The sequence below is a fragment of the Azolla caroliniana genome, unplaced genomic scaffold, assembly GCF_043228905.1.
Source record: "Azolla caroliniana isolate FFs.n. ecotype wild unplaced genomic scaffold, voAzoCaro1.0.p SCAF_5, whole genome shotgun sequence".
In the NCBI taxonomy this organism is placed as follows: domain Eukaryota; kingdom Viridiplantae; phylum Streptophyta; class Polypodiopsida; order Salviniales; family Salviniaceae; genus Azolla; species Azolla caroliniana.
Genome location: NW_028230440.1, coordinates 18,929,955 through 19,002,043, shown reverse-complemented (window position 1 = coordinate 19,002,043; position 72,089 = coordinate 18,929,955). Strand labels below are relative to the sequence as shown.

Below are 72,089 nucleotides of genomic sequence, written 5' to 3'. Positions count from 1 at the left end.
TGGCCCTGGAATACCTTCACATGTTGGGCATTGTTTACAGAGATCTCAAGCCTGAGAATGTCTTGATAAGAGAGGAGGTGCACATCATACTAACAGACTTTGATCTCTCCCTCAAATGTGATGTAAAACCCCAATTAATCAAAACATGTAACCCACTTTCATCACTATCACCATCGCCATGGCCATCACAGAGGTGTGAAGAATATGTGGAATAATGCTTAGTCACAACCGAGCCTTCAATCACTTCGTTAGAATCACAACCACAGAAGAAATGGGCAATGAAAGTAAATGCACATATACACGGACAATGTGAGAGATTGGAGTGGGTACACATTATGTTAACGTGGAAAACCCTGCGAGGGAAAAATGTTAATCCTAGGGCCGGACAACAGCCTAACACAGGGTGTCCACTTAAGACACATCACCAAAGGGTGGTACGGCAAAATGACTTATGGCACAACGCTTAATTAGACCTTAATCGATTACTTAACAATACATCATTAACACGCGTAAGATATACAATAAGCACAGAACGGTAATCAACACTGAAAGATTAAGGCAATAAGTTCTATTAATTATCCGCTCTCGATTACATTGTAATCGGGCCTTTATATAGGTCTCCGGTGCGAAATACAAAACGGTGCCAAACGGCACCTTTTCGGGATCGGTCCGGATCCGGATCGGCATACCGATTCCGGTCCGTCTGTCCACATCTTCTCATATATTACTATATAGTTTAAGACTACTAATTACAATAGTTCCCGAATAACTATTCTTTTTCACACTCTGGTTTGGACCTCCTTAAGCCTTCTTGCCAGCCGATAACACATGGCACGCCCGTGGGACAGTACCTTGTACGTCGAACCCATTATCCGGCCCTTTTACGATTCGTCCAAAATGTCCAGAATGCTTTGCTCCAAAATTCCCAATGGCTCGTCGGGAATCTGTTATTGCTGTTGTGGTTGCTGTTCTGTTTGTGGCTGTGGCTGCTCCATTTGTGCCTTCTCCGTTTGGGGTTGCGGCTCCGTTTGTTGCTTTGGCACCGACGTTTCCTTCGTTGGTTCCTCCATCGGAGTTGTCTCTGGCTGACTGACCCCGGCTTGGTCCCCGTCTGGTCCTAGTACCGGCGACGGTTCCTCATCACTAAGGTTGACTGTTGCCACCTTTCTCGCTTTTTCTTCCCGAAGCCAAGACCGCTCATAGCTCTCAAACTGGATTTGAGCCTCCAGCTGATCGTCGTCCAGTTGAGCTACGAGCTGCCGGACCTGTACCAATTGTTCATCCACTAGGGCTATGAAATCTTCAGCCAGCTCATCCCTTATGGCGGTGAAGTCCTCCGATGTCAGCGTATAATAGTAGTCACCCTCCTTCCGCCGGTTTTCCACGTCCGCCCTGAGCAATTGGAGTTCCGCCGTATTCTGCGCCCATTTCGTCCACCAACGCACAGAGCTGTCGTCAACCAAGCTTTTGGTTCTTAGTGAGCCATGACCGGAGGATGCACTGGATTCGTTCGGCTCCCATCCGTGATTTATTTTCTGCGGCTTGTCGCTCCTCTTTCAATTGCTTGATGATACGGACCGTGTCCGCCTCTTGCTCCCTATAATGCGACAATTGATTTTGATAGGTTGTTTGCAACCTCTGTAATACCATTGTCGCTCTTTCCTTGTCTTCATGGTTCTGTTTGTGGAGCTCCATCCGGTCATTCGCCGCTTCCTCCAATAGCTTGGAACTCTCAGCTCGTTCTTCGGCGAGTGCCGATGTGGCCCTATCAACTTCTTGCCGGAGCTCGGCCATCCGTTCCTGCCGTTGCTTATACCCCGTCTCCAGTTGCTTGTAGTCCCGGTGCAGATGATCAAAATCATCGGTCTTCTGCTTCAGCCTTTGGTTGATCTGCCAGCGCGGGCAGTCCTCCCGGTCCTTCTATTGACGGAGTTCCTCCTATAGCCTCTCGATTTTCATCTCCGCCATCCGTCGCAGCTTGTCTTTTTCCTGCAGCAATTTCTCCTTTTCCTCCTTTAGCCGGTCGTAAGCATGATGTCCTTTACGCAGGTTTTCCTCTGCCCGGCGGAGGTTCCCAACAGTCTTCTTTAATTCTTCTTCGGCCGCCTTCTTCAAGTCGCGTTCGCGGCTCCGTAATGCTTCTTGTGCGGCAAGTTCATCTCGTAATTCCGCAAGCTCTTGAGCTTGCGCCGCATCTTTCTCCGGGACAGTTTGTGTCTCCGAGGTCTTATTCCTCTATACATCAACCGGAGTCACCGGTGCTTGGATCTGCGTTGTGGTTAAGGCCATTTTGGCCATGTCTCTTGTGATCCGATCCAAGTCTTGTTCGAGGCTCCGGATCCTTGACCGGGCCGTCTCCAATTCATCGGTTGTGACGAGCAACCGTTCCGTTTGCGCTCTTTCCTCCGCCTCTATGCAGCCGACTACTCCGGCAATTTGTTCTCCTATCCACCGGAGCCATTGGCTGCCGGTGCACTGTTGTTGCGCTTGCACGGAGGGTTGGTTGATGGGTTCACTCGTCGGTGGCTGGTCCCACCTTACTGCATCGAGCTGCACTTCTGGTTCTGCCAGCTGACCACTTTGCCGTTCCGGCTCTGAGTGTTTTTCGGCTAGCCGCCCCTTGTCTACTTGTTCTTGGCCGGTTGGGAAGGTTGGCCTTTGTATATCCGGCTCTTGAGTTACAGGGCTTGCCGGTGCTGCCTGTTGCGCAGGGACTTCTGTGACCGGTTCCATCCGAACCGGTTCCGGTACCTCCCTTGGCGTGGGATGCTCAGTGTGAGTTGCGGGGGTTCCATCCTTCTGTAGGTCTGAATGCTTCCCGGCTGATTCAGCGGTGCTCTTCAACGGCCGCCGCTGGAGGTGCTCCGTGGGTTCTTCCTCCATTTCCTCCGCTTGAGTCCCGACATTCATTCTTGCCGCCAAAGTGTTCGTTTCTTGCTGCATTGGTCGGTGGAGTGGGCTCTTCAGGGCCTGTGCCGGTGTCTCCTCGTGTGTGTCCGTCGACCGCTTCCGGCTGGCGCGCTCCTTTGCCGCCTTCTCTGCGTCGACCGTCTTCCCCTTAGTGGCCTTGGAGGCCAACAGTTGTTGCCGTTTCGAAGCAGGTTTCGGGGGTGCCGTTCGTTGCTCTTCCCCGCTTCTTGGTCTGGACAGGCTCGACCGGCGACGCCAATAGGGTGAGCCATTGCGTCACCGCATGCCATATTTTCCGGCATTCCTTGCCGTCCTTCCCTCTTACTATATCAATCGCCGTACACAGCCCGTCGGCGATCAGCACCGGCCAATCTACCTTGACCCCTTCGTACGTCGCGATAATTAAGCATGCTCGGTTCTGAGGCATGACGGGGGGTCGAGGGTACACGTGGCCAAACTCATGGAGCACACGGGCAATTTCGTGGAATAGCATATCTTCGCCGCCCTGTGTCCTATAGCCCTTGTTGGCGAGAGAGTACTCACGGAAATATTTGATGAGTTGCTCGGAGGTAGGATTGTCAATCGTGTAGACGCCTCCCTCCGGAAGGCCTATTAACGCACGGATCGCCTCCTCTATGATCACCTCTGTGTCGATTTCTTTGATAATCTTTTCGGCCTCCTTTTGTGGCGCCGCCTCCATGATCGTTAAGAAACCCTCCAGTCCGTGCTGCCGTAGCCATTTCTTGGCGGCTTCAGACAACGTTTGGCAGTCCATCTCTGCGTCGAGGTCGGAGAGCGTTGGCGAGGTTTGATGGTGGGGAGAGTGTGAGAGAGAAAGTTCTGAGGGAGGGGGTTCTCTGTGTGCGAGCTCTCTGCGATTGATCTTCACGCGTCTGTCTGTGTCTGTTCTCCTTGGTTCGCGATGGGAGAAGGTCTCGATGCGTGGGGGTTTTTCTCTCTACATCTTGGCGCCTTTTTCAAGCCTCCACATGTGCAGGTCATGTACTATAATAGCATTGCGTGCCATGTGGCGGTGGTTTAATGTCCTATTCATAGCCCTTCGTACCTTTTCGACGTGCCTCTTTACTCCTCGTTTGCATGGCCGTTTCCACCACTCCTTTTCATGATTTATTTGATTCCATTCGTTTTTTTTTTTTGTAAAGTTAATTGTGTGGTTAATTATTCTCCGGTCCTGTCGGACCCTTACCCGAATCGCGCACCTTGCCGGTCTCTTGACGGTTTTCCGTCGTTATGCTTTCCCCGGTTGCCGGCGCATGCTCCTCCTTACCGGCTTGGTGGTAGCCGTTTTCCGCACCGGTTACCGTTGTGGTTGGCCTGCCGGCGTCTGATTAGGTGGCGGCCCTTCGTTCAAATGGGTTCTTGGGCATAGTTCCTTTGTATGGTTTTAGTCTAAATCCATTGATCCATTTACCCAACACCTCGCCGGCAAGTGTCCCTAACTGGTAAGACCCATTAAACTCGCGTGTGATCCAGTACGGTCCGGTCCATCTAAACCGTAGTTTTCTTGGCATTTTACCCATCCGGGTCTGGAACACTAGTACCGGCTTGCCGACTTCGAACATCTTTTCGTTTGCTTTCCGTTGCCGATCTACAAACACTTTCCGTCGCCGTTGTTCCAATTCCAGGTGCATAATGCTCGCCAATCGGTGTTCTTCTAGTTCACATAGAGCCTTTAACTGAATTGCCTCCGATTCCTTTTCATTGAGTCGTTCCTGAATCTGAATCCGTAAGCTTGGTACCTGGAATTCGACCGGCATGACTGCCTCTAATCCGAATGCTAACCGGAACGACGTTGTTCGGATGCTTGTTTTGTACGCTGTCCGGTAAGCCCAGAGCGCACTGTGCAGCTTCATGTCCCAATCTGTCCGATTTTCATTGACGATCTTGCGCAGAATATTCTGTAGCATTTTGTTTGTTGACTCCGCTAATCCGTTGGCTTGTGGGTAGTACGGGGTGCTCCGTTTATGTAATACCGCATAGAATGACGTCAAGCTCTCCATTACCTGTCCAAGAAAGTGGCCTCCTTGGTCGCTTATCAGCTCTATGGGGCATTCGTACCGGCACCAAATGCATTCATATAAGAATTTTGCCGTCGACGCCGCGGTGTTATCTCGTAAGGCTTTGGCTTCCACCCATTTAGTGCAGTAGTCCGTCGCGACGATAACATACCGGTTGCCAGTTCTCATCGCCGGTGGTTTGAATGGACTGACAAAATCCAGTCCCCATTTTTGACATGGTTCTAGTGGTAGTACTGGCTGATGCGGCATCCTAGCTTGTTCCGTTGGTTGGCCCATTCGCTGGCATAGATCACACTCTTTCGCGTACCGGACAACGTCTTTCAATGTAGTCGGCCACCATAGGCCACTTTGCCATATCTTCCTTGCCGTCGCATCCACGGCATAATGACCTCCGGTGATTCCGTAGTGTGCCTCCCGTAGTATTGCCTCCTTCTCGTCGCTGCGCACCGCTCGTTGCCAGATACTGTCCGCACCTTTGTGGTATAGCGTGTCCTGTAATAAACAAAAGTGCCGGCTTTGTACCGCCAGGCGCTTCCTCTCGTCCCGGTTCATCTCCTCCGGAGGCAATCCGGTGTCAAGACTGAGAGAGAGAAAGAGAGAGAAAAAGAGATAGAGAGATAATTGAAAGAGAATTATTATATTGAAGCGTAAAATGGATTACAAAGAGTAGGCTACAAAATGACGTTGAACCAATTTAGGTTTGGGATGGGTGGTAGATCCCTATTTATAAGTAATAGAGAACACTCTAGAATATTCTAGGTTATCCTAGAATGTAGAGTAATCTAGAAGATCTCTAGAGTATTCTAGAAGGTTCTAGTGGTATAGAACACTCTAGAATATTCTAGGTCATTCTAGAATGTAGAGTAATATAGAATATTCTTATGATATTAGATTTCATATTCTAGAGACTGTACATATAAGAATATTAATACAATGCATTGTTAAGGATTTGACATGTGTACAACAAGGTTGTGGGTTCAAATCCTTTTAAGTCATAATGTGAGTGTCATGATCCTTTCGATGCATGATGTGATTGTTATCATGACATCCGGTACTCAGAAACAGGTGCATATTAGTTAGCCACTTGTCTTCTGGTGCCACCGTTTTATCTGTTGCCGTTTCCGCAGTGACTCGAAATAGCTCAGCATCCGGAAACTTGTCCGGTACTCTGTCACCCATTTCGTCGGAATCTAACCGGCTTAGATAATCTGCTACCGCATGCTGTATGCCGGGTTGGTGGAATATCTCGAATTCGAACTCCTGCAACAGCAAAGTCCACCGGGCCAACTTACCGGTAAGTGACGCTTTGGATACTAGGTAGAGGAGTGCCGAATGATCTACATGGAAGGAAAACTTTCTCCCCAATAAATAGTGCCTGAATTTTGTTACGTTGTAGATCATGCCTAAAGCTTCCCTTTCCATTGTGGAGTAATTTCGTTCGGCTTGGGATAACTTTCGGCTTGCGTAATATACAGGCTGGTACCATCTTGGCTCTGTAAGTTGCATCAACGCACTCCCGATTGCAACGTCGGACGCATCCACGAACACATGAAATTCCTTCGCCCAATCCGAGTGTTGCACTACCGGCGCTTGCGATAATAGAACTTTGAGTGCCCGGTATGCCTTATCTTCAGCGTCGGTCCACTGGAACGGTGTTCGGTGTACTGCAACATGCAGTGGTGTAGCTAGCTATGCCAACGGATTTGTCCTAAGAAACGGCTCAATGCCTTCGCTGTTGTTGGTGCCGGTGCCTCCAAGATTGCTTTTACTTTGTCCGGATCTACGACAATGCCTTCCTTGCTCACAATATGCCCTAGTAGCGTTCTGCTGGACACTCCAAATACACACTTCGCCGGATTCAGGCTTAGCCGGTATGCCCTACACTTCTCTAGACATAGTCTTAGGTGCTGCAAATGATCTTCTTTTCGGCTATAGACGGCGAAGTCGTCAAGGAACACCTGCATAAAAGCCGGTATGTATTCGCCAAAGATCTCCATGATGATCCGTTGGAATGTTGCCGGTGCCGTTTTCAGTCCGAACATCATCACCACGACAACAAACACTCCCCATTCGGTGACGAAAGCCGTTTTCTCTTGATCATCAGGGTGCATCTGGATCTGATTATACCCGTTGAATCCGTCTAAGAAACTGTAGACTTCATGGCCGGCGACGGCATCCAAAACTCCATCCGTAAACGGAAGTGGAAATGCATCCGTTATCGTTGCCGCATTGAGATTCCGATAGTCGACACAAACTCTAATTTTGCCGTTCTTCTTCGGTACGACTACGATCGGGCTCAGCCATGTAGATTTCTTTACGGGACGGATGAAGCCAACCCTCAACAATTTGTCGATTTCCTCCTTGACTTTGGCGGCGTAGTTTGGGTTCATCCGGTACCGACGTTGTGGCTACCGGCTTGGCGTCTTTGCTCAGATGTATCTGGTGCTGATACAACTGAGGATCCAACCCTCTCATATCCTCGTAAGACTAGGCAAATACATCGCGAAACTCGTTGAGGAGTGTAATTATCGCCGTTTTGTTCTCTGCATTCATTTCTTTGGCGATGTGCACCGGTTTTGCCTCCTCCGCCGTTCCTAGATTTACCTCTTCTAATTGAGGCGCTTTTACGCGCTGTGATACGGCCATTTCTCTTTCCAACGCCTCTTGCGCTTGCCGTAACTCCTGGATTGCTTCTTTATCTGGTTCCGTCCGGTTGCAGTAAGTAGGGTGATACCGCTTTGATGACGTCAATTTCGAATAGGGGTACAATCTTCGGGTTCTCCTGCAAGTACTGATCTTCTTCTTCATCTGCTAATCCTTCCAGCATATTGACGCACTCCGCATATAACGGTGTCAGATCCTTGCCGGTGCCCTTCCTTGGTTGTGTTGGTACCCGTACCTTCGCTTTTCCCCACCGGAACGTAATCATATTCCTCCTCTAGTTCTGCTTGATGTGTGTCGTCTTTAACCAAGGGCATCCCAACAATAATGGGTACGCTCCTTGAGCGTGCAACTGGAGAACTACAGCTGAGATTCGGAATGTGTGGCCCCCGATGGTTACTTCTAAGTCCCGTATTAATCCTGTCGGTCGCACCGAGCTTGTGTCTGCCATTTTGAGCCAGAACGGACATGGCTCCCACTCTTGGATTCCAAGAGCATCGCACGTCCGGAGGCTTATTACATTAACGCCGGAGCCTCCGTCTATTATCGTGCTGGGGAGTTCTTTCCCTTTCACAATGGCAGTAATTGCCGGACTGTTGGTGTCCACCACCGCTGGTCCCTCCTCTGGATTTGAGAAGAATGTCGGAGCCGGTGGTGTGCCGCCTGTTGGGAGACAGGTCCCTCCGGATGGGAAGGGAGAAGAACAGTGCCGATGAACAAACTCGGCCGAGGCCGAAACCGTATGAGGTGTACCTGGTTGCGGAGAGCCGGATGGTGCAGACCCGGTATGAACCGGATGAGGAGTACCCGGCTACGGAGAGCCGGATGGTGCAGACCTGGTATGAACCGGATGAGGAGTACCCAGCTACGGAGAGCCGGATGATGCAGACCCGGTGAAGACCAGATGAGTACCGGCTACGGAGAGCCGGATGGCGCAGACCCGGTGAGGAATGCTCTCCGGATGAAGAGACATATTCGTAAATATGTTTCTGAAGAGCCCACCGTGGCTATATTTGTAAATAGCCGAAAAGTCATATTAGTATAAATATGACTTAGGGCAAACTTTTAGTGTAGTTGTTGTCATTTTCTTGTTGGTGCAAGAAGAGAGAGCGTGTAACAGTGTACAGGTTGAGAGAGAGAAAGAGGTCGTTGCCTCTGTTGTAACCGCCGCCTATGGCGAAGATCTGTGAGCACAAGGTCATTGCCTCAGTGAACTCACTATTGTACATTCTTACATAGTGACAGTTTGCAGCCTGTGGGCTGTCGTGGTTTTTCCCCTAGTTTGGGGTTTTCCACGTAAACCTCCTGTGTATCTTCCTCTTCTTTGTGTCGTGTTTTATTTCCCGTTTTTCTGTGTATCATTCTAAGCTCGGTTGTGGCCGAGCATCGTGCATAAGGAGCGTTGAGTTCCCGTCACCGCCTGTCGTCATGCCGGCCTTGATTCCTTCTGTGAATCTTGGTACTAGCTGCAAGAGTCTTCCTAACGGCAGCATGATCTGGCATTCCTACAATGCCTGCCATTTCATGTTTTCGGTTTGATTGCCGCCGGCGAGCTCTTCGGTGTTCTCCTTTTGCTGCGCAAGTTCTGCTATGTTTCGCTCATTTGCCTTTTTCACCCATTCCGTTGCCTGTTTCCAGATGGCCTCTTGTGTTTCCCATTCCGTCGTCTTGCCCTTCGATCTTGTGGTAACCTGCTGCAGGTCCGCGACTTCGGCGACTACCATGTTTACTACCGGTCGCTTGTCATAGCTCTTTGTCGGACATTGATTACTATAATGTCCTTCTTGCCGGCAATAGTAGCAATATGCTTTCCGGGTATTGCTGGATTCGGCATTGTTTCCTGTACCCGGTGGAGGACTTGCGGTAACCGCGGGGCTTTGGTTCGGTTGGCTGCTTGAGGCGCCTTTTTCTGGTTCACGTGGGTGGCTCCCTTTTTTGAAATGTGGTTTTTTATTAAAGTTCTTTTTGTTGCGGTACCCTTGCCGGGGTTGGTCGTCATACCTCCCGTAATCTTCCCGTCGTTGGTGATACCCGGGGGAGTGATCCCGGTTGTGATGCTCGTACCGTCCATTGTAATCTCGGTACTTGTCATATCTCTTGTACCGGTCATAGTTGTCTCGCCGATCGTCATACCTGACATCCTGTGTCGGTCGATATCGCTCCTCTCGCCACCAGCGTTCGTCTTCTTCGTCTCGACTGCTACGTGGCTCGATTTGCCGGACTGGTGGTGCTTGCCGATTCAATAAGTTATATTCGCACGGGTCCATCGTGTGGCTCGTAGATTGGCAGAGTAAGCAGTGCGTCCGCATGGTGCACTCCAGTGACGAGTGTCCGGAATTCAAGCAGGTCGTGCATTGGATTGCTTGCCGAAACCGGAGATCCTCATCGGTTGGTAACGCTCGTTGGAGGGCTCCCATTGTTAGCCAAGAGCTCGTTATCTCCATTTCTCTAACCCGGTCGATGACCTGATCGACGGTGCTTATGCGAAAGTCGATGACCGTGCATACCGTTCATAGAGGTTCCCCCAGCGCGGCTAAAAATATAGCCCGTGTTTCTTCCTTCGGAGGTGCGCGGGTAAGCTGACTGTGCATTCGTTGAAACCGGATGACAAACTGCGAAATGCTCTCCCCGGGGTCCTACCGGATGGTATAAAATAGGCCCACCATTTCTCTCTGGTCCACCTCCTTCTGAAAGAAGTGCAAGAATTTATCTTTCAGGTCCGCAAAGGTGGTGATGGTGCTGCGATCCTGCGTCTCGGGCCATCTGGCGGCCGATCCTTCCAATGTCACGCCGAATTCGGCTATCTTAGATCGTTCCTCTTCGGCCGCGGTTAACCGTTGTGACACATGGTTCGCTTCCCATGTTTGTTGAAACGCGTGAACATGAGCCTCCGTGTCCGGGTCATCCCGATACTTGGAGTACTGGAACGACATGTCGTCGTCCGGTGTCGGTACACAGGCTAGCGGTGTCGGTGGTCTTTCCTGCTGTTCCGTCGGCGTCAGAGGTCTTTGTCGGTCTTCCCTTGGTGTTGCCGGCTCAACTTCCGGTGTTGGAGGTTTTTGCCGGTCTTTTTCCGTCTCCGGAGGTTGCTCCATGTCTAGTGCCGGAGGTTCCCGGTCTACTAACTCAAGTTCCGGTGTCGGTAATGTATCCGACTCCTCGTCCTCCGGTCCTCCTAGGGTGTCGTTATTGCTGCGATAGTTCGTGTGCGCGTTGTAACCCCCTTCCGAATCCGATTCCAGCGCTGAAAATGCTTCGGATTCGCCGTCTCTTCCGGCCAAGACCTGGAGAAGGGTTTCCGCTTCCCGGAGGCTGCTTAAGCTGCTTCCTTCGTCCGGGTAAGCGTTTTGTTGCAGATGGAGCGACTCCTCCGCCACTTTCCGGATCACTTTGGAAAATGATCGATCCAATCGGATTTCTTCCGCTGCTTGCTGGAAAGCCTCTCGCCGCCTTCTCCGTTCAACAAGTCTCGTGCTCTCTCCGTAACCGGGTCGTCTGTTGGCCTAGTCGTCCATTCCTGCCGCTGTTCACTGCGATTGTGCAGGAATCGTGGTCGCCAAAAACTGTGTTAATCCTAGGGCCGGACAACAGCCTAACACAGGGTGTCCACTTAAGACACTTCACCAAAGGGTGGTACGACAAAATGACTTACGACACAACGCTTAATTAGACCTTAATCGATTACTTAACAATACATCATTAACACGCGTAAGATATACAATAAGCACAGAACGGTAATCAACACTGAAAGATTAAGGCAATAAGTTCTATTAATTATCCGCTCTCGATTACATTGTAACTGGGCCTTTATATAGGTCTCCGGTGCAAAATACAAAACGGTGCCAACCGGCACCTTTTCGGGATCGATCCGGATCCGGATCGGCACTATTCTTTTTCACACTCTGGTTTGGACCTCCTTAAGCCTTCTTGCCAACCGGTAACAAAAAACCATGGGAGCCCACAGACTCCAAACAATCACTATGTCAAGGAATACAACAGGGAGCACAAAGGCAACGACCTCTTGCTCTCAACCTTCGCCTGGCGGTAGTTATAGCAGAGACACACTCTCTCTATCACTCCCTCTCTCACTCTCTCTATTACACTCTGTACAACAATTACAACAATATAACAACACCAAAAGTATATTGTTTGCCCTAGGTCATATTTATACTAATATGACTTTCGGGCTATTTACAAATATAGCCCTAGTGGGCTCTCTAGGACATATTTACATATATGTCCCTTCATCCGAAGAGAGGTTCTCATCGGGCCTGCATCATCCGGTTCTCACCGGATCTTCCGTTGCCGGGTACTCCTCATCCGGTTCTCACCGGGTCTTCCGTTGCCGGGTACTCCTCATCTGGTTCTCATCGGGTCTTCCGTTGTCGGGTACTTGTATCCCATTCGGAGGGACCGAAATCCTAACAAGAGGCGCCTCTCTTGCTCTTCCTCCACCTTAGATAATCGAATGCGCCTCTTTCGATCCCTATCATCATCATCATCCTTGTCATAACAGAGTAGTCGTTTGTTCCAATTTCCATGGCTATCGAGGAGGAAGGTTCATGTCTCTGGATCAGCCGATCATATAGATCCTCGTCAACCCTCACACATGCTCCTCATCACGATGATATGATCGATCTGATGCTTATCCAAGTTTTTGCGGAGCCGACACTGGCTCAATCGATGTCATTCGTTGAAACTCACGAATACTTAGCTCTAGAGATCATATCTGCTCAAGGCCATGGTAGTCCGGTGGATTGGTGGACATTGGGGATGTTTCTCTATGAGCTCTTATCTGGCACCACTCCATTCAAGGGATCTAGCCATGCCGAAATGCTCACAAACATCTTAAAAGAGGAGGTCAAGTTCCCGAAATTCGACGACTTGGTGTGAGGGACATTCAGTACCTATCCCTACACCTCCATCACCTCCTCCATTTGTAACAGATTGGAGGTATAATATATTCTCTTTATCAACCCCAACAAAGTCTAATACTACTTCTCATTGTGAACGAGCTTCTCTAGAGAATGATGGTATATTTGTTGGGCATATCCACTCATGTGGAGCCCACAACATAGAACCAAAGGGTTGATTGAGAATCGGTTGCGTGTCAGCAGTCGACTAAGCATACAACCGACTCCCAGTCGGCTGGGCGTCGAATTAGCTTAGGGCCAAAAAGGGGAAAAGTTATAATTATGTATGATTATATTTATATATACATATATGTGTGTGTGTGTGTGTGTGTGTATGTATACCCTTTTCTTTTGTATGTTTTTTGGTGTGTGTGTGAACAGAGGTACATAGATGTTGAACAACAAGGAGAAAAACATAAAAAGGAGAAGGGGGAAACATAGTGTTGATCTGATTTTCTAAGTGAATAGAGAGTAAAATAGAAAACTATGGGAAGAACAGAAAAACAGAAAACAAAAGAGGGAGCAAGAGGAAGAGTGGACTACCGACGCAAAGACAAAGACTTACGAGGTTGTTCGTGTTATCGAAGAACCACGATTGAACAACACCTGTCCTGTCTACTTGTTTCGGGTTTCTTCGTTTTATGTTTTTCTAGTTTTCATTTTCCTTGGTTTATCCACCCAATCGGGTGAGGATCGTAGCCAAGGTTGTTGCCTTGAAGCTAATATATTTCCTCTAGAAAAAAACCTATAGAGACTAGCGCATTCCTTGTGCTTATTGTTATTGTATCCACCCAATTGGGTGACGATTGTAGGCAAGGCTGCTGCCTTGAGGCTAGGACATTTCTCTAGTCAAGACCTAGAGAGTTCGTACACATTTTGTAATCCTTGTTATTCTATCCACCTGATTGGGTGAAGGTTGTAACCAAGGTCATTGCCTGAGGTAGATACACCCCTCTAGTGAGGTCGTATTCCGTTGTACTCAAAGATATAGTGAAGTTGTTTGGAACCTACGGTTCTCGTGGTTTTTCCCAATTTTGGGTTTTCCACGTTAAAAATTTGGTGTACTCTCATTTCCGTCTTGTGGTTTCATCTAGTGTTAATTGTGTTTGAAGTTTAAATCATCCCAATTCAGTCTCATATTCACAACAAGTGGTATCAGAGCCGAGGTTCATACCCTTCGCAAAGATTTGGAATATGGATGAATCGTTAGGTGGGATGATTAAGTTGACCAGACCCAATACTCCATTTGGAAATCCAAAATGAGAGATATGTTGGTATGTAAGGACATGTGGTTGCCCGTACGACATGGTATGAGCAAACTCGAGAACATAGATGCATTAACTTGGGAATCAATGCATCTAAAAACCACATCATACATTCGTAACTGTTTTATAGACATGAGTCTATATAACAATTTCGTTGATGAAACCAAAGCACACGAGTTATGGGGGAAAATTGAAACTATGTTTCAAACAAAAAATGCCTTAAATAGAGTCTCCGTGTTTAGGAAACTTGTAAGACTTAGATATCAAGATGGCTCTAGTATGGCAGAGCATCTAAACACGTTTCAAGGACTTATAAGTCAAACAATCTCGCTAGAAATACCTCTAGCAAATGAGGTGTTGACTTTGTTATTGTTAGGCTCTCTCCCAGATAATTGGGAAACTCTTGATGTGATGCTTGGGACTGCAACACAACAAAAGGAGCTAACCTTGGACACGTTTAAGTCAAGTCTTCTACATGAAGAAGCACAACGAAAGGAGCGTGAGTCCAACAATGAGCACGGAGCCTTCGTCATAGAAAACAACCCCAATAGAGGAAGAAGCCATACACGGGATGGGGTCCACAAGATCATAGAAATAATGTTGACAGGAGGTCAAAATCTAGAAGTAGGAAAGACTTCAAGAAAGATTTCTCATGTCGTCATTGTGGTGGTCCAAATCACTACGAAAGACACTGTAGGAAGAAGAAGAGGGACCAAAAGAATGGAACCAATAACGACAAGAAAAATGACCCTATAACCGCCACATGTGATGGCGATGTTATTATTGTCCGTGATGATTCTTGTGATAGTTTAGCATGTCAACAAACTGACTGGATCATTGACTCAGGAGCCTCATATCACATTACCCCATATCGGGAAATGTTTGATTCATATACCGGTGGTGACTTTGGTAAAGTCAAAATGGCTAACCAAGGTATGACAAAGGCTGTTGGCATAGGGGATGTAGTCTTAGTCTCCGATACGGGTAGTAAACTCATATTGAGGGATGTAAGGTATGTACCAGATATTCCGTTGAATATCATCTCCACTAGTAAGCTTGATGATGAGGGATATGAAAATTACTTTGGTGAAGGAAGATGGAAACTCACCAAAGATTCCCTAATCATAACAAGTTGTCTAAAACAGAATTCCCTCTACCTAATGCAAGCTGAAATGTACGCGAGCGAATAATGGCGCTGACCATGGGGGATAATTTGGGCAATATGGTTGTGTGCATAGTATTAGGCTTGAGAGGAGTGTTCAGAAAACACCTCAGCACAATGGTGTGGCTGAGAGGATGAGTAGGACAATTTGTGAGTAGATAAGATATATACTATCACACTCAAAATTGTCTAAACTCTTATGGAGTGAAACAATGAGGACTGCAGTTGACCTCATGAATCTGTCTCTATCAGTCTTTTTCTAGGATGATGATGTACTTGAGAGGGTGCACTTGAGAGTGTTTGGTTGTAGGGCCCATGTTCACGTTTGAAAGATGAAAGATCCAAGCTTGTTGCCGCTTTCTCCCATGTTGAGTAGTCGGCATCCTTTGGGTTGGGTTTGTTTTCTTGTGCTCCTTGAATGTAACCCCAATAGCCTTGGCCAACAAGGTATTGGTGCATCTTGTACTCCCAAGATGCAAAGTTGTTTCTGTCCAACTTCTTGCTAGGGAGACCTCTCCCCATTTGAGTATTCATTATGTCGATGTAGATTTCTTTTTTCTTTTACTTCTCTATCGAACACGAGTTATGCAGTGCCACTACGATAGCGATGAGCCGATTCTTCTTGAATGTTGGCGTAGGACACAACACATGCGGATGGGCTAAATCAAGCTACCAAATCGCTCTGATACCATGTAAAGAATCAGATATGATTTTGTGCAATGGAAGAGATGTGTGTGTAAAAGAGGAGAGGAGAGGAGAGAAACACAAGATAGATAAGAGAATACTCAAGAAAATGTGTATTAACAAGGAGAATATCAAGTACAAAAATGTAGCATTACAAGGGAGGATAACCGACTGTTACAAAGTAGGAGGGTGCTTTATCTAGGGTCACGCTCTCTCTTCATTAATACCCACTCTCTCTTGGGGAGTATGGAACTCATTAGTTATGTTTCATAGAATATTATTCTATGACACGTAGTGAATGTGTAGAAAGGAATGGTGACTTTTGACCTTTCAGTGCTCATAGATTCTGAAAGGGTGTATTCACACACTAGACTAGGTTGAGCTTGATTCTTAACAAAAGTCTTATGATTAGATTCCAGTGTCTATTCACCAAGAAAGAATTTGTGTATCTGATCCAAATACCTTCCGAAAATAGAACATTGCCAATAAGATTGTTTTCATTGTGTTTTCTACATGCAAAACCATAAGTGTTGAGCCATAAGGATAACAGTGAACACCATTTGCATGAGTAACTTTCCATACTTATCCCAATCATCTTAATCCATAGAAGAACAACTATAGAATTGTATATCCTCTTGCATCCTTCAGATGTGCATGAAACATTGTTGTTGATCAAGTTCCAAAGTTCTTTTATGAGCATTCATGTCACCAAAGACAATAACTTCTTCTTTAGCTTTAAAATAAACAATATTACCTTCGAGATTGGTAAAGGGTTGCATAAAAGTTATATTCTTGATAAAGAATGTAACATTAAACTACCAAATCGGGCATATCATTTGGGGTTTCTAGTAGATAGTACACTTACTAAGTATCACGTTAACGTTACTTAAAATTGTTATGCAATAAGACAGAGCCAGTTTACAGAGAATGATATGTTTAAAATAACTACAAGACCCTATTCTATGTCCTAACTTTCATCTTTTTATGTGTGGAGAAAAAGGGTTCCCACTAGGTCATCCAATTGGATATTCTCTTCAATGTCATATAAATTGCCAAGCTAAGCACAAGCGCTTTCTACTCCAAGATTCCTAACTACAACCATATCGAAAATTGTTGAACTAAGCACAAGCACTTTCTACTCCAAGATCCCTAACTATAACCATATCGAAAATTGGCGAGCTAAGCACAAGCGCTTTCTACTCCGAGATCCCTAACTATAACCATATCGAAAATTGGCGAGCTAAGCACAAGCGCTTTCTACTCCGAGATCCGTAACTATAACCATATCGAAAATTGGCGAGCTAAGCACAAGCGCTTTCTACTCCAAGATCCCTAACTATAACCATATCAAAAATTGGCGAGCTAAGCACAAGCGCTTTCTACTCCAAGATCCCTAACTATAACCATACCGAAAATTGCTGAGCTGAGGTATTTACATGCACATGTATTTTGGGTGGGCAAGATAAGAGCTTGGCATAGCCATGGGACAGTGTCTCCGGACATTGATTGGTATAATAACTACTAGCACTACATCTTCGGGTCGAAACCCAAATTTCTCACCTCTCGAGATATTATTCCTTACATATTAATTCACGAAATGCCATGGTGGAAAGTAGGGCTTGAACCCATGACCTTCTAGTCTCCATTGGGTCTCTTCTCCTCTCCTTTTATGTCTTGTCTTGTTTTCTCTTCACTACAGGTTAGTACTCCTAAAGGAAAGGCCTTTTACCATAAGGAATGGAAATATGCCTATATAAACCCATCTTCTCCTCTTGCTTCTCCTTCCTGAGATCTGGTTCTCTTCTGCCCTCTAGCAGGAGGGTGAGGTTTCAGAGGTCCTACTCCCTTTGTGTTTCCGCCATGGTTACCTGCAAAGCAATCCGTGTTCATGAGCTCGGAGATCACCAGGTAAAGTTGATCATCTGAATCTTTATTTTCTTCTTCTCAAATCTCTTCATAGAATGGCGCAATTCTGGTTCATGAAATTGGAGATTAAGAAGATGACCGTATATATGCATCTTCGGTTCACCGGACTGGGTGTTTCTTGAAGGATGAGATATGCATTTTCCAGGTGATGAAATTCGGTGCTAAGAAGGCACATTTCTTGGTTCGTTGAATTGGGCATTGAGATGTGAGCAGATTCGTTCCTCAATTCACAAAGTTTGGGTGTTGAAAATGTGACCAGATGTAAATAAAATTGGATGTCGACATGTTACTAGATTGATCCTGACTTCATGAATCTGGGTGTTGAGAAGATGACCAGATCAATTCACGTAATTGGGTAAAGTGATCATATGAAACTGGCTATTAGGAAGTCCAGACATGATAATATCCGCAGTTCATGAAACTTGGTTCAAAACAGGCGGTTGTTTCTGCCCCAAGGTCCAGGCGTAACTAAGAAATGCCAATGTTTGGAATTGGATTACTCCCTCATTACTTCATGAAACCTGGTATTAGAATGGGTTGCACAGGGCAATTCCAACATATCTCAGATTGTGCTAATACACTTTGTTGTTTCTGCCCTGAGGTGTAGACTGACCTAGAAATGGGCCAATATCTGGAATGGGATCCATCCATCCCCATGTCGTGGATTGGAAATTGTGCATAATCAGGTGATGAGGACAAGAGGGCAAGGTAATTATACCTGCGTTTGTCCATGGTGCATGGACCCCCCAGATATGAATAAAACAGCCATAGGAGGGAGCAGATGCATCCCTCGGTTCATACAAACTGGCTGGTAAAAAGCTGACCATATATACACCTTTAATTCATGAAATTGGATTATGGAAAAGTGGCTATATGCATTCTCAGTTCATGAATTTGGGTATTTCTCAGTTCATGGTGAAAATACAGAGGTTTTTGACAGTTTCTTGGATAGATATGCTTTCTTTGATAGATACATTAGATAGTTACGTTGAACTTGTTCACCAGAAGAAAAGAAAATTTTCTGCAAACATTTATGAATCTAGTTTAGAATATGTGAAGCTAATGTTTTTTATGTCACTAATATGCATAAATTTACATTCAAATGTGATGGCATGTTAGCTTGAAGATATAGGTTATTTATTGATTATAACTAGCAGATACATGAGTTTTGTGCTTACCCATAGGTTAGTGAGTGATTTCTATTGCATATATTTAGGGTAATCTTCTCTCACTTTTGCACTTTTTCCATTTGCCATTATATAATCTTGTGTTAGTATTAGGTACTCCAACTCGAGGATGTGGAAGTGGGTGAACCAGGAGAGGGAGAAGTGCGAGTGAAGAACAATGCTATAGGTGTAAATTTCATCGATGTCTATTTCCGTACTGGTCTCTACAAGGCAGAGCTTCCATTTACTCCTGGTATGCATGGATTTATGAAGCCCAATCGGCCATCTTATCCCACCATAATTATCTTATTTATGTATATATTCATAGATGATAAGTGCAATGTGCACAGTCCGCACATGCAATAACCTTGAGTGGAAATCAATAATAAAGCTAGAGATGGAACCATCAACATCAAAGATTTTTCTCTTCCATATCCCAATTGCACTGTGTGAACTAAAACCTATAACCTGTAGTATTTCTCTTTGAGAGAATCTTTCACAATGCCCAATTAAATTTTATCGAAACATGGCACTTGTTTTCATGATTATAAGATGTAGACCGTTTCCATTTCTCAAAATGCAATACCTATAATTTTTCTCAGGAGTGTTGAATGGCAGTTTTATTAACTGTTCTATATTAGTATTTCTCTTGGTTGTTATTCAAGGTGAGATGACATTTTCAAGATGTGATATCTGATTAAGTCTCATTGACCACGTTGTCCTCTTATGAGGCCAAACCAGGTTCGTAAATAATATCTTGCATTACGAAAGAATAAACACCACAACAAGTAACTTACGATGGAATTTGGGATCCACACCACCAAGTCTAGCTTACAATAAGTGTTGGGTTTTTCCAGGATCCAAATTCAAATTAATATATCTGCCATTCTTTCTTAGCTTATTTTTACTGTCTCTTAAAGTCCTGACATCCATATTTGTAGGCATGGAAGCAGCAGGAGTTATTACCGCTGTTGGACCCGGGTTGACTGGTAGAAAAGTCGGTGACAGAGTGGCATATGCAGGTAGACCGATGGGGTCATATGCAGAGGAGCAGATTCTACCGGCACATAATGTTGTGCCCATACCCCCGTCAGTTGATTTTGTGACAGCATCTGCTGTCATGCTAAAGGGTATGACTGCACAATTTCTACTTCGTCGTTGCTTCCAGGTAAGCTTCTTTTTTACTTTCTTTTGGGCGAATACTGTGCTAGCAAATCCTTTGAAAGTTTTCCAAACCACTAGTCATAGAAATGTAGCCAAAAGTTTCTAACTTTTTTAAATAGCTATTCAGCAAGATCTGCCCCTGATCAATCAAGGCAGAAATGTGACATTGAATATTGGTTAATAAATGCATACGAAAAATCTTTCCCTGCAGGTGCAACCAGGGCACGTAATCCTTGTACATGCTGCCGCGGGCGGGGTGGGTTCCCTTCTATGTCAATGGGGTCGTGCATTGGGAGCCACTGTCATCGGTACTGTGTCAACCAAAGAAAAAGCAACCCAGGCCCTAGAAGATGGATGCCACCATACTATCCTCTATAAAGATGAGAATTTCGTGGACCGTGTGAAAGCAATAACAAATGGAAAAGGAGTGGAGGTGGTTTATGATTCGGTGGGAAAGGACACATTTCAGGTTAGCTTGAATCATGCTAGAAGGCATGCATGGTTTAACCTTTACCAATAAACCATAAGCCGTAAGACCTAAGCTCGAAGTTTTACCAATAACCCCTAACCCAAACCCTCAGACTTACCTAAATCCTAAACACTAGTGGATTGGGCCCTTTCTCTGAAACCAAATATCAGATGTTTAGCTCCCTTGACATTCTGCTGAAAATGATATATTAAAAAAGCATTTAGCAATTATTTACATGCAATAATATGGGCTTGTTGATATACATATATATGAACATACCTATCATCAGTTCAAATGTCACCTGCCTTCATATAAACGTGAATTCACGCATTAGAGGCCCAACCTCTAGTATCAGTTTTCCAGACATTATTAACATGCCAACGTATTCACTTTTGGTTTTTCAGGGGTCATTAGATTGTCTTGCTTATCGTGGGTATATGGTGAGCTATGGTCAATCATCAGGGGTTCCTGATCCCATAGCAGTATCGGCTCTTCAGCCAAAGTCCCTGTTTCTGACAAGGCCAAGTATGATGCATTATACGGCAACTCGAGATGAACTCCTTGCTACAGCTGGAGAAATGCTAGAGAATGTAGCAAATGGAGTACTGAAAGTTCGAGTAAACAATAAATACCCCCTATCTTTGGCTGGACAAGCACATATAGACTTGGAGTCGCGAAAGACTACTGGTAGTAGTGTGTTGATTCCAGACTCTCTATATGTATCTGCATAGATTGCCATTTTCACATTATTGCTTGATAATTGTGTGAAGGTAGTTATAATGTCGTTTTTTCTTGACAGCATGTTTGTTATATGGAAGTATAAGTGTACATTGTCCTGAATGGTTCTGGTGCAAAATCTATCTTTTAAACAGCATTAGGTTATTTGTTCTCAAAGATACCAAGCCACATTGAGATCTTTAAATTCTTTTGAGTGGCATATTGGCCACATCTGGATGTGATGTGCCAAAGTAATATTTATATGGACTGTCTAATATAGCCACATCTAGCTATTAACTGTTAAACACCATCCGGACATCAAGTGTTCATGCTATAACATACCATAATCCTATCAGTATTATAGTCTTCATCACTGCAGTACAATTGCCACACTTATCATGTGACACACCAATGGCTATCTCAATGTGAAAACAAAATAAAAATTTCAAGTCAAAATGACATTTCAAAACAAACAATCAAAATATATGAAACAAACAAAAGTCTTCGGTTTTTAGTCTGGCAACTATAACATAAGCACTTTTTGTTGGTTTAGAGAAATCAATAACAAGTATGACACTAGCAATATTGATGAAAGTTCAATATCAAGAACAGGTACTAGCAATAAACTGATGTTTCTACGAACTATTTCTGGCAAATACTGGGTATTTGAGAAGTATTAAGGGAACATAGTATATTTCAACTTGCACATGGCATAGGATCTTAGCAAAAAATCCAACAAGCACTAGAATTGGCTCATCAGCTCTTCCAAGACATGAATTTCCAATATCAAGGACTCATTACTCACAAAATTGAAAAAATATATGAGACCAAGGGAAAATTATGTATACAATTTCGATATGGAATCGTTTAGTACAATACAATGAACTGGCGACCAAGCTGTAGCTTGGAATGTCATCCTCCCTCTGTTCATGTTACAAGGGTGAATATTGACTATATAATCCTTCCAATGTCCAGCACAAGCAATGACAAGCCCTCGTGATTGTTATTAACCACTTTAATATAGAAATGTCATTATGGTTGTGTGATTAATGCAGAGCACTCGTGGTAGCCAGCTGCTCTCATGAACATGAAATCATTGGAGCAATAAATTTGTCTCCATTCATCACCTAACCTACAACAATTTCAAAATGTAGAGAACATATTGTTGAGCAACCTTCTTCAAATATTCAATTAAGATATCACGACAAAAAAACACATGCAACATATAGATCTCATTGATTTCATTTTATTTTAGTGAGATTGGATGACTAATGAAAATAATTAATGGAGATATGACCCTCGACATGCAACTCAGTCTAAACACTGTAACCACGAATATATGGCTACTTATATAAATAGACACAGCAGTTCTCCTTGTTTAATTTGTACCCTATGGATACAGCGATATTTCACCTCAACCATTTTGTTCAACATAATACATGAACCCATATTATAGGTCTTTAATCTAAGATTCCATTGTAATGAAATCTGAATAGTTTCTGTGAAAGAGTCAAACGAAAGAAACCAGGAATTCAAAACATATTTTTTACACCCACCAAACGACCAAAAACTGATATATGGGATGGAGATGACAACAAAAAGAGACATCAAGCATTACATGAAAGTTTTTCACTTACGATGATGTCGACGCTTTATATCGCCTCGGGATCGCTTTTCTTCATCCCACTCACGTTCATATGTTCTAGTAATTAGTCAAGGAAATAAAATATGTTATCTGAGAGCAAACTGCAAGAGATCAGAAACATTTGCCCGCTTCAGTATAATATTTACACTAAAAATGAATGAGGATACTGTTCATGATCTCTTCGTGCAATTTTTCCAACATCCTTGCCATGAACTCTGCTACTTGGCCCTTTATCATAGCTAGACTCTTCATAAACACTCCTCATAGCAACAGCACTTTTCCTATCCCTTTCACGATCATATTGTTGTACTGATACAGTTGGAGGCGGGGGAGGTGGTGGTGGTGAGGGACCAAAGTTTGATGGTATCTCTGAGGAAATATGGTCACGTTTGAGACGCCTCCTCTTAGAAATAGCAGCTGCACTATCTTCTTCTTTAACTAAGATTGCTTTCTCTTTGTCACGGTCCCTCTCTCTATCTTTATCAGCCTAGATAGCAATGCATTGATTTAGAAATGTTCACCGCAAAAAGGAGAATGAAAACTTAATATACGTGCTACCTTGGCAGAAAGCAACTCTCTATCTTCCCGTTTTCTCTCTCGGGTATCTTCATCCTTCTTCCTCAAATCTTCAACTGAATTCACAGAGCCCTCTTCACGCTTTTTTTCAGACTTATCATCCTTCCGAGGTGATGTCCTTCCAGGCTGTCGACCAGTCCTGCGAGATTCTTCTTCCTCTCTTCTATTTGATGTCAAAGACTGAGGAACAACATTAGGGGGAAGTGGTGGGGGAGGTGGTAAGTTTTGCATCGGAAAACGATCATCTGGATGAGGCTGTTCCGCAGTTTGCTCTGTATACCTTGGTCTAGCTCTTTCTTCTTTCAATCTCTCTTCTCGGCTTCTATCACCAGGTCTATCAAAACCAGATGCTTTTTCAATAGATCTCTCTCGCACAAATCTCTCCATAGATCTACCCCTAGATCGTTCATCATCACGTGCCCTGTCTTGCCTTTCTATTGTTCTTTCCCCTCTATGATCACGATCAGCCCTGTCAGCTACTCTCTCTCTTGAACGCTCAACTCTACCGTCCAAAGGTTTATCATATGTTAGTTTCTCATCATACAAGGTTTTCTCATGCTCTACTGATCGTGGCCTCTCACCTATTCGCTGATCTTGTTGTGTTCTTTCTCGATCACCTACTCGGTATTCAAGTACATCACTGGTTTTATCAGTACCTTCACTCTTCCTACGTTTAGTTGTCCTATCAATCTCATCGACCAAGGTGGATCTTTTGGTAATTTTTTCCTTAGGCATCTCCTCAATTGATCTCATAAGGCCTGTGTCTTCCCGAAGTGGTGATTTTGAGGTACGTCTGGCAGGAGCTTCAGATGTCTCTGCTTCACGATCGCCACCATGCTTGACATCAAGAAGTTTTTTACCCTCACCATCAACTGTTATATCAGCACCTGATCTAACCTTAGTAGAAGACTCAGGTCCTTTCTTATCACCAACATTACTCTTACTTGCAACTGAGGTAGTTATAGCAGCACCATTTGTTACAACCGTAGTGCTACCAGGTCGCTGTCTGACACTTTCCTGTACTCGGGTCACAGCATCACGGTCAGAGACATTAATGCCATCTTTAATCGTCTCCGACTTGACTGCACGAGCATTCTCAGTCACACCAGTTATATTTTGATTGACTCGTTTTGGTCGAACCTTCAAAATATCAAGAATGCAAAGATGTACAGTAGACCATATAGCAAAACAAACATCTTTCTTTATTGCTTAATCCTACCTCATTTTCAACTTGGACAGTCTTCGGAAGTGCTTTAGAGCCATTATCGTCTGCAGCTACCGAGTGTGCATTAGAAGTTACTCTCAAGGACCCATCATCCATATGTTTGGCAGTTGTTAAAAGAGAATGAGAAGCTTCAGCCTGAGCATTAGCAGCTGCCTGAGCTAGAGAAACATAATGTTCTTTGGAAGTTACAGGTGCCTTTGCTGGTAGATGTCCAACATCAGCTTTGATTTGCAAAGCCCTTCCTTGATCACCTAAAGCTCCATCAGTTGTCGCAACAGATATTCTCCCTTGATCAGCCAATTCATTCTGTTGTAAAGTATGTTCCAGTAGGGCAGTTGATGCAGAAGCTGAAGGTAGTCCAGAAAACTTTGCAGGAGAAGCAGTGGGCTTTACATCTATTACCCCCATCACAAATTCTTCCTCGGTGACCCAAGAACTCTGCAAAACAAATAATATTTAACATAATATTTTTGTTATGAAATACATTCAATTGAAAGAGTCAGCTGCACTTTATCAAATTATATTCCATTTTTCGAATCAACAGTAAATAAATAAATATGTTGATGTTCAAACATCAGCATAGATCATCCAAATAAACACCTTTCGTGCAGCAAGTGCAGCAGCAACACCGATAGCAAGCACTTTCAGATCTTCCCTCTCATCTCCTTTAATTTTACTAACCTGTAATAAAACCTTTTTGGTTAGTCACCGGAGATGCAACAGAACGAACAACGGAATCAATGTCACTAAATGCACTCACTCGTCTTTCAAGATTAATCCCCGTTTTTCTAATCACCGGGAAGACACTTGAAATTTTAGTCAGCACAGTAAGAGCATTCCGAATTTCAATGTATTCTGATGATTCTAAACACTGAACTAACAATTTGGTGATCCGATTGCTCCACTTGATATGCACCTGCCATTTTAGGATAATGATATGATCAGAAAATAAAGAAGCCTGCAACAAAATTACATCACATCACATGAAGGATTCATATGCATTGTCCTGTATTCTGAACATGTCAGCCTGATACCTAATCACATCATATGCCATCTGATAAATAGCACCTCACACTTCATACCCTTCCATTCAAATTCCTCAAGAGGTACCTACAATTAATAGACATGGCAAGTGAAGATAATTTGGTTGGTCTCCCTAGTGCGTTGTGTGGATCACTCTGACTAATTATGTGTTATAATTTGTTCAAACCATCCAAATACTTGCTCCATGTATTTCACAGCATTGTATACTGAATTTATGCATCGACACATCAATCTATTGAACTTAATAATCATGTATGATGTTTAATAGTTTTTGCAAAGCCTCTAGTAATGTTGAGAAGCTATCTGCTAGAAGCATTTTATCATGAACATGTGAAAGAACAAAAGTGATGTTCTTTCAATAAAACAGAGGCGACATAATAAACTATCAGATTTGATACAATAGTCATATTCTTTGCGTTCCAATTCCACGCCCCACAAACTATACAATGTTCACATGTTGGAAAATATTACACAACTAGTTATGGGCCTGGTTCTGCCTCACACCTAACCGGTTTATGAGTTCCATAATAATTAAATGGTTTGGTTTGGTTTGAATTATTAATAAACAGTTCCGATCTAGTTTGGTTGGGTTCTAAAACTTGAGTTTATCGGTTTATACATTTAAGTGGTTTGGTTTAAAGGTTTATTAATTTAATGGTTTAATTGAATTTTTTTATTGATTTAATTAAGTGGTTTGGTTTAAAGGTTTATTGATTTTTGGTTCAACTTTTTTTTCCCTTAATGGTTTAATTAATGTTTTCTTATTTAATTAATTTAACTTAAATGCCTATTTAATTTTATGATTTAATTAATTTATCTTACACCCTTATTTAATTTAATGTATTTTTGTTTATTTAGTTTTTTAATAAGTTTGACTTAAATGGTTAGGTTTAAACTTTTTATTAAATGGTTCGGTTTGGTTTTAACTTTTCCCTAATGATTTTGGTTTTACATGGCTTGAGAGTTCATAAACAGTTTGGTTTGGTTTTTGTTTTAAATAAATGGTTTGATTTCAAGGCAACGAAATCAAACGGAACCGGGCCCATAGCAAAAGACATCTCAAGATCAACTTGGTGAATGAATGGTATGAAAACTTATGTTTACAAGCAACCTTCATGTAATTGGGGAAAATAGAGCAATATGTTTCATTCATCATGGCTGAGTTCTCTACCAAAGTCCGTCCTTCATTTGCTTCAAGGCTGTTGGCTTTAAAGCTAACAGGTGTGTCAGCATTTAGATGTGTGGGTTGTCAAATTAAAAGGCTTAGAATTCACTAAACAAAACTGTTGTTGGCAATGTTCAACCTTGCCTTTACACCCATAATGCTCATTAATGATTTAACGTGCTCTGTTTTATTTTCCCATGCCTTTCATTGATCATAGCTTCATGATACAAATACCAAACATGAAGATATCCAAAGAACTGAAGTGCATTAAAAACTTCTAAAAGTGAATTGCTTCGAAGAGGGTAATTACTGGGAATACTTAATGGAAACATCTCACATTTTCACGAGAAAAATTAAATGCTATGAATAAACAATAGACTATCTGTGAATTACGATATGCCATTTCAAACAGCAAAACAATTCTAAAAAGTGTTTAAATTTGATGATATGTATAAGTTTATATTACCCTCAGATATTGGCTGAAGGTTACTCGAGCACTGTTTGGATCCCGATATAGAACAGCAAAGCCAGGCATATTACCGCACTCTTTCTCATATATTGCCTCTTGACTCTGTTTGTACATTCAATCACCAGAAGATAAGCTTTTCTTTATTTGTGAAATGAACCTCTCATGAGAAAACATCAACAAAGGCAATCCAAAATGGATATGAAGCAACCAGTACAAACCTTCCAATAGTACGCCATCTTTAATGTTTCACACAAAAATCTCCCAAATCTGCCCGCCTCATATTCTGTGCAGCTGCAGATCATAGGTTGTAGTGTTTTGCATATAAGGACATCAATGTGATTAACTGTATTGAAGAAAGGTGTCCCTAAGGAATGGAGGGTGTGAACAAATCGAGCACAGTAAATAGCATCCATCATGCTAACTACACAACGTGGGAATATACATCGTTGTAGAAACTCCATGTTGACTTTTACCAAGTCTGGACACGAGGTTAGCCATGAATCCTTCTCTTTAATGAGTCGGTGATGCACTGCTTTAGCATTCTGTTCCTGTTGCTCTAATTCAGAAGATAAACGATCTAAAACCTCCTGTATCTTCACTTTGTCTTTCTTGCGTTTTGTGATTGCAGCATGTGAGTTATCTGAGTTCTCTTCTAATGCTTTTAATGTTGCATGTTGCTTTGCAATTTCTGCTTCATACCGTTTCCTTGGGACAAAAAGATCTTGTAATGACAAACCCCAAAAGGTAGCATAAAGCTCAGGAGAGAGACTATTCCAAGATTTTGAGGGTAGAATGGAGTGTACTGTTGACAGTAGTTCTGACCACCTAAAACAAAGATCTAGGTTCCTCAGATTCTTGAAAAGGGTTATATCATCTTATCTCCCAAAAAACAATCAAACAAGCTCAAGAAACAGACGATAAAAAGAAGACTTTGATTTCAGCAAAACTCAAATCATGTGTCATATGAGAATGAAAATAATGAATTTTGTACAACTCATTATTTAAGACAACGCAGATAACCCTGCCACCTTTGGTAATAGGGAAGGAGGTATGGGTACAGGATTCCATCCCTATCAGGAAAAACAGCCTTTGCTTGGTTTTCTAAAGAATAACTCAAGCTTAATAACCTCTAATAATTGATGACCACCAAACCATAGACATTGTACTTACATGAGGGGTTTCCTAGTGGGACCCAGTTCCAATACCAGGTCATTGCTTGAATTTAACGGCCAGTTTTCTCTGCCTGAAGAAGACTGTGGATAACTTTTTCCATTCTCAATATACTCAGCTGTACTAGTTACCTTGAATAAACGCATGACTGGTCGGTATATCAGAAAGCATACCTAGAAAAAATAATACGAGAAAATAATCACGTATTTTCAGAAAGAAAAATCTAATTTCAAAACATGCTAACAGGTATCAGGAAAACCACCTCTGGTTCAATATGATACTTGTGAAGCATCTCATCCAATGGAGGAACCAACTGAGCATATGCAACTGCAGGTGTGACTGCGCTAGTTAAAAACTCCACAAACTGCAAAAGGGTTCCATGGCACCTATCAAACTGTTCACTGACCATTTTGATATATGGTGCATCTGCATTTATTACAACCCTGAGGTTGTGCAAATGTGAACAAATAAATATATTCAGCATCAGCTATTGTAGAAATATATTCCATACACAAATGGAATTTCTTACTCTAGATATTACAGATATTCATTCACAGTATGTGTGCCCAAACATACTTTATGACTTTATTTGCAATGTAATGAATGTCCACACTGAGTTTATGTCAATGAAGTCAAAGAAAAGGATTTATTCAGACTAACTTTGATCTATGTTGGGCAATCAACATCAGGAGTGGTACTGCAAGTTTTGGCTCATCTTTAGAAAGAAGAGAATCCCGAAGTCTGTTTGTTGACTTGAACAAAGCCTGTAAAAATACAAACCATATTTCCATAGGCACTGAAACCTCCAAAAGAAAACAAAGGAAGAAAACATCTCTACAAAATTATCCCATTAGACTTTTCTCAAACATGCAATCAGCATCCTGAGGTGTGAACCATGGATGGCAGAGTTTCTGTAGACTCTGTTTATAGAGCATCCTGCATTTTTTAAGCCTGTAAGTGTACATGTACTAGCTAATGGATGAGATAATCAGGCAGAAAACTCTCAAGAAATGCACAGCCACAACAACACTAGTTAACAACATAAAGAACTCAGATAAATTAGCCAAAATGGTTATGCCAGATAAAAATATCAGATATGATGTCCCTATTATCTCTCAATACAGAAAAGACTCGGATTGCCCCAAGAGAAGCACTTCCCACAAAGACCATTGCATGAGCTTCTCAAAAGATAGTTTCAAACAGAGGACGAGCTTTTATTAATGTTTCAAATTGATAGCCTGAAGTTACCCATATTCGTAATCATAATTTGACACATTTTGGCCCCTTGTAGATCTGGCTATTTTCATGAGTATGTCCTATTCGTACAATTAACTTGACTAAACCCCATGGAAAAGACTCAAGGGACAGAAATAACTTAAGCATACAGTTGCCCAAGAGTGTGTAAAAATCCCCATGCATGTTTCTGGGCTAAACTTCATAATATAATTAAGAATCATAGACTGGCTACATAAAGACACAGATTACTGTTTTGCCTTCATTTTTAGTACCTTATTGTTTCTTGTTGCACCGAATGATGTTGCATGGTAGCGTAAGTTTTCACCACCTGCCATGGCTTCTAGTTGTTCCTCGGTAACATTTTCAGTATATTCAACATTTGCCATTTGTTGTATCAATTCCTGGTACAAATGAAAAGGGAAGTCCAAATCTAAATATACTCTGCATAGAAAACAATATTATCAAATATTCATATGCATGATGTTTTCGTAAGGTTTTGTTAACATAATCATCTATTACATACACTTGAACATGAACAACAGTAAGACAGCTAGGCAAACTCACATAAATAGTAAGATCGCAAGTTAAACCCTAGGTTGAATATTCTAAAAAGAGACCATAAAAGATCATGCATTGAGGTCAAGAAAGGAAGTATTTAATAACAATCAGATATGTAAGGAACACGAAGATTCTGGAGATACTTTTGACTCCCTACTACACATATGTAAAATAGACTTGCGTTGGCCAGGCTATTCAATCTCGTCATTGACTGTTTTTGAAACATAAACCATCTTGTTATATGTTTTCATGTTTATTTCAGCTTAATTAAAGATCTTAACTTACTCAGATAAAGACTCACCTGAAGAACAATGAGTTCTATTCCTTCATCTTTCTTTAACTTGTTTACCAAATATTGGAAGAGACCTCTAAGTTCCATTGACGGATATTTTTTGCACCTAGAAATAAGTCACACATTAATGAATAGATTATTTCTGCACAATATATAACAAAGTGAACATGTACGATTCTCACCACCCAAAATTGTCAGCCATGTAGTTTTTCTCTTATATTACATGAAGAAAATCATGAAAATTGCAGTAGATAATTGCAAAAACAGTTGTTCATCGCAATCGCAGCTAGTATTTAACTGAAAAGAAAATCTTTTATTCACTGTCAATCTTTCATCCCCAAAGGAATGTATTGATACGAATCTACCAATGTGAATTCTAGAGGTTTACCTGTTCTACAGATAGTTTCTATGGTGTCTGATAATATTCTAGTGGATTTTTTATTTGTCAGATTTGAGAGAACAACGGAAAACTCCTTCAGTGAAAATGAGTGATATTAGATGTTAGTAGAATATTAATATCATATTAAATAGCTCATTTGCGAAATAGAAAACCTTTAATGTCAAAGATGGAGAAGCTGTTCATCTGGCCTACATTTCCTGAAGATGAGAAATCATAAGTCTCATCATTCATGAGCCATGGGTGTTTATTTGAGAACTGAAATTAATGATTGGATTCTTTTTAAACCATGGCTCTCTATTATTTGAATTAAAGATCCATCAAAATTTCCAGGTCATCAAATTCTGAGATTATACAAAATGCATCCTTCTAGGCCACAGTTCCTAAGTGTAAGGAGAAATCCTAAAATCTCATTCAAATTCTGAGCCGTGAATTTTTGCTTGGTATAGATATTGGAAAATGGGGTTTTTCTATAAAAATAGGGCTATATATTAGAGATCCAACAAAAATGACTGGTGACTGAGTTCTGAGGATAATACAAAGGTAATGTATACAATTCCAACAGAGTCACTCAGTTAGAATGCTGAGGGAAGCATGCATGAGGAACCACTATGAGAGTGCAAAATACAGGAAAAGGAAAGCATGTAACTGGGTTACGAGAAAACCATACCCACAAAGCCCATAGAACACAATTGTCGAATTTAGAATAGAAAATATGAACAGCATAATCATGTAAGTAGTTTTGATCATATAATATGCATTCATATGCATATTATTAACATATGCTAATGCCTAGACAATAGATCAAATCAATGACATACAAGTGACCCCAGAAGAAAGCAAGGGATTGAAGCCAATCGGACAAATTGAGGCCATCCTCCTTGAGCCTGTCCCGTCCTCCTTGTCCTAGTCGTTCAATCACAACATATTCTAAAACATCATATTCCAACTGTCAAATCACAAATATTTCCATGTAAGAAATCAGTTAACATATAGCAGTTGGTAGGGAATCCAACATAAGATTCTCCTGTTGTATTCACTTTTGAGTAAACATAGAAACATGTGCTTACTTGTGTAAGATACTTGAATGCATCTACAACTGGCGTAATCATGTCTTTATAAGCCTCAATCTGTTACAATATGGCAGAAAGAATACCAACCTCAGGAAGTTAACATGCAAATATTCCCAAATCAATCAAATTATATTTATACGGCACCTGGTGCACAATGGTTCGGAGTACTGTCATTGGATTGGCATGAGCAATCTTAGCCACCATACGCCCAAGTTGCTTCAAGTTCTCCTTTGCTAATCTTTTCAGTATACGTCTGGTGTCCAGCTGTATAAAAATGTAGAAACAAGTACACAAATAGATATAACAATATGGTACACATACAATTTATAAAGTAGAAAGAATAGACTTGAAACAGAGCACACACAAGTAAGAAAATAAAAAAGGCACATATGCACAAAATATCAAATGTTCATGGGCTTACAAATTTAGTGCAAGTGAGGGAGCTTTGAGGTGGACATGAATCAAAGCACTAATCAAGTAAGGATTCAGCGAGCAAATCAGTATCAGCAATACATCTTTTACATATATGGCTCAACTATCTCCAAATATGTCTTAAACAATGTCCTAAAAAATTGATTCATGCTAATTTTCTGGAAAACTTTGGAAATATACATAGGGAAAATTGAAGGAAACGAAGTAACCTGCATCCATGACCCTATAAATGCTACAATAATAGCTGGACGGACATCTTGAAATGTGATGTCCCATCCCCAGCATATGATAGTAACTTCTACCATGTGAAAAATAGTCCACAAATTCTAAAATATATGGCAATTGAAGGTACTCCCTACCCCCAGGTATCGATCTGAGTTATACAGAAGTTTAGAAACACCATTGGGACCAGACTATATAATAAGTATGGTGTTGACTGAGAAATTTCCGAATAGGTTCTAAAAGTCAGAAAAACAAATGGCTGTGAAATTACGTGCTAATTAATGTTGAATATACAAGACCAACATAACCGGAACTGCAATCCATTTATCTAATACCACAAAGTTTCACTCTTACCTTAGCAGTTTGTCGAGCTGCTACAATCATAGGAATCCTCTCATCCTCTTTTTCCCACTCTCCATACAGACGATACCTTGCCTATTATGATTTCTTCATAATTTAGTACCACACATGCATAAGAGTAGATACAGATACCAAAACAGCAAAATCCTAGTATAAGCATTCAACTTTTTCATCAGACAAATCACTATAGTTAAACAGATCCCTAGATTGTATACTTTGCATTCAACCTTTACATCAAAATGAGGTTGACAATTTAGTTACTTAAGAAAGCAGGTTATGAATCATTTGTGCACTGAAACCTATTAATAAGCACACTCTTTTATCTTTAATCGATTTTTGCAGCTTGTATCCAAGTTCATTCTCAACATGAAGGTCAGTTTTCTTTTAAGAATCAATCAAGCTATGATTTTATTGAAAAAAACAAGCTAATTAGTGCTCTTCTTGATCCATTGCAGTTAACTTGAAATCGTTGCAATCAAGTTTATTCTCAGTATGAATTTTTATTGCTTTACTCTAAGAATCAACCAGGCTATTTACTATATTGAGCATTTCAAAGTTTGTATCTTCTCTGTTTCTTGGATCTTTTATCTATCATAAAGAATCTTTGGAAACAAAAAAGTTACATAAACAGGACTTCAAAATGAAATATATTCATACCAGGAATAACTTTGGAAATAGAAAGAGGAACAGCGTATGAAAAACTACATTGTATATCCAAATGTAACTTTTAAAATTGAAATAAAATTCTCCACTTTTAACATCAACCTTAAATTGCACCACTTCTAAGAGAACTGTTCCTTACATTAGATTTTAGCTATAATTATTTCAAGGTAAAATTTATTGACGTTCCCTAATATCATTTTTACCACATGAACTATCGCTCTTATTGCATTTATAATAGATCCTGACGCCTATTATGCAAATATTTTTGTTATCCACATATAATAAGTTACTAAGCTCACATATAATATTTTTGTTATTGAGGCTTCAAAATTCAAATATGCAAATATTCCAAATTTTCAAACAGTATGTTACCCCTCTAATTTCCTTTGATAACAAATATTCAGTTTGAAAAAGGAAACCACGAAGTGCAAATATCATTTTTACGCATATAGCTACCTCGTATGGGAGAAGACTCATAACTTCCCATATTTCAAGTCCTATTGCAGGATTTGCTGGTAATAGCTGAAGAGATGGTAGTAAGCAGTTCCCTAAAGCTTCCTGAATCCTTAAGTGAGCCTCCTTCAGATACGTTTTTGGATCCTTCCAATCATTTTCATGAGGAATTCCAGTTGATTCACTTGAAGCATAAGATATTGCCCATGATAGATAACCTCTAAGGACTCTGCAAACCTGACAAAAGACAAAGAACAATGTGTTTAGGGAACAGAAACTTCATATAGCATCAGTCTATACCATATGCATATGTACTTTCAACATCAGAACCTTCTGCAAAAGTAAAGCATCACGATAAAGGTATGGACCAGCACAAGACAGCATCTGAAAGAATTCTCGACTGAGTCCTACAAAACCAGGTGGTTCAGAACTATGCTTCGGCACATCTTCTAGGGTACTCCTTGATGCTTCCAGATCAATGCTGCCTCCCAAATCAGACAAATATGAGGGTCTGACAAGCCTATAGCTTGAGGCAAGTGCATTCTCAATTGATCTGCAACAGCAAGAAAATTACTTTTTTACAAGAGTAAAGATGGAACTACAGTACAACATAATCAGACAACCACTAAGCTCAGATTATAAAATTAAAAGTGTCTTAAAAAAAAGAACATGGCATAGGAATCAGAATCTCAAGCAATGAATAATATCATTAATTGGAAAATCGAATTATTCAATAAGGTGTGTTCTCAAAGATAATCCTATAGAGACAGATAGCTGTCTATTGAGCATTAATGGTTTTAGACCATAAGTTGTACTCCTATAACTGATTAACAGGATAATAATACTCTGTTTGTCAAACTCTTTTCTAAACTGTCAAAAAATCACCAGTACAAAATGTTCACTCCATGAAATACCACCACATCTACAACACATCCATGGATAATTCATTCACATATAAAATTTTTGGCAACGGCAAACAAGTTTGTCTCATTATCTAGTAAAAACACAGAAAAAGAAAACTCAACCAATTTCTTCCACAAATATTTGCACTAGTATTTAACCATAGAGGAAATGAAATGTGCATGACCGTTATGAGAATATTGTAAATGTGAAATACACCTCCAAATAAAATAACATGATGCATTCTACATTTAATTAGATTAAGTGTCTCTCAAGAAGACAAATATTCCATTATGTAAGAAATTTACCGGAAAAGCCCATCACATATTTGAGGATAAGCGACAGGATTCAAATTTGTAAATCGATCGAACAGCATATATGCATGCTGCCTGGAAAACGAAAAACAAATATATTACATTTCAATGAGTAAATTTTATTCATGCAAATTGCACGACAAAAAACATACTGGAAAACAGTATATCATCTGTCCTCAATACTTCAGAGTGCATTAATCTGTATAGCATTCTCCTACATAACGATTTATGGCAAACAGCCTAAATATCATACAGAATCTATACATTCTGGACATGCTGCATAAATGTTGTTAAGATATACAAAACGAACACCTGTTACCCAGAAGCCCAGTCCAAATATATTAGCATTATACAGAAAATATTTCTAAAACTACCAATATGAGTCTCTTGTGATATATCATGTGATCCTTGTTCATAGAAGATACTATGCACTCTAAAAGAAAAATTGTACATGAAATCAGCATTTCCAACAGATTTCATCATAAGCTAGAATACTATGCATCAACAAATAATGGCCATCACTTTCTCCATTTAATGTACTTCTGTTGCATGGAAAAGCATAGCATATTTACTGATAAAAGTGCTCATGGTGGCATGTCAATTGCTAACCAAAGAAAACATAAAGGCCAGATGCAATAAATATGATTGACATGATATCAACAGCTCTGATTATTCGGTAGAATGCAGTATTAAGCAGTGTAAGGATAAATATGTACCAATCATTAATCTGAAGAAACCCACGCAAAAGGCCCAATTTCTGATTGCTTGAGAGCTCATGTAAACGCTCCATAACAGCCTCACTTTCCATATCCAATGCAGCAAATAAATCAATTGTCACATCTCCTGGTTTCTCCTCCTCCATAAGGTCTTTGCCAATCGCTGCTAAATTTATCTTTCCAATCTTGTTTGCCTATAAAACATTAAGAAGCAATGAATGACAATGTCAAAAGATAAGTATGAGCAAATACTTGTATTTAATAATAAGATTTGGGGAAGATCATACTTCATCTAGTTGCCTTTTTGAAAAAGCCTCATATTCAGCAAAAGCATCTTCATCTGCTGGTTGTAAATGCGCAAACCTGCAAAATTAATGCTATAATAAACTCGCAATTGTGATTATACTATAATCATCATCTATGAGAACAACTACAACGTAAATAACAAATTAGCTTCACATTAAAACATGTGAAGGTGATACATCTGAATTACAATGTTTTTACAAACTCACATGGCAATATCCTTGAAAACCGCTCTTTACTTTAGATGAAACTTTCAGGAAATTCCTAAAACAAATCTATCCAACTCTTGACAAAGTCATGAGCTAGTGCACAATGCTTCTAGTTTCTAGTATGTCAAAAAAAAAAAACTTGAAGTGGGTATGAAGCATGAAGTAGAAATAAATCAATAAATAATCGAGAATACAGTCCAAACAATGTAGAGAATTCATAATTGGAAGAAGTTTCTACCTTTTCAGTAAATTTGAAAAGAATAGAAGCTTCTTCAAACTATGAATTCACTACATTTTTTGGACTGTATTGTTGACTATTTATTTATTTATTCTACATTATGCTTCATGCGCACTTCAAGTTTTTTCAAGAAATTTGAAAAAGAATAGTCTTGTTTCAACTATGAATTCGCTACATAGTTTGGATTCTATTCTTGATTACTTATTTTCTACATCATGTTTCATGCCCACTTCAAGTTTTTTCCTGGAAATTTGTAAAGAAATTTATCCAACTCTTGATAAAGTCATAAGCTGGTGCTTGTACAAAAGGCTTGTAGTTTAGTCAGCATTATGTACAGAAAATAAACTTGAAGTGTTAGACGATGACAGTCCAAAACAAATCCCTCCCTTCTACAATCTCCTCTCAACAAATTTTCTCTCTTTAGATTCAGTTTATTCCAACAATTTTTATATTTTACTTTTTGAACCTGCCCACAATTCATCACAGCATTACTGCATTGCTTTTTTCTCCACTGCTTAACTCATTATGCTCCTAAAAAATGTTATCCCTTTCATAAATGGATCTATTACAAACCCAAATCTTGCTTTCTGTATTTAAAGCCTTTGAGCCTCAGTAAGAAATATAGTTCTCATGTGGTTTATTTTTCTGCTGCTGCAAGCCTCTATGGCACCCAACATTATGTGCTCGCCTCTTTGGCACCTTATTCCTGTTCATAACAGACACCTTATTAATGTGCCAGCTTCTTTCTCACATGCTATCAGCAATATGACAACTGCATAGTCTCCGGTTCAAAAACATTCTCCCATCCAACCCAAATTTAATTGTACAGCCAACATTTTGTTTCTTTTCTCCATTTCCATCCCTCCCACCCTACTGAGACGTTCCCCAAACAGCCATATATAGTCCTACTTGAACAATCATTTGGGGAGGTGTAGCAGCCCTTGTGCGCCTAGCTACAACAATCTGTTTACAGCTTCACAGCAGGGACTCCATGGCTTCCAATGCCATTATTATATATTTCACCATTCCTCAACATCCCAAAGAGTATATTCTAAATAGAGCCAACTGTCTAGAGGGGAAATTTCATATGATGACCTTGTTAGAATACCATCGTTCTATTTTTCATTCGCAACCACATGAGCTACAATTGACTCTTGGCTTGACAAAGATGGATGTGCTCATACTTTCATGCTCTTCAACATGTAGCCTCAAATTGCTCTTCATTTTTTTGGAAAAGATGAAGGGACAGCTAAAGAGTTGTGGCATGCAATGACTAACAGGTATATTTTGTGTCAGTCTCTTCAAAAGCTCTCTTCATCCCAAATGGAGCCTGAATTTCCTCATTTCAATGTCTACAATACCTCATGTGCAGCTTGTGTACATGGAATGCACCACCCCAAGCCTTTTTCCTTGCAAGCTCTATCATTGATCCACATCTATTTGGAGTTATTCCATATAGATTTATGTGGTGCAAGCTATTTCATGCTTATAATTGATGATTTCTTACACAGTTTGAGTTTAGTTACTTCCAGCCAAATGTGAAGCATTATCTAGGTTTTGTGAATGGGTATCTTTAATTAAAATAGGGACATCCACGAAGGTTCGAAAAATCATATCTGACAATGATTTCACACTCTTTCCATACCTTTTGTTTGCAACAACATATTTCACAATCTCCTCACATTTCTCTCTCGATTCACTTTATTCCAGTATTTATTTCATTTGACTTTTGAACCTGTCATTACTTTACTACAGCATTTATTGCATTGTTTTTCCCTCCGCTACTTTACTTTAACTCATTATGTTCCTAGACATATTTTATCGCCTTTCATAATTGCATGTGTTACAGACCCTATTCTTATTATTTGTAATTAAAGGCTTTGTGCCTCACTAAGAAATACAATTCTTATTTACTTTATTTTCCTGCTGCTGCTAGCATATTTGGCATCTTACTCCTATTCATAACAGTTTTCTGACAGAGTGGACATGACGCATGATGTAAAAACTAAGAAGTGAATAATCAAGAATACAGTCTTGACTATGAAGTGAGTTCATGGTTGGAAGAAGGTTCTAGCTTAACACAATATGCCCATGAAAAACAATGTTACAATTCATTATTTTACTTAGCCAACCATGCATAAACAATAATGGAAACCAATGTTACTCTTAACCAAACAATATACTTACACGCTTTCGAGATCAATAAAGTTTGCTTTGATTAATGTAGCAGCCAATATGTAAAGTCCATCTGGCACATTATCCTTAACTTCTGGGCGTTGATAATACTGGAACTTGAAGCCCAATATATGGGATGTGTGGGACTGTACCATTGAAAACAAGACTTTTCATTGTATAACGAATAACAAAGTGCATCATCTCAAACGTATGAAAAAACAGAATTTAAATGGTTGGTTGAACCTCAACCTTGGGAAACAAAGGAATCAGTTCCAGAAATGCAGTGTTATCTGGTTGCAATTCATAACACTCCAGAACCTACACAGCACATATAAAAAATATCAGCCATCTTTAACGAGAAATATTATTCCATACGATGGCATTAGATTAACATAACAATACCACATAGAACAGAGCAGCATGCCAAATAGAATAGTCAAATCCCATTTACAAAAGCAAAAACTTCGGTTGAAATAATCAAATAGAATTATAGCCTGATTCCCTCTACCTTGGGACAGTTCTGTATATTGGCCAGGTTATATGTGCCCATACTCAGCTTTTCTGGGTCTTTTGACTTTCTAATTTCTCCTTTAATGATATGACATTCATTTGCCTCCAAACTAAAATGATACTAATGTTTTTCTCTAGGGCCAGCATGTAAGAAGCTGGCCACAAAAGTCGCATAAAAATCTTGTACCAAAACACTCATCGCACCAGTATACAATAGATATTTTATTCTCCCCATGAATGCCAATCTTTGAATCCATAAATATGCATGAGACTTATTAATGTCTCTTAAGACACTAAAATGGTATGCATAAATGGTGTCTCATCTGGAGAATAAAGCAAAATGAGTATTTATAAATCAGTAAAATAATAAAACTGGGGCAAAGATATTAGATGTGCCTACATGCACCATAAATTGCTCCTGCGCAATTTATTACATGCACCATAAATTGTACCAAAACACTCATACGCACCAGTATACAATAGATATTTTATTCTCCCCATGAATGCCAATCTTTGAATCCATAAATATGCATGAAACTTATTAATGTCTCTTAAGACACTACAATGGTATGCATAAATGGTGTCACATCTGGAGAATAAACCAAAATGAGTATTTATAAATCAGTAAAATAATATAACTGGGGCAAAGATATTAGATGTGCCTACATGCACCATAAATTGCTCCTGCACAATTTATTATTAACCCTTTAGAATATTGTGATGAAGACCCTACTTGTACAATCCTTGATTGAACTGTAATATGGGAGTGGGACAAGCGATAATGCTAAAGAAAATTTTGGCAGAATGATATAAATTTGCAACCATAAAGTTGTCCTCTGACCATCACAACATTTGTAAGGGCTTATGACAGATCTCAAAACAGCAGTTTTCATTGCACATAGGCCAAATCAAGCCTATTATCACTGAAAGACCAAAAACGCTTCCCTCACTTTGAAAACCTCACCATCTTCAATAGGCACATGTGAAATCTCAGGAAGGCAGAAGTTTCAATCATCTATGCTTAAAATGTGAAATGCTTAGCTAACATGTTGTCGGGTACCTTAGACAATTTTATTAATTTCGTTATATTTATTTAGTCTGTTGGTTTCAAAGATGAGAGAATATTTTAGGATGTAATCACTTGCTCATCTCTGAGGCTATTTTGGCCTCTTAAAAGATGTCAAATTATCTTTCTCCCCTCTTTTTCTTCCGTTCTTTCTTTTGTTCTTTCTATATCTATAGATTTATTGAAAGAATAGTACCAAACATTGTTGGTCTTCATATTCTATTAACTTGTGGAGTCGGCCAAAGCCTTATATATACAGGCAATGGTGTCTCCTTTTTACACATCCTGATAGACCAACTGGGATATCCTTCCATAATTTGTAGCCAAGTATGCCTGTGACAATCTGCTACTAGAAGCCTATGAATTGCCTCTTGTATATGTTTTCTGTGAACAAAGTGAATGTTATAGGCAAGACACCTAGGTGCCAGTACAAATTTTGCATTCTTGTATTCATAATAGAGGGTGGTGAATTGTGATAATAATAGCCAGATTCAATGAGTATAACTGTCCAAATAAATCCCTTTAAAGGTTAACCAAGCTCAGAATTCCAACTCAAGAACTTTTGATGGAACCCTCTCTTAAGTTGGGTTTACACTGCACAGCTTTCTTGTTCTCCACAGTAAACTTATATGTGAGTTGTATCCCAACACAGCCTTCAATCACACATGCAACAACAGACTTGGGATATTATCTCTAGACATAAGGCTTGGATGGACAACAGTAGCCAATGTAATGTTATATCCACATGTGCATATTTTGATGAGCCACTTTTTACTTCCCATAGCATTCTAGGTAAGTTGACTTGTAAACAAGGAGTGGTATGTGACATTTCTTGTCACTCTCAGACCATCATCCACTTCAATGGTATCAAGGCTCTCTTGTAAGGATCCTTTGAATTTCAAGATATAGATCTGGACACTGAGGAAACTGAAAAAATGAGCCAAAATTATATGGATGCACCGAAATGTACTTGAGCATTTGAATCAATCATAAAAGTTCTGTATATTTTTTATTGTCTACAGAATCATTCAACAGCTTATTTGATGTGTATATGTGTGCACGTACATAAAATTCTCTGATGAGTAGGTTGAGTAAAAAAAACTTTACTGCATCAGGTCAGAACCTATTACGTAGTGGGTAACCTAATAAGAAGTCAATCAATAAATTCCAAAAAGTTGAAGCTCACTTACTATATCACACACACGATTTGGATCCAAGTCGAAATGGCCAATCAAAGACTGCATATCATCACCAATAACCATAATTAAACCTTAAAAACTGACACAAAAAACTTCAGAGAAAGCATTTTAAAGAGCATAATATAAAGCTAGAAATTTTCGTTATCATGCATCATTTTCTTCTGTAATCATCTATGCTAACTAATACCCTAGTGCCTACATCTCAAACTCGATTACAGCTTGCAAATCACCAGTGACAGTAGAATCATCCATAATATCAAAGATGGAATTCATGGATATCTAGAAAATGTTGACAACACCATATTCTTGCTGGATCCTTTATTTCACTCACTTTTACTTGCACCATATTCTCCTAGTAGTAGTCCACATTACAAGGACATCTTCTATTTGTTTTCTTGTAAGTTTTCAGAAGCTTTAGCGACTCCTTTCAGAAAGCCCAAGTTCTAGATTCTAGCATAAAAATAGTTCTAAGAAAAACTTGATTTTATTGAATTTCAATTCATTAGTAATCATGAAGTAGATCAACTTCAAAGCATGACTATTCATTAACTGCCATAAACAAAATCACAAGGGTATGTAAACTATAAAGGAAACCTTGATAGTGCTTATCACAACAGGAACTGTCTGCTTAATCAACCCATCCTGGCCCCTCCGAATTAAGAGTGTACCCTGCTAGATCCATCAAAAGAAAAAGAAAACGAATGAACCTACACAAAATCAACTTTACCAAAAATAAAGCATCCATTAACTCAGATTATGTCCCATTTCATTATTCATACCAGCTTTGCATAGCCTTCACTTTCCTCTCGTAGAAGATTGAACTTTGTCTGCTGATACAGCAATCGTGTATTAACTCTAACCTGGAAATAAAAAGTAGAGGATTTTGTATTTTCCTATGAGTGCTTACATAACAATGGGAATGTACGACAATCAAAAAGTCATGTTGCTCTTAAAATTATAAGTTCTATTGAGAGTGGAACTTCAATCTTAATATTAATTCAAACACCTCTAGCTTCTGTGGAGAACTAATCAACGCTGTTTCCCATAGCATTTTCACAAGTATATCCCGAGAGCAGAGAGAGGACACCAGGAAGAGAATACAAAAGAAGAATGATACAATACAAATGGAAGTCATAAATATTTTCTCAAGGCAAAATTGTGCAACAGCACAAATCTAGTGCACAGCATAAAGTGTTCTGTATACAAAATGAAGAAAGAAAAATGCAAACACAAGATATAAACAATAAAACTGGCTACAGAGTTCAAAGTGATCAAGATGATACAAGTATAGAATAGTCTTATTTCTCTATGGTTTCTTATGTGCTGGTCCTCTCAATAACCTGAATTTCTTTTGTACAACTAATGGAAAGCCTTTTCTAAGAAAGAAAGAAAGAAAGAAAGATATATTAACGTCTTTTAAGAGGCCAAAATGGCCAATAAGACCAAATAAGAGATTACATTTTGAGTGTTTTCTCGTCTTTGAGAACAAATCAAAATAAAATAAATATTACACAGTAAATATAAATGTAAATAAGATGAAAAGAGAAAAAACGAGGGAATCTGGTTTTTGGCACATGTGAGATTCTCAAGTTAGGTATATTGTAGCTTTTGTCTTCGAAAGATCTCTAGCATAGGTCGATCCAGAATGGAAATGTCTCCGAAGCGATAATAAGAGAAAGATATATTAAAGTTTTTTACAAAGCCAAAATGTCATATAAGACTGAATAAGAGATTAAATTTTATGCACACATGTAAATCAATTAAAGAATTAAAGACGAGTAATAAAAAAATAAACAACAGAGGGTAAAACTAGAAATATGTAACTACAAGAGCACAGTACACAAAAAAATCATAACAATTCATGCATATTGTGAAGTAGATCCTATGGCCAGTATTCCCTACCATGTCAACATGAAACGACACATTGCACTTTTATTGCTCATCCACAGAATGATGAGAAGGCGTAGAGACGAAGGAAGTCTACTGTCCAGAATAAAATAAGAGAAATCTATTTCAAAACCATATAGGAAATACATACAAGCGTCCAGACAATACAGTGAAAACATGTGTTTGTTTCCATCCAGAACTATGTATAAATTAATAGCCACATTGTATGATTTAAGTTTCATATCAGTGTCTAATGCAGGAGTTTCCCTTTCCTATACATGACAACCAGAACACATTTTTAGAACAGCAGAAAATACTACACTCCTTTCTTCAAATATAGGGATATCTCTTCTAATAGGATTACTTAAACAGGACAATTAAGACACATTACATGATTAAATTCTCAGGTTTCAGCATAGATAATCACACATTATCAAGTATCAAGTTTGCAGATTCAAGAATCTAAAACATGATTGGCCACATCAAATGATTAAAGTGGTTTCTAATCAATCAGACTTTATGATACTTATGCAGTTAATACATGGGCATAATTAGCACTTAGGATGTGATATAATGATTCTTGAGTAAGATGTCCTTTATTTTTATGTCCATAAACTTCCAATAAGAAGTAGTGGAGCATGAAACATTAAAGATAAGTTATTCACAATGCAAAGAAGACTCATACATCAATTCAACTAGATTCAAACAAATCAGAATACATAAACACCAGGTGCTGATTCCATCTCTATCTTAATACTGCACTACGGCATGTAAGCACGCACTCACCTCCTTTGATTTTAAATCAGGTGCTTTAATTTTGATCATTTCTGCTTCCCATAGAAATTCTGCCTAAGAAACAAGCAAGTACACCAGAAATCAATAATGTATAGATTACAGGACTGTCACAGGAATTTAAAATGACATATATATTACTCAGGTACCTCACAACGCTCCTGAAGCAATCTCACACTAACAAGTCCATTGTCAACCAGCAACTTAGCCTAAGATTACATGAAAAAAAAAGAACTGAAACTTTATGGAAACGAAAATTTAGAAAATTGATGGCTTGATACATCATTAGGAGAGATAAAATGAAGAACATAATCCACATTACCAATTCAATTAGTTGAATCCTCATATCTCCAGTTAGAGTTAACTGCAAACAATCACAGTGATATTGGAGAGAGGAATAGGACAATCAAAGAAAACAACAGAGATTCCTACATACCTCCTGGCCCATATGAGCAATTGTATCTGCAAGCAAGGATGACTGTTCCTCTTTTATTACAGTTTCAGCAAAGTCCACAGAATCCCAAGCAAGTCGAAACTTATTCAGAGGTAAATCGCCACGAACCTATGAACATTTTCCATTGATAATTAGCAAACAATTGCATCTAGTTCTATTGTGTCAATACTTCAAATTAGCATTCAACCCTTCATAACCTGTTCTCCACCTCAGAAAATCAAGCATATAACAAGTTCACATATTCAAACAATCACATCACCTCTGAAAAGTGAATCCTAATTACCATAACAGAAAATAGTTTTCAATGTCACAACAATTCTAAACTGATTGAATGATAATAAATTACATTACTGAATTTGGTATACTTGCATTATAATTTTAGAATTTTTTTCATGATCAACATTTGGTTAATTTGAATCATATCATACACTAATAACATCTGGCACTTTCTTGTCGCTCACTTGACAACTGCCCCAATGATAAGAATATCTGCTTCATCACATGAAATATCAAGTGAAACAAAAGGAATATCTAAATCATTGTCCTCAGATTAGTTCATCAGAACCTGATATGAAATAATAGAGATAAAGATAAGCAACTTCCTGATCAATTAAGGTTCATAGAGTAGTATCTAATGTAGGCCACCTACAATGGCAAACAATTATATGAAACTTACAATTAATAGGAATCATGGCTTATTGTTAATTGGAATCATTGTTTACTAATCCGGCATTTTCCATTATTTCTGATGTCTCACATAATTAAGGGTTCTGGAGTCTGATATGGGCAAGACATTTAACCTAATAATCATAGAATTACAGGAATATTGAATCGCCATCCTCAGATTCGCCCATCATGACCCAATATTAACTACTAGGGATAAAGAGAGGAAACTTCCTGACAATTTGAGTTTTCATAGAGTAGCATCTAATGTAGGCCACCTGCTTACCCAAACAATTACCTGAACCCTATAATTAATAAGAATCATGGCTTATTGTCAATCTCAATTATAGTTTATGAATCCAGATTTGTCTGTTGTTTCTGACGTCTCAGGTAATTACAAGTTCTGGAATCTGATGTGGGCAAGGCATTTAACCTAATAAGAACCACAGGAATATCTGAAGCATTGTCCTTAGATTAGTCCATCAGGACCCGATACAAAATATTAGAGATAAAGATAGGCAACTTCCTGGCAATTTGAAGTTCATAGACTAGCATTTAATGTAAACCTTTAAACCAAACCATTTGAGGGATTTCAAGCTCAAAACAAATGGCTCAAGAGATCTATGAACCATTATGCTGCCATTTAGTTTCAGCTCAAACAGAATTATTGGCGGCTGTACACTCAATTTTCAATTTTGCACAAAAGAGTTATTTTTTTAACACTCAATAGAAAACTAAAATCTTAAAGAATTGTTAAGGTTCAAGGTTAAAACCTCATGATATATATTACATCATTTATAAAGTTAGTCATTAAACCGTTACACTGATAAAGGCTCAAACTGAACCCATCAACCCCCCACGCCAATCTGAACCCGAAGTGAATCATTTACAAATTTCAAACCTGAACCAAAATGAAACGGTTGAACCATTAAAGCCACGGTTTTGCAGCTCAAATTTGGCTCAAACCAAACCGTTGCTGATTCCTATTGAAAGTTAGGAATGAGGACATCTATGTTAATCTGTTTACTTTGGATAGAGAAGGAATGGATAAATCATGCTCACTTCTGCATTTTCATTTGTTTCAAATGAGCATCAGAACCAGAACAAGGCCATTCTTTGAGCTGAAACTACAACTCCAAACTTTTATCTGATTTTGTTCGTTACACAACTTGAAGTCTCTTCAAACCATCAGATCAGGCTCTTAGATTGATTCTTTTGGGGAAATTTGGACTCCACATTCCTTCTTAATCTGATGACACTTATGATATTTTAATCTACTTTTGAAATTCACAATTTCCCATAAACTTCTGAAATAATGCAACTGTTCACCGATCCTTCTCTTTAGTTTTCTTTGAATACTAGCTACTTCTGGACCATTTCCTTCTTTTCATCAAATAAAGTCTGTTTTTCCGATTCATAAGAAAGAAAAAGGTTTTCTCTCCTTAAATATGAGTTCATTCTCTTCAGCAAATAGAATCCAGTTATCATCTTCATAAGAAAGGAAAAGTCTACTTTCCTTGAAGACAAACTACTTCCTGACCATTTCCCTCTTTTCATCGAATACTGTCTGCTTTTCCTATTCATAAGATTAGCAAAAGCTAGCTCTCCTTAAATATGCGTTCATTCTCTTCAGCAAATAAAATCTGTTTTTACCCTTCATAAGAAAGAAAAACGTCTTCTTTCCTTGAACATGGGCTACTTTCCCGCCATTTCCTTCTCTTCAGCAACTAAAATATGCTTTCCTTGAGCACGACCAACTTCCCCATCATTTCCTTCTCTCCATCGAATAAAATCCCCTTTTCTTCTTCATTAGAAAGAAAACATTGTACTTTCCTTGAGCGCAAGCTTCTTCTTCATCATTTCCTCTCTTCAGCAAATGCAATCTGCTTTTCCAAGAAAAAACTATCTGCTTTCCTCAAATATGAGCTACATTCTTACCATTCCCTTCTCTTCATCAAATAAAATCTGCTTTTTCTCTTCATAAGAAATGGCATTTTCCCTTGAGTAGGAGTTGAAGTTTTGTTTTTCACCATTTCCTTCTCTTGAAACGAGAAAATAAAATCTGATTCTCCTCGTGAGACACAAAGCAGAAACAAAGCTTTTTTTTCTTAGACACGAGTTACTTCCTCATGATTCCCTTCTCTTGAAAAAGCAAATAAAATCTCATTTTCTACAGGATAATGAAAGGCAGAAATGAAGTACACGTTTTCGAACGCAGTCTACAGGATTGCCATGTTCTTGTCTTCGAGCAGAGAAAACAAATAGGGGAAAGAAATTGCGACAACAGAGCAAAGGAAAAGGTAAAATAATAGGAGAAAGGCACTCACCACAGTCCAGCAGAGCTCGTAGATGAAGCGTGCAGGAGGAACTTGAACATGGAGCTTCTGAGAGCTTGAGGAGGTCTTCCAAATACGAATGAGCTCCTCGCTGACATGCTTCCGTTCCACGGCCATTGCCGATGAAGAAGAAGAAGAAGAAGAAGAATCGGAACGAGAGCGAGAGACAACAGAGGGAGGAGGAAAGCTGTTCGCGGCGTTTTGCTTTTTTTTGCTTGTTCTGGGAAATGGTTCCAGATCAGAGAGAGAGAGGAAGCTTTCGTGGCCTCTTAGTCTGTCAGACGGACAGAGGAACAGACAGAGAGACAGAGTGGAGTGGAGTGGCTAAACAATTCTCTCAAGAGTCTGATTGATGAAGAAGGAGAAGAAGGAGAAGGAAGAGAAGGAGAAGGAGAAGGAAGAAAGAGAAGGAGAAGAAGATCGAGAGAATATATGATGAGAGAGCAAGGATTTTGTAGTGTGTTAAGTTTGTGTTGTGTTGTTGGGTGTTGCTCTCTTCTGCATCTCTGCTATCCAAAATGAAATTCATCAGAATGGTCTAACTTGCTACCAAATCATAATATAGGCCCGCCTGGCGAGGGCATCGCGGCCACGGACAGTGCAGGGCGCGTGCGCGTGCGATCTGCACCGTGTGATCTGGATAAATTCACTTTATTGGGAGCCCGACGAACCCGAACCATCCGAATCGTAAGAGCCCCGACTCATTGGAGATACGCATTAATGCAGGAACCCAGCCATCGTAGGGAGAGCTGTGTAGGATCTGTGCACCTCACGGAGAACATTTCTATGAATCGATGAAGTTAAACCTTCACTCGATGTCGTTTGCGAAGCTTGGACTGACGTATTCCCTTTTGGTGGCAAACTAGGCAAGGGTGGTTGTCAAGCACCCGTGAACCTCACACTCTCTTAACGATTAACAAATGATTAGCACTAATATCTCTCTCACACTCACTCTCTTAGACAATTGGAAATAAAGAATATGTTTATTAACCCTCTTGCTAAGAGGTCTAGCACCAACAAGGATGTCGAATACGAGTGTATAATGGTCATATTCACATTGTCCCACTTGGACAGACTTAGCACCAACAAGGATATCGAATACAAGTGTATAATGGTCATATTCACACTGTCCCGCTTGGACAAACTAGGTTTAGGACAATTATGTAAATATGTAGAAGGATAGCTACCCTAGCCCAGTTAGTATATAACTAGCTTTGTAATCTAGTTTATGGGGTTGTTGTTGCCATTCTTTGATTGTAACTTCTTTGGAATAATACAATTACATTGTGCACATCTTTGTCTCTCTCACTCCCTGTCTTTGGTCTTGAGTTTCATTCAGTTGTCGTGTTCATCTTTGTTTCTAATCAGTTCATTTGATTCTGCTATCATCAACTTGGTGTTCTTCAACACCTACATGTTGTTTCTGATTCCACACTGACAGTCTCATCTCCAACAAAGGAAGAGAGATTAGTGTTTCTCTACTAAACACTATCGTTATTCTCTCTTTAGCTTGAGGATTACAAGAAAGAGGAGAGGACACTTTAGAGCTCTTAATCACTGAGGAGGTCTTTATAAATGGATGAATCCTTACAAAGACACCATTATGTGGTTTATATAGGTTTTACATTGTGAGTGTGGTTGTTTCACACTTGGCTGCCTATTGCTCTTTTCTCTATTGGTTCTTACTACTCCCTTTCATGTGTCCTTTAGTTGCACAATATCCTTGTTGTGCGCTCTTCCTCACGGTCAAAGTGTTAAGAATGCACTACGACTATTATTTGTGCAACAACGGTGTCGCGGAAATACGACGAGGATACGTGAACTTTGAGGCAGGACCCCGAGGCCTCCGACCGGAAGATATTAGATTCGTATGATTATATTAAACAATTAATACAAAATGATAAAGATTCACAAATTTCATTAATAAAGGGAAAGAAAGATTACAATTAATCCCAAGATTGGGATTACAAAAAATTTGCTAATGGAGATGACTAGAGTAATAGATTAGAAGAAATGAAATATGGATTTAATTAGAATAATAGGGTTTTTTAGCTTCAATTCGAAAATTAGGGTTTTTGAGTTATATGGCTTTGATTAGGAAATTAGGGTTTATGACTTCCGTAAGGAAATTTAGGGTTCTTGGCTTTGATAAGATAAGAGAGCTCCGAAAGGAAAGGAAAAAAATTAAGATAATATGGAGAGTGAGTCCAAGTATAGGAAAAAAAATGGAATATATATGGTATTCCCCGTTGATCATATGCATGTCTACTTTTTGTTGCATGGCCTCTACTTTTAGTTGCTTAGGTTCTTCTTTTAGTTGCATGGCTTTTTCTTTTAGTTGCATGCGACCGTCCACATGACCTTTACTTTTTGCATGCACTCCAACTTTATTTGCTTGCGTCCACATGGCCTTTACTTTAGTTCTCTTCACTTTACTTTAGTTTGTTGCATGATCAATCTTCCGTCCGTCCGCGTCCAACCTCGTCTGGTAGTTGGTTCCGCCCGATCGCCGAATCCCTCGCCGGCCGGTTCCATTTTGCTTGTCGGTTGCGGTTCTGGTTTTCTTGCCGGTTCCGGTTCTGGTTTTGCTTGTCGGCCGATTCCGGTGCCAATTTGCTTGCCGGTTCCAATTCCGATTTGCTTGCCAGTTCCGGTTTCGGTTTTGCTTGCCGGCCAATTTCCAGTTTGCATATCGGCCGGTTTCCAAATTTGCTTACCGGACCAGTTTCCGGATTTGCTTACCGACCGGTTTCTAGATTTGTTTACCGGCCGGTTTCCGGTTTTAGGGAATTTGGCCACTATCATCCATTAAGACAAAGTGGCCAAAGTGCTCTTAGCACAAATGAAAAATGAGGGAGCTCAAGGTGCTTATATAGCTAGGGCCTTAACTTTCCTATCTATGTGGGATAGTTCTAATTTCCCTATCTTCTCAAACTTTATTTTCACATAACTTGATATATATTTCTCCATTTTGTATATAGTAAATACATTTTGAAGCTCTTGAGTATATCCATCTTTCTATAGTAAGCTACTAATCTAATCTATAATAATTATTTCATTATTTTTTTACATAGTGTGTGAAGATTCACACGATAGTGGACACGTGAAGGCAGGATCGTTTGGGGCGGCAAAGGAGTCCAGAGTGTGAAACGGGGAGTTATTTAATTAGTAGGAATGGTTGTAAGTAAGCTATGAGTGTGGACGGACGAACCGGAATCGGTATGCCATTCTGGATCCGAACCGATCCCGAACAGGTGCGGATGGCACCGTTTTGTAATAAAGACCGGAAACCTATTTAAAGGCCCGGATACAATGTAATGGATAACGGTTAATTAATAAAGCTTAGTGTTGTTATCTCTTTGTGTTAATTGCCGTTCTCCATTCATTGTTATATCTTACGCGTGTGATTATTCAAGACGATCATGCTAAGTAACCTAATTAAGTCGGATTAATCGTTGAGTCTAACCTTGTTGCCGTAACACCCCTTTGGTGAAGTGTCTTCCGTAGACACCCTGTGTTAGGCCATTGTCCGGCCCTAAGAGTTAACACAGTTTTTGGCGACCACGATTCCTGTTTTTGCAGCGAACGACGACACGGATGGATGACTAGATCAACCAGACCGGAGGACGAAGGATCGGATACCTTACTGACACCGGAACCGGAAGTGCTAACGTTGGAACCCCTAGAACCAGTAGAGGAAGAGCGACCTCCGACACCGGAAGTCGAAGAGGAGAGGCCTCCGTCACCAAAAGAAGAGGAAAGACCACCAACACCGGAAACAAATCGGGAAAGACCACCGACGCCGGAGAAAATCCCGGAACGAGCACCAACACTGCCCGCCCGCGCACCGATACCGGACGACGACATGTCGTTCCAGTACTCCAAGTATAGAGATGATCCGGACGCGGAAGCTCATGTGCACGCCTTTGAACAGACATGGGAAGCCAACCATGTGTTCCAGCGATTAACCCCGGATGAAGAGGAACGCTCTAAGATAGCGGAATTTGGCGTCACATTGGAGGGACCGGCAGCAAGATGGCGCCGGACGCAGGACCCGTCTACCATCAACACCTTTGCAGATTTAAAAGCTAAATTCTTGCATTTTTTCCAAAAGGAGGTGGACCAGACCGTAATGGTAGGCTTATTTTATACCATCCAACAGGAAGCAGGGGAGAGCATTCCCCAGTTTGTCATCTGGTTTCAACGGATGCATAGTCAGCTTGCCCGCGCACCCCCAGAGGAGGAATTACGGACTATATTCCTAAACGCGCTCCGAGAACCCCTACGCACGGTTTGCACGGTAATTGACTTCCGCACAAGTACCATCAACCAGGTCATTGACCGGGTGAGAGAGATGGAAAAGACAAGCTCCTGGCTCACACTGGGAGCACTCCAACGGGCGTTACCGTCCGATGAAGACCTCCAGTTTCGACAAGCAATACAGTGCACAACCTGCTTGAATTCCGGACACTCGGCTCTAGAATGCACTATGAGGACGCAATGTGTAATTTGTCAATCCAAGGGCCATACGACGGATAGGTGCGAGTATAATCTATTGAACCGGCAAGCACCGCCCGTCCGACAAATTGAGCCACATAGCAGCCAGGATGAAGAAGAGGAACGCTGGCGGCGAATGGACCGCGATCGACCGGCACAGGATGTCCGGTATGGCGATCGACGGGAGAATGATGTCCGGTACGGTGATCAGCGGGATAACTATGATCGGCATGATCGGTACCGGGATTATAATAGACGATACGAACATTACGACCGGGAGCACTCCCCCGGGTATCGTCAGCAACGGGAGGAATACGGCAGATATAACGGGCAACCCCGTCAAGAGTACCGCAATAAGAAGAGCTATAACAAAAAACGACATTTCAAAAAAGGCGGCCACCCACGGGATCCGGAACAAGGAGCTTCAAGCAGCCAACCGCCCAAAACCCCGCGCGTACCACAGGACCTGTCTTGGGTACAATAGACAATGCCGAATCCAGCAATACCCGGAAAGCCTACTGCTACTACTGCCGACAGGAAGGCCATTATAGTAATCAATGCCCGGTGAAGAGCTATGAAAAACGACCGACGGTAAATATGGTAGTCCCTGAGGTGGCATATCTGCAGCAGGTGACCACAAGGTCGAAGGGCATGGCCAAGGAATGGGAGACGCAGGAGACCATCCGGAAACTGTTGGGAATAGACCCTTCTATTCACCTTCACCACTCGGCCACAACCGAGTAATCGCGAATCAATGCAGCAGAAAATAGGAAATACAGAGAAAGACACGATACACAGGGATTAACGTGGAAAACCCTATACGGGAAAAACCACGGGAGTGCGAGACTCCAAACCAAACTATGCACAGAGAAATATACAATGGCGAGCTGCAAGGCAACGACCTTGAGCTCGCTTTCTTCGCCACAGGCGGCGGTATTACACAGAGGCGTCGACCTCTTCCTCTCTCACGCTCTCTCTCTCTCACGGCTGCTCTCTCTCTCACGGCTGCTCTCTCTTCACTCCTCTAAAAGTGGAAAAACAGAAAAATGAGAAGCAACAGTAAAACTGTTTGCCCTAAGTCATATTTATACTTATATGACTTTGGGCTATTTACAACTATAGCCTCAGGGGCCCATAGCGAACATATTCACGGATATGTCCCTGCATCCGGATCGCTCTCCGGGTACATTCGTCATCCGGCACCGAAGCCGGGGTCTTCGTCATCCGGATCCGAAACCGAAACCGGGCTTGTCGGCATTCATCTCCGATATCCGACCATCCCATCCGAAAGGGACCGAAATCCCAACAAACTCCCCCTTCACTTCGGCATGGGATGTCTCTCCAATCCGATCCTCTTCCGGCATGCTTCCAGCTTGTCGGGTGTGAGCACCTTGGTTAGCATATCCGACCCGTTCTCGTCCGTGTGGATCTTCGTCAGCACGAACTCCTTGTCTTCTATCCTTTCCCGGATCCAGTGATATCTTCGCTGGATGTGCTTCGTCCGGGAGTGATAGGCCGCGTTCTTCGCAAGGTGGATTGCACTCTGACTATCGCAGTAGAGTCGGTACTCCTCCTGTTGGATACCGAGCTCTCTAATGAAGTCCTTCATCCATATTATTTCCTTGCCGGCTTCAACAGTTGCCATGTACTCCGCCTCCGTGGTTGACAACGCAACCGTCTTCTGCAGCCTCGACTGCCATGAAACAGCTCCCCCTGCATACGTCATCACATACCCTGATGTGGACCGGCTGGTATCTGCATCAGCCGACATATCCGAATCGGTGAAACCGTCGAGTTCGGGTTTACCGGAGCCGAATCGGAGGCACACATTCGCTGTGCCCTTCAAGTATCGGAGTATCCACTTGGCCGCGTTCCAATGCTCTTTGCCGGGATTGCTCATGTACCGGCTCACCACTCCGACTGCATATCCGATGTCCGGTCTCGTACACACCATGGCGTACATCAAGCTCCCGACGGCTGAGGCATACGGCACTTTCATCATATCCTCCTTTTCAGCCTTTGTCTTGGGACTTTGCTTGCTGGACAGCTTGCAGTTTGCCGGGAGAGTCGATCCGACCGGTCTTGCTTCCGACATGTTGAACCGGTGAAGCACCTTCGTCACGTACTTCTCCTGTGACAGCCACAACTGCTTCTTCTTCCGGTCCCGGATGATGTGCATCCCTAGTATTTGCCTCGCCGGACCCAGGTCCTTCATTGAGAAGGTTCGGTGAAGAGCCTTCTTCAGCATCCGTATCTTGACCTGGTCCCGTCCGACGATCAACATGTCGTCCACGTACAGGAGGAGTATTAGAAAGTCTCCTCCTTCGAACTTCTTCACAAACACGCAGTGGTCGGACTGCGTTTTGAGGTACCCTTCGTCGGTCATGAAGGAGTCGAACTTCCGATACCATTGCCGGGGAGCCTGCTTCAGTCCGTAAAGGCTCTTCTTCAACCGGCATACCAGGTGCTCCTTCCCTTTCTTCTCGAATCCTTCCGGTTGCTGCATGTAGATCTCTTCATCGAGGTCACCGTGAAGGAATGCCGTCTTCACGTCCATCTGTTCTACCTCGAGGTCCATGCTTGCCGCTATGCTCAGCACCGTCCGGATGGAGGTCATCTTCACTACCGGGGCAAATATCTCGTCGAAGTCGACGCCCTTCTTCTGCTGAAACCCCTTCACCACGATCCTGGCTTTGTATCTCGGGGGGTTTCCGGCATCTCCCGGTTTCAGCTTGAACACCCACTTGTTTCGAAGTGCCCGCTTTCCTTTCGGCAACTCCACAAGTTCATATGTGTGGTTCTCATGCAGGGAATCCATCTCGTCCTGCATGGCACTCAACCACCTGCGGCTCTGGGTGTCATGTTTTGCTTCTTCAAAGCTCTCCGGCTCCCCCTCGTCGGTTAGCAGCACGTGCTCTGGTTCCGGAAATCTCCGGGGGGCCCTTCTCTCTCTTAGAGGATATCTCCGTTCCGGAGCTTCGGTAACCGGTTCTTCCGATTCTTCTTCATCCGAATCCATTTCGGGATCGGGGCCGGTTCCGGTATCATTTTCATCTTCTTCGGCCGGTTCTGTTTCTTCACCGTCTTCGGCCGGATCTTCGAGTGTTAACCGGTCCCTTGCCGGTCGGGACTGCTCCTCGTAGAGTTTATCCTCACCGGTCGACTTGGAGCTCTTCATCTTCTTCTCCGACTCCCAGTCGGCGAGTGTCTTGTTCTCCATGAAGATGATATCACGACTCCTGAATATCTTCTTGTCGACCGGGTCCCATACTCGGTAGCCGAATTCGTCGTCGCCGTAACCGAGGAATATGCATGGCCGGGTCTTTGGATCTAACTTTCCTCTCCGGTCCTTTGCCACATGCACGTATGCGAGACACCCGAACACCTTCAGATGCCGGTAGGATACTTCCCTACCGGTCCACACTCTCTGCGGCGTGTCTCCGTCCAAAGGTACTGAGGGTGATCTGTTTATCACGTATGTCGCCGTCGACATCGCCTCAGCCCAAAAACCCTTGGGTAATTCCGCATGCGCCAACATACTCCGGACCCTCTCTATTATGGTCCGGTTCATCCTCTCGGCCAGCCCGTTCAGTTCCGGCGTCTTCGGCACAGTAAACTCGAGTCGGATTCCCTTCGAGCGACAGTACTCCTGGAACTGCCCCCGGTATTCCCCTCCGTTATCCGCTCGTATCGCTTTCAGCTTCTTGCCGGATTCCCTTTCCACTCTCGCGTGGAGTTCTTTGAAGACGCACAACACTTGGTCCTTTGTCTTCAACGGTGCCGTCCACAGCTTCCGGCTGTGATCATCAATGAATGTTACGAAGTACTGGGCTCCGCCATGTGACTTCGTTTCTACCTGACACACATCAGTGTGCACCAACTCCAATGGTGCGCTACGTCTCGTCGGTGGCCTTGAGTGGAAGGAGGCTCGGTTCTGCTTACCGGCCAGGCAATCGGTGCACTTCTCCAGGTGCACGTGCTTCACTGGAATAAGGTTGTCTTCTGCAAGCCTCTTCATCCCCTTCTCACTCATGTGACACAGTCTTTTGTGCCACAGCTCACCGGCAGTGTCGGCTGCCACATTCAGCTCTTCAGGACATAACCGGGCATTCATCAGGTACAGTGTGTTGTCTTTCCGGGCCCGAGCCACTATCAGGCTCCCCTTGCTGAACTTCATTACGCCGTTCCGGATGCTACCTGTGTAGCCTTCATCGTCTAGCCTCCCGGCCGAAATCAGGTTCAATCGAACCTCCGGAACGTGTCGGACATCCTTCAGCAGCATTTTGCATCCGGTCGGGGTTGTCAACCACACGTCTCCTATGCCGGCGATCCGGCACGTACCTTCATTTCCCATCTGAACACAGCCATGCTCACCGGTTGTGTAGGATGAGAAGTATCTTCTCTCCGGGGTCAGGTGGAACGATGCTCCGGAATCGACCACCCAGGTCGTCTCATCGCCGGCAATGTTTAGTTCACCTTCTTCGGTGATGAGCATGATCTCCTCTTCACTTGCCGCGAGTGCCGTCGTTCCTTTCCGGTCCTGTCCTCGCCGATCCGAACCATTTCGGTCCGTGGCTCCCCGGTATGCACCGTTTCTCTCCGGTGACTTCTTCGAATCGGTGTTGTCGGTTCCATTGTCCTTTCGGTAATGCCGACAATTCTTTCGGAAGTGCCCGGGCTTCCCACAGTGGAAGCATGTGGGCCTTCCTCTTGACTGCGACCGGGTCCCCGACTTCTCCCGTCTTTGCGGACTCCGGTTCCATTGTCTTCCCCGATCCGATTCGGTAAACAACATCTTCGGGTCGGAGGCCGGTTCCTTATCTCTCCGACGCGCTTCTTCATTCAAAATACTTGTCTTTACCGTTTATAAGGACAAGTTATCTTCGGCGCAGGAGGTGCTGAGAGTTACCACCAAGTTCTCCCAGCTTTCCGGCAATGTACACATCAGGATGATGGCTTGCATTGCATCCTCCAACGAGAACTTGATCGCCGCAAGCTGATTCACGAATCCCATGAACGTGCTTACGTGTTCCACCATACTCTCGCCATCCCTGTACTTGAGATTCACTATCTTCCTCATCAGGGAGGTCCGGTTCAACGCATTCTTCCTCTCGTAGAGGCCCGACAGCTTCTTCCACATCTCATATGCGTTGGTGTCGTTCGCCACATGTTGTAGGACGCTTACATCGACATATTGTCGGATCGTCGCTACGGCTTTCCGGTTCAGGAGCTTCCACTCCGACTCAAGTACCCCCTTCGGTATTTCCGACCTGTCAATCGGTTCGTACAGGTCCCGAACAATCAGAAGATCCTCCATCTTGATCTTCCAGTCGGCGTAATTCTGTGCATTCAGCACCATCATCCCCGGCTGCCCGCTGCCGCCGCCTTCCATTTTCTGCAACAGTCGCTCTGATACCAGTTTGTTGGGAATCGACCCTTCTATTCACCTTCACCACTCGGCCACAACCGAGTAATCGCGAATCAATGCAGCAGAAAATAGGAAATACAGAGAAAGACACGATACACAGGGATTAACGTGGAAAACCCTATACGGGAAAAACCACGGGAGTGCGAGACTCCAAACCAAACTATGCACAGAGAAATATACAATGGCGAGCTGCAAGGCAACGACCTTGAGCTCGCTTTCTTCGCCACAGGCGGCGGTATTACACAGAGGCGTCGACCTCTTCCTCTCTCACGCTCTCTCTCTCTCACGGCTGCTCTCTCTCTCACGGCTGCTCTCTCTTCACTCCTCTAAAAGTGGAAAAACAGAAAAATGAGAAGCAACAGTAAAACTGTTTGCCCTAAGTCATATTTATACTTATATGACTTTGGGCTATTTACAACTATAGCCTCAGGGGCCCATAGCGAACATATTCACGGATATGTCCCTGCATCCGGATCGCTCTCCGGGTACATTCGTCATCCGGCACCGAAGCCGGGGTCTTCGTCATCCGGATCCGAAACCGAAACCGGGCTTGTCGGCATTCATCTCCGATATCCGACCATCCCATCCGAAAGGGACCGAAATCCCAACAGAAACAAGCGACGGAATGGGTGAAGAAAGCAAACGAGCAGAATGTCATAGACTTACAATGGCAAAACCGTAGGGCTTGCCGACGGCAGTCACTCCGAGAACGAGACATGGTAGGCGTTGCAAGAATGCCAGATTACGCTGCCACTAGGAAGACTCCTGCAACTCGTGCCAAGATTCACGGAAGGACTGAAGACGGCCATGACAACAGGAGAATCATCACCGGCACCGGTACGCTTCTCGAATCCGGAGGAGGGACCAACGGTGGTGGACACCAACAGTCCGGTAATCACGGCCATTGTAAAAGGGAAAGAACTCCCCGGCATAGTTATAGACGGAGGCTCTGGGGTGAATGTAATAAGCCTCCGGACGTGTGATGCCCTAGGAATCTACGAGTGGGAGCCGTGTCCGTTCTGGTTGCGGATGGCCGATACAAGCTCAGTGCGGCCGACAGGATTAATACGGAAATTAGAAGTCATCGTGGGCGGTCATACATTTCACATCTCGGCAGTAGTGCTACAATTACAGGCACAAGGCGCATACCCGTTATTGCTGGGACGACCATGGTTGAAAACGACACATATCAAACAGAATTGGAGGAAAAATATAATTACCTTCCGGCGAGGAAAAGCCAAGGTACGGGTACCAACACAGCCAAGGACGAGCACTGGTAAGGAATGTACACCGTTGTATGCGGAATGCGTCAACATGCTAGAAGGGTTAGCTGACGAAGAAGAAGCTCAGTACTTGCAGGACAACCCGAAGATCATACCCCTCTTCGAAATTGACATTGCCGAAGTAGTAGCACCATACTTACCGCAACCGGAAGAGGCTGAAGCAAAACCGGATAAAGACGCAATCCGGGAGTTACGGCAAGCGCAGGAAGCGTTGGAACGGGAAATGGCCGTTTCACAGCGCGTAAAAGCGTCGCAACTGGAAGACGTGAACCTAGGGACCACAGACGAAGCAAAACCGATGCACATCGCCAAGGAGATGAAGTTCGAAGACAAAACGACGATGATCACACTTCTCACGGAATTTCGCGATGTGTTCGCCTGGTCATACGAAGACATGCGAGGACTTGACCCTCAGTTATACCAGCATCAGGTTCACTTGAGCAAGGACGCAAAACCAGTGGCACAAGGACGGTACCGGATGAGTCCCAATTATGCCACCAAAGTCAAGGAGGAAATCGACAAATTGCTAAGAGTTGGCTTTATCCGTCCGGTAAAGAAAGTGACATGGCTGAGCCCGATCGTAGTCGTACCGAAGAAGAACGGAAAAATTCGAGTTTGTGTGGACTACCGGAAACTCAATGCAGCTACGGTAACGTATGCGTTTCCACTTCTGTTCACAGATGGAGTGTTGGATGCCGTCGTCGGCCATGAGGTCTATAGCTTCCTAGACGGATTCAGCAGGTATAATCAGATCCGGATGCACCCCGACGACCAAGAGAAAACAACTTTCGTCACCGAATGGGGGGTGTTTGTGGCCGTGGTGATGATGTTCGGACTCAAAACGGCACCGACAACATTTCAACGAATCATCATGGAAATCTTTGGTGAATATATTCCGGCTTTTATGCAAGTTTTCCTTAACGATTTCGTTGTCTATAGCCGGGAGGAGGACCATTTTCAGCACCTCCATCTTTGTCTGGAAAAGTGTAGAGCGTACCGGCTAAGCTTGAATCCGGCAAAGTGTGTATTTGGCGTGTCCAGTGGAACCTTATTAGGACATATTGTGAGCCAGGAAGGTATTGCAGTCAACCCGGACAAAGTGAAAGCCATATTAGAAGCACCGGCGCCGGCATTGAGCCGGTTCTTAGGCCAGATCCGGTGGCACAACCGGATGCTCTGATACTTGGCCGACCTGGCTACACCGTTGCATGCCGCCGTACATCGGATACCATTCCAGTGGACCGACACCGAGGATAGGGCGTATAGGGCCCTCAAGGTACTATTGTCGCAAGCACCGGTAGTGCAGCCTCCGGATTGGAGTAAAGAATTTCATGTGTTTGTGGACGCCTCCAACATCGCAATCGGAAGTGTACTGATGCAGCTTACGGAGCCAAAGTGGTACCGGCCAGTGTACTATGCCAACCGAAAGCTATCCCAAGCAGAACGGAACTACTCTACCACAGAACGGGAAGCTCTAGGGATGATCTACAGTGTGACAAAGTTTCGGCATTATTTATTGGGAAGGAAGTTTTCCTTCCATGTAGATCATTCGACACTCCTTTACCTGGTGTCCAAAGCGTCACTCACCGACAAATTGGCCCGGTGGAACATACTGTTACAGGAATTCGAGTTTGAAATATTCCACCGACTCGATATACAGCATGCCGTGGCGAATTACTTAAGCCGATTAGAGTCCGGAGAGACGGGTGACGGAGTAGCGGATGAGTTTCCGGATGCGGAGCTGTTTCGAGTCACTACGGAAACGGCAGCATATGAGACGGTGGCACAGGAAGACAAGTGGCTCACAAATATGCACCAGTTTTTGAGCATAGGACTGCCTCCGGAAGAGATGAACCGGGACGAACAGAAACGCCTAGCGGTGCAAAGCCGACATTTCTGCTTAATGCAAGACACACTTTACCACAAGGGCGCAGACGACATATGGAGACGGGTTGTGCGCAACGATGAAAAGGACCTAATACTGAGGGAAGCTCACTGCGGAGTTGTCGGAGGTCACTATGCCGGAGATGCGACGGCCAGAAAAATATGGCAAAATGGCCTATGGTGGCCAACGACATTAAGAGATGCGATACGGTACACAAAAGAATGTGACCTATGCCAGCGAATGGGCCAGCCAACGGAGCAGGCTCGTATGCCACACCAGCCGGTACTACCACTCGAGCCATTCCAGAAGTGGGGGATGGACTTTGTTGGACCGTTCAAACCACCAGCAATGAGAACGGGTAATCGATACGTCATCGTCGCGACGGATTACTGCATGAAATGGGTGGAGGCCAAAGCCTTAAGAGACAACACCGCTGCGTCAACGGCGAAATTTCTATACGAGTACATATGGTGCCGTTACGGATGCCCAATTGAATTAATAAGCGACCAAGGGGGGCACTTTCTCGGCCAAGTAGTTGAAAGCCTGACGACATTCTATGTCGTTGTCCATAAACGGAGCACACCATACTATCCGCAAGCAAACGGGTTAGCGGAATCGACGAACAAAACGCTCCAGAATATCCTCCGAAAGATCGTCAACGAAAACCGAACGGATTGGCATACCAAGCTACATAGCGCGCTTTGGGCGTACCGGACAACATACAAAACGAGCATCCGAACAACACCGTTCCGGTTAGCGTTCAGACTAGAGGCGGTAATGCCGGTGGAATTCCAAGTACCCAGCTTACGGATCCAGCTACGGGAACGGTTGAACGAGAAGGAGTCGGAGGCAATATGGTTAACAACGCTGTGTAAACTCGAGGAACAACGACTGGCAAGCATCCTGCACTTAGAATTGGAACAACGACGACGGAAAGCATTTGTCGACCGGCATAGGAAAGGAAACGAAAAAATGTTCGCAATCGGCAAACCGGTGTTAGTATTTCAGACCCGGATGGGCAAGATGTCGGGTAAACTACGGTTTAGATAGACCGGACCGTATTGGCTAACACGTGAGTATAATGGGTCCTACCAGTTAGGGACACTTGCCGGCGAAGTGCTAGGCAAATGGGTCAATGGATTCCGATTGAAGCCATATAGAGGACCGATGCCTAAAAACCCATTTGAGCAAAGGACCAACATCGATGAGGGAAACGGCAACCACCAAGACAGCAGAGACGGCGAGACGGTAACTGGGGAGAATGAGGCCGGTAAGGGTTTGAGAGGACCAACGGACAAGTAACGTCACACTAGTTGTCATGCAAAAAAAAAAAAAAAAAAAAAACGAAGTAATCATGCAAAAGCGAAGAATGAATGGATGAAAGAGTGAGGAGCGAAAAGGTACGTAGTGGGCATTTAAAGCGCCACCACAAGACATAATGCTATTTTAGTACACGACGTGCACACACTCGAAAAAGGCGCCAGAATGCACAGAGAAAAACCACTACGCGTAGAGACCCTTTACTTTCGTGAACCAGGAGCATAGAAGCACCAAGGCGCTGCAAGATCATCAGACGAGAACCGACGCACAGAGAACCCCCGCCTTCAGAACTCTCTCTCTCTCAATCTCACTCTCATCACCATCCAACCTCGCCACCGCAATCCGACCTCGACACAGACATGGACCCGCAAATGCTGTCGGAAGCCGCCAAGACATGGCTAAAGCAACACGGGCTCGAGGGCTTCTTGATGATGATGGAAGTACCGCCACACAAAGAAGCCGACAAGGTGATCAAAGAAATCGACACAGAGGTCATAACGGCGGAGGCGATTCGAGCGTTAACAGGCCTTCCGGAGGGAGGCATACTCACGATTGACAATCTGACCCCGGAGCAACTCATCAGGTATTTTGGTGAGTACTCCCTAGCCAGCAAGGGCTATCGGACACAAGGCGGCGGAGATATGTTGTTCCGCAAGATTGCTCGTGTGCTCCACGAATACGGCCATGTGTACCCTAGACCCGCTGTCATGCCGCAGAACCGGGCAGGGATGATCATCGCCACCTATGAAGGGATCAAGGTGGATTGGCCGGTATTGATTGTAGACGGGTTGTGTGCGGCGATCGAGATCGTTAGAGGCAAAGATGGCAAAGAAGGCCGAGAGGGACGGAGGATATGGCACGCCGTAACGCAGTGGCTCACCTTGCTTGTGCCACCCGTCCAGCCCGTCCAGCCCAAGAAGCGAGGAAGAGTGGCGGACGACACCCCAAAGACGGCTTCCAAAAGACGACAGTTGTTGGCCTCTAAGGCCACTAAGGGGAAGGCGGCGGACGCAGAACAAGCGGGAAAGGAGAGCAACGACCGGAAGCGGCCAACGGATGCGCAGGAGGAACCACCGGCACGGCCCGTAAAGGTTACACTCCGCCGACCGGTGAATAGAGAAGCGGACCCCTTGGCAGCAAAACTCAATGTCGGGACTCAGGAAGAGGAAATAGAGGAGGAGCCTACGGAGCACCTCCAGTGACGGTCGTCGGCAAGGACTGTTGAGGCAGCCGAGAAACGTTCGGACCCTCAGACGGAGGGAACACCGGCTCCCCATACTGAGACTCCCATGCCAAGGGAGGAACCGGAACCGGTGCGCATGGCACCGGAATTAGAAGCCCCGGCACCACCGGCAACACCGACAAGTCCCATCCCGCCAGAGCCGGAAAGGTCAATGCAGCCTCCCTCGGCCAACCAAGAAGAAGCGCAAGGGGAACCAGGACAGCAGGGTGGTCCACGGGCAGAAACGGAATTGCAACTCGGCGCAACCAGGCGGGACCACCCATCTACAAGTGAGCCCGTCTGTCAAACCTCCGTGCAAGCACAACAATGCACCGGTAGCCTGTGGCTCCGGTGGATAGGCGAACAGATAGCCGGAGCAGTGGGGTATATTGAGGCGGAAGAAAGAGCGCAAAGCGAACGGTTGCTCGTCACAACCGAACAACTAGAGACGGCCCGGTCCAGAATCCGGTGCCTTGAAAAAGACTTGGATCAGGGCACGACAGAGATGGCCAAAATGGCCTTAACGGCAACACAGATCCAATCACCGGTGACTCCGGTAAGTGTACAGAATAAAGAAACGGATCGACCTGTACATACCAATAAGACCACGACAACGGAAACTGTTCCGGCGAGAGATGCAGCGCAAGCCCAAGAGCTTGCGGATTTGAGAGATGAACTTGCCGCACAAGAAGCGCTAAGGAGCCGTGAACGGGAATTGAAGACAGCAGCCGAAGCCGAATTAAAGAAGACTGATGAGAACCTCCGCCGGGCAAAGGAGAACCTCCAGAAAGGCCATCAAGCGTACGACCGGCTAAGGGAGGAAAAAGACAAAGTGCTATAGGAAAAGGACAAGCTACGGAAGACGGCGGAAACAGAAATTGAACGGCTAAAGGAAGAGCTCCGCCAGCAGAAGGATCGCGAGGACCGGGCCCGTTGACAGATCAACGCACGGCTCAAGCAAAAGACAGATGATTTTGAGCACCTACACCGGGACTACAAACGGCTGGAAACGGAGCATAAGGAACGGATGGCCGAGCTCCAGCAGGAAGTTGATCGGGCCGCGACGGCGATCGCCGATGAACGTGCGGAAAATACAAGACGCTTGGACGAGGCGGAGAAGGTCCGGATGGAGCTCTAGAGGCAGCAGCAGGAAGAAAAGGAGAGAGCGTCAACGGTATTGCAGAAATTACAAAGCACATATCAAAGGCAATTGACGCATTACAAGGAGCAGGCGGAAGACAACGTCAAAATCATCAAGCAACTGAAGGAGGAACGACAAGTGGTGGAAACCAAATCGCAATTGGGAACGGGCCGGATTTAATCCATCCTTCGGGCATGGCTGAACCAGACAAAACACTTGATTGACGAAAGCTTCGTAAGATGGTGGACAAAGTGGGCACAAAACGCGGCGGAACTCCAATTGCTACGGGCAGATGTGGCAAACCGGCGGAAGGAAGGAGATGATTGTTATACGTTGACTTCTGAGGACTTCATTGCCATACGAGACGAGCTGGCCGACGACTTCCAAGTCCTGGCGGATGAACAGCTGGCGCAGGTCCGGCAACTCGTAGCTCAGCTAGACGATGATAGGCTGGACGCTCAAATCCAGTTTGAAAGCTACGAGCGGTCTCGGATTTGGGAAGAAAAAACACGGGAAGCGGCAACGGTTAACCTTAGTGATGAGGAACCGTCGCCGGCCGAGGGCCAGCCCGGAATTAGTCAATCGGAGACCACTACGACGGAGGGAGCAACAACGGAGACGCCGGTGTCAGAGCAACAAACGGAGAAGCAGCCGCAACAGACATCAACAGAGCAGCAACAACAACAACAACAACAACAACAACAACCAATTCCAGATGAACCATTGGAGACTCTCGAACAAAGCATTCTGGATATTTGGACGAAGAATAGCAAGGGTCGGTTGTGGATTCGACGTACAAGGTACTGTCCCACGGGCGTGCCATGTGTTACCAGCCGGCAAAGGAGTCCAGAGTGTGAAACAGGGAGTTATTTAATTAGTAGGAATGGTTGTAAGTAAGCTATGAGTGTGGACGGACGGACCGGAATCGGTATGCCGTTTCGGATCCGAACCGATCCCGAACAGGTGCGGATGGCACCGTTTTGTAATAAAGACCGGAAACCTATTTAAAGGCCCGGATACAATGTAATGGATAGCGGTTAATTAATAAAGCTTAGTGTTGTTATCTCTCTGTGTTAATTGCCGTTCTGCATTCATTGTTATATCTTACGCGTGTGATTATTCAAGACGATCATGTTAAGTAACCTAATTAAGTCGGATTAATCGTTGAGTCTAACCTTGTTGCCATAACACCCCTTTGGTGAAGTGTCTTCCGTAGACACCCTGTGTTAGGCCATTGTCTGGCCCTAAGAGTTAACAGGGTTCAAGAGAGAAGGAAGGGGAAGGGAGACTCACCTCGGTAGAAGCCCAAAAACCTTTCGTTTCATTTCTCAGAAAAAACTCTCTCGCCTGTCTTTATAGCATCTCTCTGCCTCTCTCTGCCTCTCTCTCTCACTCTCACTATCTCCTTGGTCCAAGACCCCCGTGGTCCCGCCTCTTCCTACATGCGAACGCGAAACTTTGCGACATCTTTGGTGAACCCGACGTGAACAGGCGGCAAAGGAGTCGAAAGATGAGGGGATCGGAGCTAGCAGAGGCAATGGCGGTAGCCGTCGACCGGCTGGTAAGCGCTCGTGAGGGGATGGGTACCCTTGATAGAGCCGTTGAATCGATCGTCGGCACCATAGGCCGGTTCGGAGGGAAAGACGCCACAAGTTATTTGGAGGCTTACCGGGCCGAAATGATCATGAGGGATATCCCGGTGGACAGGTGGTTGTCCGGATTCCCTCGGGTGGTGACGCCGAGCATCCACGCGGAGGTGCTCGAGGTGCTGGCCGGATGCCAGACTTGGGAGGAGTTCGAGCTGCAGCTCCTCGAGAAGTACGGGTTTGACGACTCGCTTCGGCTATCAAGGCGGGACTTCATGGTGTGGGTGGAAAGCCCCGGAAAAGGGAGGAACACGTCGGCGCTCTTCCAGGAGTTCGAAAAACGATTTGCGTGGCTGTCTACGTTGGACCGGACCGTGCTCGAAACGAGTCGAGTACTATTGTTTGTCAAGTCGGTGGACGCGCTCGACAGGGAAAAGGTGGGTCCCCTATTGGAAATGGACGAAGGGCTCATGGCAGACTGGGCCGTGGTAAGACGGGTCTGCAGCCGTTTCGACAAACGGCGCGATTGGAGCAACGGGGGCTCGTCGGGGTCAAGGCCGGTCCCGGCAAGGAGGCTCGAGGATCCGGTATCGGTGCCGGCCAGTAGGAAGGAAGAAACCCGAATCTGGCTAGAGTCGTGGTCGGCATCGAATGACATGGTCAGAGGCCCATCCGGAGGAGCGGCTCTGGAGGAGCTGACACAGATGGTGCGCGACTTGCAGATCGCACAGGCCCGGAGAGACAACGACGAACAACCTCGCGACCGGAGGCTGCCGGCTGGTCAGCGGTGCATGTGGTGTGACGCGATCGGTCACATTCGGAAGGATTGCGCGAATTTCGCCGACGCAGTCAGGGCCAACGGGGTGTACCTCTGGAACGGGCGGCTGCACGCGAGCGAGACCCAGAGAACCCTAGAACTGAATACGGGGCGCGGCGGAATGAAGAGGTTGATGGAAGAGGCCGCGACACGGCATGTAGAAGCCGTTACCTACTTAGTGTTGGCGGGAATTCGGGTCGGGGGTGACGAGTCCCGAAAGGTGAAGGACTCCAGATTTTGGCCGCTAGTGCTAGAAGGCTTCTCCGGAGTTCGGCTGAAGAAGGAAGAGGCGAACCGTGTAGAACAACGGGTCCAGGAGGTCACCGAATGGGATGATCCGGTCGAAGAGAAAACGGGCTTCGTAGAAGCCGCTTGCCAGAACTACGAGGTTTTGGTGGAAGACAAACGGGCAGGAAAGGCCGGGGGGGGTGGGTCCCCCGCAGAGGTATGAGACCCGGTTCGGACCGAAACCGGCCGGTGCCGGCAACCTAGGCGCGCTGGACGAAAAGAAGCAGGCGGGGTTTCGGTTGAGCACCGAAATCGAGAGAGCAACGGACCTACGGAAGGTCCTTGAAGAGCAGATCCTCGACTGTAAAGTGGAGTTATCGTTGCGGGAGGTGCTGGGAATCGCCAAGAGGGAGTTCCACGACTCCATCGTAGACTTGGTGAAGCGGAAGAGGCTCTCGACGGAGCCAGAACCGGAGAAGCCGATGGAGGTGCGGACTACGCATTTAGAAGACACGACCCTAGAAGACGAGTTGGCGGAAAGCCACTACACGAAGCCGCATTGGGCCAGGCCAACTACGGAGACCCCTGTGCGGATCGGCGACGTTCTAGAACCGGTGGTGGCCTTGGTAGACCATGGGTCCGAAATCAACCTGATGTCCATGGATTTCTACAAGAAGGGTAAATGGCCAATCAACACCAAGCATGGGTGGAAGATACGCGCGGCGACACGTGCTACGGAGGAGCTGCATGGTGCATGCCCGAATATACGCGTAAAGGTCAGTGATGTCGAGATAGATCAACATTTCTTCATGCAGGAAACATCCTCACACCTGGTGATTCACGGCGAACCATACATTACGGCAGCACGCATGGAGACGAAGGTGCTAGACAACGGTTCGGCGTACGTGCGCGTCAAGAGCCAAGCCCGAGCCAGGACGGTCGGCATTCCGTCCAATTCATGACTGTACGTCCGAACCATGAGAGGAATCGCGAGACCCTCGACGGCGACAACTGAGGGGATTTTTAGAGAGGGCTATCAAGGCGTGGGGTCACGGTAGTCCGGACGTACCGGAAAAACCCCACACATGTATAGTAGGTAGGAAGTTTTGGTTTTCCAAAAACGGAGGTTGTACTATAGCCAACGTCAGCGGCCGGGAAAGGAAGCGAGCAAAGGAGTGGCTCAAGGGATGCAGAGTCCTCTCCCCCGGCGAAGAGATCAGTGGCGCCGTGGAGGCGGTCTCTTTTGACGACACCTTGGGCGAGTTGCGAAAGGTGATCGGTGAAGACCTTAGAGAAGACCGGACCGTTCTGATAGGGTCGATGGGAATGTACGAAGTCATCGCGGACTTCGGGGAAAGGATCGGGTCGGATCGGACGGCCCGCGTGGATACAAAGTACAAGACTGTGAACCGGAAGGTGAGGCCAGTCGCGGCACCCTTACCGGAGGGCAGTGAGGAGCGGATAAAAGGGGTCGCGTCAGACCCAAGTTTATGGAATCCGACTGGCATAGGGCACCGATGTCGTGAAGGATTTGCTTCACGATATAAAAATAAACTTGAATATTGTATTAAGTAACATTTGAGAGACTTGAACCCGTAACCTCACACACCAAGGACGAAGCATATACCATTAGGATAAGTTATTTTCTATAGTTATGCTTTTATCACCATACTTATGACATGTGTATCTTCATACATTAGAGCCTAGATGAGCATGATGGCTATCATGCATCACATGTAAAGCATGTGCGCCAAATGGCGATCATGCATCACATGCATCACATGCCTTACATGCATGCCACGCACCCCCATATCATCATATGCATGAGAGAACCTATAAAGAGAGGTAAGGAATTAAGGGATGAATCAAGGGAAAACAGGGAATCAATCAAGAAAAGAGAAAGTTAGAACATAATCAAAGAAACAAATAATAAGTAAGCTTGTTGGTGAAGAGGCTCGTGTTTCCAAGTTCGAGTCAAGGGTTCAAATCAAGGGTCGGTAGAGAATGGGTTCATCTTGCTATCAAGCATTGTAAAGTTGGTAAAATCTTGTATTCGTAATATACATCATGTTCATATCATATACTTTAATTCCTTAAATCATACTTTGTCTCTATCTTGCTTCTTGAATCATACATTGTCTCTATCCTTTTTCTATACTTGTCTCTCTCTCACACACATTACTTTAAACTCTTATTCTTTTTATCCTTAATCTTCCTAACATTTGTGCGCAAGCCTTATAAAAGTTCCTTCAACTCCCCCTTAACCTTAGTCCCTGCGACTTCGCCGCACGAACCACAACTACCCCGACACATTTGGTGAACCCGACGTGAAGGCGGCGACGAGGAGAAATGGAGCAGCAAATGAGGCTTATGTGTACGATGATGGAACGAGTGATGCGGGAACAAGGGATGATGGCAAGCATTGACAAAGCCGTCGACAATATTCTCGCACGAGTAGGAATCTTTGAAGGTATAAATTTAACAAGATTTCTGAAGATTTATAATGAAGAAATGCTTAAACGTGGTTTCGACGAAGCTGCAAAAATTAATAGCTTTAGTCGAGTCGCTGCGATTGGGCTACAAGAAAGGATCTAGGAGCTACAAAGGGAACATCAGACATGGGTGACTTTCGAAAGAGCATTGCTAAATGAATACAACCTCAACGATATGTCAAGGATGACAAGGCGAGCTTTCATGGATTGGGTAGAGTCTAATAAACATTTAAGTGTTTTGGAAGTATTAAAAGAGTTTTCTGAAAGATTTGAGCAACTAAATGTTAGAGATAGAAATATAATAGTGCCAGATAAAGTAATATTGTTTCTACAAGCTACTAATATTAAAGACAGGAAGAACTTGGGAATGCTTTTAGAAGATCAGAATAGTCCAAGTGGACTTACCGAAGACTGGGAGGAGGTGAAAAGGGCATGCGCCCATTTCTGCAAAAGAAAGTTATGGTTTATGGAGTTGCCCGACAGAAATGATGAAGAAATAGGGAACGAGTCGGGAGAAAAGAAAGTAGAAGAATCACTCTTACACGAATTGGTGAAAGGCATGAAAGACCTGTCGATCAAAGCGACGAAGCTAGAATCGGGACAAAGCTCGACTTCATCAAGGGAGGGAGGTGGAATGGTCTGAAGGTGTATGTGGTGTGATAGTGTTGACCACCAAAAGAAAGACTGTCAAGAACATAGGGATTCTCTTAATCATAATAAAATCTACCATCAAGAGGGCAAGATTCACTCGACAGAGACTCGACAACCACTTCAACTCAACTTCGGGCGAGGAGGAATGAAAAAGCTAATGGAAGATGCCGAGAGAGAAACGACTCAAGCGATACAATCCGTGGCAACCTTAGGGTTGCGCGTAGAAGACTCATATGGTGGATCTGGCTTTTGGCAAGATGTGATGGATTATGCAAGAAAAGGGAAGGTTCGAGTGGATGAATTAAAAAGAGCGGGAGATGAAATACGAAACTTCACTGGATGGAATGATCCAGTAGACGCACTATCAGCATTCACCCAAGTGAATGCACAAGATGTACTAGTGGAAAAGAAGCGAAAGAGAGCTGAGGAGGTTGATCCGGCAATGAAACATGAGACACAAGAACAAGAGAGAAGGGAGATGGAAAAGGATGCTCCTGAGTCGAAAGAAGTTGATAAAGTCAAAGGGAAGACAAACCCAACTTTTAAGCTTGCTTCGGACACAGAAGCCATGACGGATATAAAACATGTGACAGAGGAAGTTACGAGAGGGTGTCCAGCAACACTCCAAGATTTGGATCATGGCATCATCAACATTGCAAGTGTAAAGAAGATAAATGATGTTGGGATTCATGAAGGGGACAAGAGTCATTATACAAGGAACCATTGTGCTCAAGCAACAACGGAGGTGCCTACAAAAATTGGATCGAAAATCAACATGGATGTCGTTGAAATGTCATGCTGAAGGAAAGTGGCCAATCAATAAGCACCATGGGTTGAAGATAAGAGTTGTGACAAAGACAATGGAGGATCTATTCGGAGCATGTCCTAATGTTAAAGCAACAATGGGAGATGTGTTGGTGGATCAAAATTACTATGTGCAAGATAGATCAACCTACCCCGTCATCCTTGGACAACCATACATTAGCGTAGTGAGTATGGAAACAATGGATGGTGAACCATACATCAACGTAGTAAGGATGGAAACAACTCTGATTAATGATGATTCGACTTTCGTGAGGATCAAGAGTCAGGATGGAAGGAAGAGGGGCCATATCGTAACCATGACGCCTAACCATGAAAGAAACAAAGAATGCTTGAGGGGACATCCAGTTCAGAAACGGAATGAAGAGTTTTTCCAAGACTTTGGATGAACTTTGCACAACCAGTGTGCAAGTTCAGAGGGGGTGGGTGTCGTGAAGGATTTACTTCACGATATAAAAATAAACTTGAATATTGTATTAAGTAACATTTGAGAGACTTGAACCCGTAACCTCACACACCAAGGACGAAGCATATACCATTAAGATAAGTTATTTTCTATAGTTATGCTTTTATCATCATACTTATGACATGTGTATCTTCATACATTAGAGCCTAGATGAGCATGATGGCTATCATGCATCACATGTAAAGCATGTGCGCCAAATGGCGATCATGCATCACATGCATCACATGCCTTACATGCATGCCACGCACCCCCATATCATCATATGCATGAGAGAACCTATAAAGAGAGGTAAGGAATTAAGGGATGAATCAAGGGAAAACAGGGAATCAATCAAGAAAAGAGAAAGTTAGAACATAATCAAAGAAACAAATAATAAGTAAGCTTGTTGGTGAAGAGGCTCGTGTTTCCAAGTTCTAGTCAAGGGTTCAAATCA

General features: G+C 43.2%; 2 protein-coding genes across 4 annotated transcripts; one reads left to right on the top strand and one right to left on the bottom strand.

The window, feature by feature from the left end:
* Nucleotides 1–17,350: 17,350 nt before the first annotated feature.
* Nucleotides 17,351–21,157, top strand: LOC147864339 (GroES-like zinc-binding alcohol dehydrogenase family protein). Its single transcript, XM_087320096.1, has 5 exons — nucleotides 17,351–17,542; nucleotides 18,841–18,979; nucleotides 19,668–19,894; nucleotides 20,102–20,359; nucleotides 20,764–21,157. The coding sequence occupies exons 1-5, from the start codon at nucleotides 17,372–17,374 to the stop codon at nucleotides 21,088–21,090; spliced, it is 1,122 nt and encodes a 373-aa protein (XP_087176222.1). The 5' UTR covers nucleotides 17,351–17,371; the 3' UTR covers nucleotides 21,091–21,157.
* Nucleotides 21,158–21,898: 741 nt separating this feature from the next.
* On the bottom strand, nucleotides 21,899–48,039 carry THO2. 3 transcript variants are annotated; one of them, XM_087320095.1, is made up of 33 exons: nucleotides 47,810–48,039; nucleotides 44,802–44,927; nucleotides 44,688–44,729; nucleotides 44,515–44,574; nucleotides 44,360–44,422; nucleotides 42,466–42,546; nucleotides 42,281–42,355; nucleotides 41,678–41,725; nucleotides 39,161–39,229; nucleotides 38,924–39,057; nucleotides 36,274–36,349; nucleotides 35,987–36,180; nucleotides 35,265–35,345; nucleotides 34,387–34,609; nucleotides 34,060–34,293; nucleotides 32,935–33,015; nucleotides 32,071–32,190; nucleotides 31,924–31,983; nucleotides 31,675–31,802; nucleotides 30,466–30,562; nucleotides 29,879–30,007; nucleotides 29,031–29,134; nucleotides 28,633–28,813; nucleotides 28,371–28,543; nucleotides 27,419–28,025; nucleotides 27,222–27,302; nucleotides 25,283–25,438; nucleotides 25,123–25,203; nucleotides 24,517–24,960; nucleotides 23,280–24,437; nucleotides 22,889–23,208; nucleotides 22,714–22,778; nucleotides 21,899–22,208 (listed from the first exon to the last, which is right to left on the bottom strand). In XM_087320095.1, the coding sequence occupies exons 1-33, from the start codon at nucleotides 47,933–47,935 to the stop codon at nucleotides 22,204–22,206; spliced, it is 5,622 nt and encodes a 1,873-aa protein (XP_087176221.1). In that variant the 5' UTR covers nucleotides 47,936–48,039; the 3' UTR covers nucleotides 21,899–22,203. The 3 variants fall into 3 exon arrangements, with proteins under 3 accessions (XP_087176221.1, XP_087176220.1, XP_087176219.1); XM_087320094.1 differs by having other exon boundaries at nucleotides 27,198–27,302; nucleotides 47,810–48,038; XM_087320093.1 differs by lacking the exon at nucleotides 21,899–22,208 and having other exon boundaries at nucleotides 22,706–22,778; nucleotides 27,198–27,302; nucleotides 47,810–48,038.
* Nucleotides 48,040–72,089: the final 24,050 nt, after the last annotated feature.

Coding starts and splice junctions, on each gene's coding strand:
- LOC147864339 (XM_087320096.1), top strand. CDS start 17,372: ATGGAAATATGCCTATATAAACCCATCTTCTCCTCTTGCTTCTCCTTC. Junction 17,543..18,840: donor ATGAGCTCGGAGATCACCAG/GTAAAGTTGATC, acceptor TGTTAGTATTAG/GTACTCCAACTCGAGGATGT. Junction 20,360..20,763: donor TGGGAAAGGACACATTTCAG/GTTAGCTTGAAT, acceptor TTGGTTTTTCAG/GGGTCATTAGATTGTCTTGC.
- THO2 (XM_087320093.1), bottom strand. CDS start 47,935: ATGGCCGTGGAACGGAAGCATGTCAGCGAGGAGCTCATTCGTATTTGG. Junction 44,423..44,514: donor TGCTTCAGGAGCGTTGTGAG/GTACCTGAGTAA, acceptor CTTGTTTCTTAG/GCAGAATTTCTATGGGAAGC. Junction 41,726..42,280: donor TTGTGATAAGCACTATCAAG/GTTTCCTTTATA, acceptor GATGATATGCAG/TCTTTGATTGGCCATTTCGA.